General features: G+C 47.1%; 1 protein-coding gene across 2 annotated transcripts; it reads right to left on the reverse strand.

Annotated features, from left to right (window-relative positions):
• Positions 1-24,962: 24,962 nt before the first annotated feature.
• On the reverse strand, positions 24,963-45,349 carry LOC137544969 (uncharacterized). 2 transcript variants are annotated; one of them, XR_011025954.1, is made up of 3 exons: positions 45,222-45,349; positions 41,100-41,304; positions 24,963-28,385 (listed from the first exon to the last, which is right to left on the reverse strand). XR_011025954.1 is itself a non-coding variant. In XM_068266069.1 (3 exons), exons 1-3 carry the CDS (start codon positions 43,289-43,291, stop codon positions 27,946-27,948), a joined length of 675 nt encoding a protein of 224 aa, XP_068122170.1. In that variant the 5' UTR covers positions 43,292-43,412; the 3' UTR covers positions 24,963-27,945. The 2 variants fall into 2 exon arrangements, 1 of the variants encoding a protein (XP_068122170.1); XM_068266069.1 differs by lacking the exon at positions 45,222-45,349 and adding an exon at positions 43,262-43,412.
• Positions 45,350-72,089: the final 26,740 nt, after the last annotated feature.

Consider the following 72,089-nt stretch of genomic DNA (forward strand, 5'->3'; position numbering starts at 1 on the left):
GGGCTCTCCCCTCTGCGCTCTCCCCTCCAGCATTAAACAGAGATTCTATGCAGGCGGAGGCGGCGGGGCAGCGGCGGCAGATACATACCTTCCGTGCGCTCCACGGATGCGTCTCTCTCTAGCCTCTGACGCGACTTCCGGTATAAACAGGAAGTCGCGTCAGACACTAGAGGGAGAACCATCCGCACTGGAGTGCACGGAAGGTATGTATCTGCCGCCGCTGCCCCGCCGCCTCCGCCTGCATAGAATCTCTGTTTAATGCTGGAGGGGAGAGCGCAGAGGGGAGAGCCCGAGGTGAGGGAGGGGGGGCCCTTCCCCCCTCCCCACCGACTGCCACCAAGCTCTCCCCTCATGCTGCGACCCCTCCAGCACCTAGCGGGGCATCCTGCTGCGGGCCCCCCCTGACGTTAGGGGCCCCATAGCAACGCTATGGTTGCTATCCCCATTGCTACGCCCTTGGCACACAGTGCCACCGAAAAGTGCTTTACACGCTATTTTGCGTTTTTATGTCATTGGGCCTATGACCTTTTAAGTCATATATTTCGATATTGCACTAAAACGCTTTATTAATAGGTAATGACATAAATAAATAGCGTTTTAAGCACTTTATCGGCGACACCATGTGCCATTTTTTCCCAGCGCCACTTTCGGCTGTACACCTGCAGACCTCCCAACTTTTTGAGATAAGAAAGAGGGACACTTAAAGAGAACCTGTACTGAGTAAAAATATTTAAAATAAACACATGAGGTAACTTCAAATGAACATTACATAGTTATCTTGCCATCAGTTCCTCTCAGAAGCTCACCATTTTCTTCTGGCAATAATCCCTTCCAGTTCTGACAATATTTTGTCAGATCTGAAATATATCAGTTGCTGTCAATAAAATATCAGTTGCTGTCAGTTATAGCTGAGAGGAAAACTGATGTACCAGGTAATGTCCATGTTTCCCTATGGCTCAAGTGGGCGATGTTACAGTTTAACTGTGTGCTGACCAGAAAGCTGTTATGGGTAATGGCCATTTTCAAAATGGAGGATGGAAAATTCCCTTGATCACAGTGAACAAATAGGACACGGGACAGGAGAAAGACACTGAGGAGTAGACTACATGGAAGGTAAGTATGACTTGTGTATGCTTATTTTGACTTTTAATTTTCAGTTCAGGTTTTCTTTAAGCCACACCCCTAATCACTCCCCTAACCAGGGCCGGATCAAGTAACAATTGGGCCCTAGGGCAAAATTAGCCTGGGGGCCCCCCAACCAGGGCCGGGCCGAGGCAGAGGCAGGACAGGCTGCAGCCTCTGAGCGCTTCCCCTAGAGGACGCATTCCTCTGCACTCTCTCTGCACTGCCCTTTCCCCTCCTGCTCTATGATCTCCCCACTAAACTAATCATCCCAACCGAGTCTCCTGGCATCTGCTTCCTATCTGACGTGAAGCGCTCCTATCTAGCCTGAACTGTAACAGCCTCACTGTCATCAAAGAGATGACAGGCAGGGCTGTGTGTATCGGGTAGCTAGGCAACAGCAGGAAGCCGACTTCTGCTGGACCGGAACTGGTGTCGGCTTCCTGCAGAGTTGCCTGTCACTGTGGACTGCACATGTGAGTTTGCCTGCGATGTAGCTGGACTCCGTGAGGAGGGACAGGGACCTCCTGCTGCTAGCATTCAGGCATGAGTGAACGCTGATCCCTGCTAATTGGTGACTGTAACGGCCAGAGACCACCCAGCTGTTATCATGTGAAGCCTGGGAAGAAGCAGGTATGGTGGGAGGGAAGGGGGCTTCCACAGAGGCAGAGAGGGAATTGCGCACATCACTGCCTATGTGACTTGATGTGATGTTTTCTCAGGACAGTCAGCATTGCCCTCATGTGAAGTGAGGGTAGATTAGGGGTTTACATTGAGAGCACTGCAGTTGTTTGTGTGCATGTGTGTATATGTATAGTTTGTGTATGTACAGTGTGTTTGTGCATGCATGGGTGTGTATGTACAGTGAGTGTGTGTGTATAGTGTATGTCCCGTGTAGGGGGGACGCACTGTGAAATCTCTGCCTCTGGTGCTGGGAAGCCTTGTGGGGCCCCTACAGGCTCTGGGGCCCTGGGGCAATTGCCCATTTTTTCCTATGGTAGCTCCGGCCCTTCCCCTAACACACCCCTAGTCATGCATACCATAAAGATTTCATAAGAAAAATATGTTGTTTTATAACTACACTGGTATTTTCTAACCTGGTTCATTTCCCTTATTTCCAGATCTGTACATCAGTCCTGAAAGAGGGACAAATCCTGAACCCTGCACAGCATAAGTATTTCTGATAGCCAGTCATTTGGTCAATTTTCTTACTATATCATGCTGATTATGTTATTCATTTCATTGGTAACAGCTGTGACAGCCTGTTAGGGGTGTTTTTATATGTTTTAATTTGGAGATCTATTATACAGTAGAAATATCATTATAGTAAACTCTGATATAGTACACCTCTGGCTATAGTAAACTTATTTCCCAGGTCCCAGCAAATGCGTCTATATAAATATACAATGAGCTTGATTCACGAAGACAAATAGCATGCCTTATCAGAGTTAACATGCCTTATCCGCGTTAACACATCTTATCAGAGATGGCACGCCTTGTCAGAGTTTACACGCCTTATCAGAGTAGCATAGAGAGTGCTACAAACTTATGCCTGCTAATTGGCAATGACGAAAGCTCCACTCGTTTTGTCCTGAGCCCCTTTGATTGGCCCAATAGGCTGCCTGTCACTTGACAGGAAACTTGACAGGCAGCCTATCGGCCCAATCAAAGTGTGGGGATAATGTCCTTTAAAGTGATTGGACCTGCAGGGGCTCAGGGCAAGATGAGTGGAGCTTTCGTCATTGCCAATTAGCAGGCATAAGTTCGTAGCACTCCCTATGCTACTCTGATAAGGTATGTTAACTCTGATAAGGCATGTTAACGGTGATAAGCCGTGTTAACTCTGATAAGGCATGCTATTTGTCTTAGTGAATCCAGCCCAATGTATGATAAATTCTGATGTAGTAAACCTCTGATATAGTAAGCTGCTTTCCCTGGTCCCTTGGAGTTTACTATAAAGGGATTCTACTGTACCTGCAATTTTCATATTAAAGTATTATTATGTGTTTTACCATACCAATGAGTGGTGCTACTCTTTTTATTTTGCTGCATAGTGTATGTTATATTGCCTCAGCACCAGAGGTAAGCAAAAATGTCAATATTCTTTTTCAATTAATTTTCATGAAAATCAGGTTCATTTAAATTCTATTTTTGAGCGAAGTCATTAAACATAAGTTTTGTTAGTTATCACAAATTTTTGCAGTAAAGACGGAACGTGGGGACCGTGAGAGGAACGGGAATTCTCATTAGGACCCAGAGCCTTCCCTTTTCTTAGGTAAGTATCTGTTTTTCTTTTCTAAAACCACTTCAGATTCACTTTAAGTCACAGTTGGTTTGCAGGCTCAGAGCAGCAGTACCAGGAGCTTTTTCTCAAAAGCTCAGACTCGGATGATCAGGGAGTTGCTCATTGAGGGTTTTGCCAATGGTTTCCTTATTCCTGGTTTTGACAGACAGGGCTGTGTAATGTTAACTAATTTTAAGTCAGTGATTCAGCATCCACAGGTAGCTTTTGATAAAATTATGCAACAACTACGGGTGGGTAGAGTTTTAGGTCAATTAGAGTCCTTGCCATTTGAAAATGTTGGTGTTTCTCCATTAGGGGTTGTCCCTATAAAAGCAGTTGATGAATTTAGATTAATAAATCTTAGGGTTCTTCACTTAACAATAGCATTAATGCTTCTGTGTCTTATGTTACGTTCCTGTGTCCATCAAGCTTTCATTTGGGCAGGGGACACTGTTGGCAAAAAAACAATGTACAATCTGCTTTTCGTTTTTTGCCCTTTAATCCAATTGCATTTAATTATTTGGGTTTTTCTTTTGATGGTGTTTTTATCTTGACAGCTGCCTTCCAACAGGCTGCTCCTTATTGTGTCTTTATTTTGAATATTTTTCACTTTTTTTGGAATAAGTGAGTGAGAAGTCTCAGTTTCTTTCATGCATTATTTGGACAATTCTTGCTTGCTATTTGTTGCTATAGGTGGGTTTTCCAGTTGTCGGGAACTTTTGAGTGTTTCTGTAAAATAATGGCTGAATTTGGGATGCTTTTGGCTAAAGGCTAGGATAAAACAATACCCCCTTGCACTTCATTAGTGTTCCTCAGGATTACAACTGATGCTATTAATATGGAGTTGCCTGAGGAGATTTTATTGTTGAAAGTTATCCTGAACAATCTATTGGGCAAGTGCAAGGCCAACGTAATGGAAACACAATCCACTTTAGGCCAATTGCCTTTTGCTTCTCGGATTATGCTGATGGGCAAGGTCTTTCCAGTTTAAAATCCCCAAATTGACATATTTACTTGAATAGAGAAAAGAAGACCTGTTGCTTTGGTATCAGTTTTTGTTGCATTACATCGGTAGGTCTTTATGGCATCATTCATGAATGTATCTTACATGACAAGATGGATTTTTTTACAGAAGCAGCTGAGTCAATAGGCTTTGGGGCTTATTGGCAAGGAAATTGGTGTGCAGAGCCTTGGTCTGAGTCTTGGTCAGTTACAGGCGTTACAAAGAATATTGTTCTCTTGGAAATATTCCCAGTATTGGTTTCACAAGTTTTATGGGGGGAGAAGTTTGTAAACAAGCGTATTTTATTGCAAACTGACAACAAAGGAGTTATGTTTGCTATGAATTGCTTGTCAGGGAAATTGGTTGTACAAGTGCTCAGGCATAATTGTCTTGCATTGTCCACAGCCTAATATTTGGTTAAAGCGCAGTAGTTGCCAGGATGTGTTGTAATTTGATTGCAGATTCTTTATCTCACCAGTGTTGGGATGTGTTCTGGGAAGTGGTGCTGGAGGCAGCAACCGTGGAAATCATTTGTCCGGGTCATTTATGAGACATCATCTGGTCCTGAACTCTGAGATGGTGAGAAACTTTGTGACTCCAAAAACGGCTTGCTTATTTATTTGCCTGGCAATTATGGCTGGCTTTTGCTAATAGTTATTAATTGCCTCCTTTAGGGGAAGATTTCTTTTGGCGTTTGTATGTTCATTAGTTAGCCAAGTTTATCCTGCAGCCTTATTAATCGGCTACTGTTGGGGAAATCATTCTCCAGGAGGCTTGCTAACGCACCGCCTTGCGGTTCTTATGCCGTTGTAAATCAGTTTATGAAGGGTTTTTGTAAGGATTTCACGCAAGAGGATTTAAGGAGGCCGGTAACATTTTGTTTGTTATTAGACCTGTTTAGCACTCTGGACAGCGTTTGTTCCTCTGATTATGATAAGAAAAATTTTGAGACAGCCTTTGTGCATTTATCAAGCATTGGTTTAGACAACCTAAATCCAAATTTTAATTTTGCCATTGAGAAGGCTAGGTGGTGGTGGTGAAGGGGGGTGGGGTGGGGTGGGGGGGGGGGGGGTGTAGGTTTGTTGGTGGGTATTGTCGCCTTGTAAGCAGACATTATTCCTGATTATGGTTTTCGCTATATACAAGGGAGGGGAGGGGGGGGGAGGTCTGGCTATATACAAGGGAGGTATGGCCATATATAAGGGGATCTGGCTATATACACTGAAGGGGCATCTGGCTATATACAGTAAAGAGTGATCTGGCTATATATACTAAATGGGGTGGGGGGTCGTCTGGCCATATACTATAAATGGGGATCATGTGGCTACCTATCCTAAGTGCGGGGTCATCTAGCTACCTATACTGTAAATGGGGGGGTCATCTGGCTACCTGTACTATGAGCTGGGGGGGGGGGGGGGGGTCATCTGGTTACCTATACAAAAGAGGGGGGGGGGGTAATTTGGCTACCTATCTATAATAACGGAGGGGTTATCTGGCTACCTGATTGCTGCCACATTGTGTGTATTTTGTGGGCAAACTCTGCGCTACCGCATACACAGCAGTGTGTGGCTTGCTGAAAGAGACCTTTCAAGGAATCTGTCCGCCACCCCCCCCCCGCAAAATCCCGGGTTTGCCCTTGCAGCCAGTCATTGCTATACAGTGTGCAGCCAATTTTTTAGCCCTTCTCGACAATTAGCAGAGTCCGGTTTATTAACCTCTTGCCGACTGCTCCACACCACTTGGCGTGAGCAGTGCGGCAGCCCCAGGACATGGGATTGACGTGAGCGGCTGGGAATGGGCTTTTCAGGAGATGATGTGCACATCTTCAGTCGCCGCTCGGAGACTGTTAGACGGCAAAACCGCCGTCTAATAGTACTGTATAGAGTAGCCATCTAAGGCAGCGCTGTACTGGGGACAGCCGGGGGACACAGGAGCAATCCACTGTGATAGGCTGAAGCCTATCACAGCCGATCGCTGTGATAGGCAGACGGGAGGTGGGAGGGAGGGGAATTAAAATAATAATCAAAAAAAAGGAAATTTAATGAAAAATAATAACATTAATATTTATTAAAAATAAACAAACATTCCTGGGGCAATCTGACCCCACCAACAGAAATCTCTGTTGGTGGGGTGAAAAGGGGGGGGGGGGGGGAATCACTTTTGTGCTGAGTTGTGCGGCCCTGCAGTGAGGGCTAAAAGTAGTGTTAGGCGAACAGTGTTCGCCACTGTTCGGGTTCTGCAGAACATCACCCTGCTCGGGTGATGTTCGAGTTCGGCCGAACACCTGATGGTGTTCGGCCAAACCGTTCGGCCACATGGCCGAACTAAGAGCGCATGGCCGAACGTTCCCCGAACATTCGGCTAGCGCTGTGATTGGCCGAACGGGTCACGTGGTTCGACCCGAACGCGCTCTGATTGGCCAAACTGTCACGTGGTTCGGGTAAATAAATACCCGAACCACGTCATATCTCCGCCATTTGTCTGTGGGTTTAGCTTTGGGTAGGCAGGCAGGGTAGTTCGCGCTCCAGCCTTGCTAGCCAGGGTCCCCCCAGTTATTGTGTCGCTGCTGGGAATAGTAGTACACCGCTCGCTCAGCCACACTATATAGCATTCTGTTTACTGCCACTCTGTGTACCTCGCTCAGCCACACTATATAGCATTCTGTTTACTGTTCTGTGTCTGCTGGGAATAGTAGTACACCGCTCGCTCAGCCACACTATATAGCATTCTGTTTACTGCCACTCTGTGTCTGCTGGGAATAGTAGTACACTGCTCGCTCAGCCACACTATATAGCATTCTGTTTACTGCCACTCTGTGTACCTCGCTCAGCCACGCTATATAGCATTCTGTTTACTGCCACTCTGTGTCTGCTGGGAATAGTAGTACACCGCTCCCTCAGCCACACTATATAGCATTGTGTTTACTGCCACTCTGTGTACCTCGCTCAGCCACACTATATAGCATTCTGTTTACTGCCACTCTGTGTCTGCTGGGAATAGTAGTACACCGCTCGCTCAGCCACACTATATAGCATTGTGTTTACTGCCACTCTGTGTACCTCGCTCAGCCACACTATATAGCATTCTGTTTACTGCCACTCTGTGTCTGCTGGGAATAGTAGTACACCGCTCGCTCAGCCACACTATATAGCATTGTGTTTACTGCCACTCTGTGTACCTCGCTCAGCCACACTATATAGCATTCTGTTTACTGCCACTCTGTGTACCTCGCTCAGCCACACTATATAGCATTCTGTTTACTGCCACTCTGTGTCTGCTGGGAATAGTAGTACACCGCTCGCTCAGCCACACTATATAGCATTCTGTTTACTGCCACTCTGTGTACCTCGCTCAGCCACAGTATATAGCATTGTGTTTACTGCCACTTTGTGTCTGCTGGGAATAGTAGTACACCGCTCGCTCAGCCACACTATATAGCATTGTGTTTACTGCCACTTTGTGTCTGCTGGGAATAGTAGTACACCGCTCGCTCAGCCACACTATATAGCATTGTGTTTACTGCCACTCTGTGTACCTCGCTGAGCTACACTATATAGCATTGTGTTTACTGCCACTCTGTGTCTGCTGGGAATAGTAGTACACCGCTCGCTCAGCCACACTATATAGCATTGTGTTTACTGCCACTCTGTGTACCTTGCTCAGCCACACTATATAGCATTGTGTTTACTGCCACACTGTGTCTGCTGGGAACAGTAGTACACCGCTCACCCGCCACTGTATAGCATTGTGCTCTGTGTCGCTGCTGGGAACAGTAGTACACCGCTCACCCGCCACTGTATAGCATTGTGCTCTGTGTCGCTGCTGGGAATAGTGGTACACCGCTCACCCGCCACTGTATAGCATTGTGCTCTGTGTCGCTGCTGGGAATAGTGGTACACCGCTCACCCACCACTGTATAGCATTTCTGTACTGCCACTGTACTGCTGCCAGTCAGCGTGTACTTTAAGGATAAGTGAAATGAGGAAGAAATCCGGTGAAAGAGGGAGGGGCAAGGGAAGAGGTGTTTCCCCTTATGGTTCACGTACAGGCCACAGGGGAGCACCCAAGAAAACCCACTCAATACCGCCCATGTTGTCCAGGACAACAACCCTCACAAATCCAAAAGAACAGGACCAGATAATTACTTGGATGACCTCTCAAGCGTCCAGCAGTGGGTTAAGCAGTACCAGCACATCACGCACGAGGTCCGAGTCCTCAGCCAGTTACAAGGAGCCAGTGGGCACAAAGCTGACACAACCAGCAGCGACACCACGCACACAACTGCCAGATAACCAGTCCGATGAATTACCTCAGGACACAATGGGGTATTCGCAGGAGCTATTCCCAGCCCAACAAACTTCCACCTTTCAAAGGTCAATGGAGGAACAGCCAGAAATGTTGTGCCCGGATTCACAACCATTAACTGTGGGAAATGCACCGCGCACTGAAATACAAGGCGAGTCCGAGGAGGACTCGGAAACCCAAATCCCAGAGCAAGTTGGGCAGGAGGGGTTGCAATTGCAGGAGGTCGGCCGACAAGATCTGGAAGACGACGTTGGAGTGAGCTGCGCAGAGGAGCTCTACTCCACGGCGGCGGCCCCCCACAATGACATATGACGAGTTTGAGGAGATGGAAGAGGAGGGTATGGACAATGTGGACATAGACCCAGATTTTGTTTGTGAACGAGAACATCGCCGTCGTAGCAGCAGCACAGATGAGTCTGTTGAAGAACCCACTGCTGCACGAGTTCGCCTTGTGCCACAAGGTAGGCGGCGCGCAATTTCAGGCACCACAAGCGTGGAAGTTCAAGTGAGAGGCAAAAGAGGCGCAAACAGAAATCGCCAGCAAGGCAGGTGCTCCAAAGTCTGGGCTTTCTTTGAAGACTGCACTGAGGATGGTACTATGGCGATTTGCAAGGTGTGCAAGACCCGCCTGAGCAGGGGGAAAAGTATTAACAACCTCTTCACCACCAGCATGAGCCGCCACATGCTATCCAAACATCCCACTCTGTGGGCAAACGTGGCAGGACAGGGTACCAGCAACACTGCCTCCCTTGGGGTCACCAGACTCACCACCAGACCCGCCTCAGCAGTAGCAGTAGCCCAGCCATTGCGTGGTTCACAACATTCACAAACATCAGACGCTGACACTGTCACTTTCCAGAGTAGTGCTCTTGAGGTCTCCCAGTGTTCATCAAACACAACAACCAACAGCCCTTCAGTGTGCAGCCCTACGATTCAGTTGTCTGTCTCGGAGATGTTTGATCGCAAGAGGAAATTGCCAGCAAATGACCCCCGGGCCGTGGCAGTAACAGCCAGCATAGCCAAGCTTCTGGCCTGCGAAATGCTGCCATATCGAGTGGTGGAGACAAACAGCTTCAAGGGCATGATGTCAGTGGCCATCCCACGTTACGTGGTTCCCAGCCGCTACCACTTTGCGCGCTCTGCAGTGCCTGAGTTGCATGAGCACGTGGTCAGCAAAATAACCCGAAGCTTGAAGAATGCCGTTGCCTGCAAGGTTCACCTCACCACTGACACCTGGACGAGTGCGTTCGGCCAGGGTCGATACATCTCCATTACCGCGCACTGGGTGAACCTTGTGGAGCCTGGCAGCGATTCCTCACCTGCTACGGCGCGGGTGTTGCCCACGCCGCAAACAGCTGCACCGCTGTCCCTCCCACTGGATAACAACAGCAGCACCTACCTCTCTGACTCCTTCTCCTCCAACGCATCTCAAAGCTGTACCTCATCCGGAAACGCTAACCCAGCAGCAGTAGGATCGTGGAAGCAGTGCAGCACAGCTGTTGGCATGCGTCAGCAAGCGTTGCTGAAGCTGATCTGCCTTGGGGATAAGCAGCACACAGGGGAGGAAATTTAGAGGGGAATAAAGGAACAGACGGATTTGTGGCTGGCACCGCTGGACCTGAAACCGGGCATGGTTGTGTGTGATAATGGGAGTAATCTCATTCGCGCTTTAAGGTTGGCTAAGCTGACACACATCCCTTGCCTGGCGCACGTGATGAACCTAGTAGTTCAGCGGTTCCTGAGGACATACCCAGGCGTGGCCGATCTTCTGTTGAAGGTGCAACGAGTAGCCAAACATTGCAGAAATTCCAGTACTGCTTCGGGGGCACTCGCCAAGATGCAGGAGCGGTTCAATCTCCCCCACCATCGCTTGCTGTGTGATGTCCCTACGTGCTGGAATTCTACGCTGCACATGCTAGCCCGCTTTTGCGAGCAGAAGAGTGCAGTGGTCCAGTACATGACGGCGCAGTACCGAGGCGCATCCGGACAGCTGCCAAGCTTCTGTGGATCCGATTGGGCCAACATGTTGGACCTCTGCCAAGTCCTCCAAAATTTTGAGCAATCCACGTTGCTTGTGAGCAGTGACAACTCTTCAGTCAGCATTACCATACCACTGCTGTGTTTACTGAAGAGGTCAATGTTGAAAATCAAGGAAACAGCTGTCATGATGCAACTGGGGGAATCTGAAGGAGAAAACGATCAGCGTGATGGTACCAACATCAGGCCATCCGCATCAGGAAACGCTGGCCCCAGCAGCTATGACGAAGAAGAGGAGGAGGAACAGCTGGAGTTGGAGCAGGAATTTCCTGCCACCACTGACGAGGGCCAGAGCGGTGCACGTTGGGCTTCCACAATTCAGCACGAATGGTCAACAGAAGCAGAGCAGACCAGGAAGAAGGTGACGACTATGATGCATCACAACAACTATCACAACGCTCACAAGAGGATGATGAGGATTCTGGCAGGACTCTGGCACACATGGCTCAATTCATGCTAGACTGCATTGAACGCGACCCACGCAATGTGCGCATTCTGGACAACTCCAATTACTGGGTTTATACCCTTCTGGATCCACGGTACAAACACAATGTTCCAAAACTGCTTGAAGAAAGAGTCAGACAGGTCAAAATGGAAGAATACCAGCAGGCCCTTGTGGAGACTTTAGAGAGGAGATTGACATCCTCCCCCTCCTCTAGCCAGTTGTACGCCGACAGACTGACTTCCGCAAACCCAGGACGACCAGGAGGGCAGCAAACAACACAAGCCGCAGCTAGTGCCCAAAAGGGAATGGTATCGGCAGTGTCCTCGGAGTGGGAAAATTTTATGACACCCATGCAGCAGCAGCCCACAGAACAGCAAGCGTGCAGATCCACCTCCAACACCGATCGCCTGGAGAAGATGGTCAAGGACTACATGTCAGATGGCGTAGCTGTGTTGAACAATCCATCTGCACCCTTCAACTATTGGGTATCGAAGCTAGACACCTGGCACGAACTGGCAATGTACGCAATAGAGGTGCTGGCTTGCCCGGCAGCCAGCGTTATGTCGGAACGCTGTTTCAGTGCTGCCGGAGGCATCGTCACAGATCGGCGTATCCGCCTCTCCACAGAAAATGCAGACCGTCTGACTCAAATTAAAATGAATCAATCCTGGATTGGAAACGACTACGCAACACTCCTGGACCCCAACCAAGTAACATGAACAATGACCATCTGTGATGGGTTAGCGTTTCCGGTCCCTGTTTATTGAACCTCTTATCTGTATTACATTTATGACTGCATGGCGGCAAAAAGCATTGCTATATCCGCAACGCTATTTGTCCTCATGCAAGGCCTGGGATGCTGTGTCTCAAAAAGCGTGGCCTTCTCCTCCTGCGCCTCCTCCTGTTCCATCACGTGTGCTGCTGCTGCTGCTGGGTTAGCGTTTCCGGTCCCTGTTTATTGAACCTCTCATCTTTATTACATTTATGACTGCATGGTGGCAAAAAGCATTGCTATATCTGCACGCTATTTGTCCTCACGCAAGGCCTGGGATGCTGTGTCTTAAAAAGCGTGGCCTTCTCCTCCTGCGCCTCCTCCTGTTCCATCACGTGTGCTGCTGCTGCTGGGTTAGCGTTTCCGGTCCCTGTTTATTGAACCTCTCATCTTTATTACATTTATGACTGCATGGCGGAAAAAAGCATTGCTATATCCGCACGCTCTTTGTCCTCATGCAAGGCCTGGGATGCTGTGTCTCAAAAAGCGTGGCCTTCTCCTCCTGCGCCTCCTCCTGTTCCATCACGTGTGCTGCTGCTGCTGCTGCTGCTGCTGGGTTAGCGTTTCCGGTCCCTGTTTATTGAACCTCTCATCTTTATTACATTTATGACTGCATGGCGGAAAAAAGCATTGCTATATCCGCACGCTATTTGTCCTCATGCAAGGCCTGGGATGCTGTGTCTCAAAAAGCGTGGCCTTCTCCTCCTGCGCCTCCTCCTGTTCCATCACGTGTGCTGCTGCTGCTGCTGCTGCTGGGTTAGCGTTTCCGGTCCCTGTTTATTGAACCTCTCATCTTTATTACATTTATGACTGCATGGCGGAAAAAAGCATTGCTATATCCGCACGCTATTTGTCCTCATGCAAGGCCTGGGATGTTGTGTCTCAAAAAGCGTGGCCTTCTCCTCCTGCGCCTCCTCCTGTTCCATCACATGTGCTGCTGCTGCTGCTGCTGGGTTAGCGTTTCCGGTCCCTGTTTATTGAACCTCTCATCTTTATTACATTTATGACTGCATGGCGGCAAAAAGCATTGCTATATCCACACGCTATTTGTCCTCATGCAAGGCCTGGGATGCTGTGTCTCAAAAAGCGTGGTCTTCTCCTCCTGCGCCTCCTCCTGTTCCATCACGTGTGCTGCTGCTGCTGCTGCTGGGTTAGCGTTTCCGGTCCCTGTTTATTGAACCTCTCATCTTTATTACATTTATGACTGCATGGCGGCAAAAAGCATTGCTATATCCGCACTCTATTTGTCCTCATGCAAGGCCTGGGATGCTGTGTCTCAAAAAGCGTGGCCTTCTCCTCCTGCGCCTCCTCCTGTTCCATCACGTGTTCTGCTGCTTGTGCTGGGTTAGCGTTACCGGTCCCTTTTCCTGGAACCTCTTATCTGTATTACATTTGTGACTGCATGGCGACAAAAAGCATGTTACCTGTGCAAAGAAACATGACATTTTCCACATTTAAAAGACAGTTTTTCCTTTGAAACGTTACAATCAATTTTCTCAAAAACTATAAGCTCTTTTTCAAATATTTTTTGTCCTCTTGTACCCACTCCCAAGGTGCACATACCCTGCAAATTTGGGGTATGTAGCATGTAAGGAAGCTTTACAAAGCACGAAAGTTCGGGTCCCCATTGACTTCCATTATGTTCGGAGTTCGGCGCGAACACCCGAACATCGCGCCGATGTTCGGCGAACGTTCGCGAAACCGAACATCTAGGTGTTCGCCCAACACTACCTAAAAGCTGCAGTGGCCAATTTAGTGAAAAAAGACCTGGTCACTGGGGGGTTTAACACCGCTGTCCTTAAGTGGTTGATACTCATCCTATATAATAATATCTAAGTGTCTCTGCATCAATGTGTGTCCCTGTGTGTGTGTGTGACCCTGCTCATAATGAACTGCGCATGTGCGCAGAGACACTGAGGGGGAGTTACGTGCGGCTTCAAGGGGCGGACGGGGCCAACGGGCTGGTGCGCACGACGGGTGCGTGCGTGCGCCCCACAGGTGCACTCGCTGCAGGTGCACGCGCAGTGACATCCAGTGACAAACCTAGACCCCGTTTTTAAACGGGCTTAGGTCAGCTAGTAGTTAATAATAGATATTAAATAACTGGGTATTTTCTTCCCCTCATTTGACTTGAAGAAGCCACTTACATGGGTGATGAAGATGTCCAGTGAAAACTACCATATTTTATATTGGGCTGTGTCATAACCTGGGTAAATGAGAGCTTCTACAGATATACATCCAAGCGTCCTGTCCTTGCTTCTTTGCACCAGTCAGAACCTGTTTGTAAAGACTTTGTATAATGGCTCTTTGTGAAGGCTTGTATTAAAGATTCCTGGTAAAGTGTGTGTGACCTGCTGCAGGGTGTCCGTGCCGTGTCTCTGCATCCTACCACACCTTCCCCATATTACATAACTATACATCACACGGCCCTACAGCAAACCATTATAGATTAGTTCTGCTTCCATCAGCTTATAGGCAGTTCAGCTACTGAGATTTCTTATGGCATCGCTAAGAAAATTGGCTGGCTCAAAGTTATTATCCTTATTAATGAGTATTTATATAGAGCTGACATATTCTACAGTGCTTTACAGAATACATAGGGCTTGATTCACTAAGACAAATAACATGCCTTATCAGAGTTGACACACCTTATCAGGGTTAATATGCCTTATAAGATTTAACACACCTTATCAGAGTAGCATTGTGAGCACTACGAACTTATGCCTGCTAATTGGCAATGACGAGAGCTCCACTCGTCCTGCCCTGAGCTCCTGCAGGTCCAATCACTTTAAAGGACATTATCCCCGCACTTTGATTAGCCCACTAGGCTGCCTGTCACTTGAAAGGAAACTTGACAGGCAGCCTATTGGGCCAATCAAAGTTCGAGGATAATGTCCTTTAAAGTGATTGGACCCGCAGGGGCTCAGGGCAGGACGAGTGGAGCTCTCATCATTGCCAATTAGCAGGCATAAGTTCGTAGCACTCACTATGCTACTCTGATAAGGCGTGTTAACTCTGATAAGGCATGTTAACTTTGATAAGGTGTGTTAGCTCTAATAAGGAATGCTATTTGCCTTAGTAAATCAAGCCCTTTGTGAGCTACCTTGTCACTGTAAGTAATGGTAACATTGCGGTGCGCTTCCTTTTACTGTTGTGGAAAAGTGTTAAAGGTTTCCAGTCATGTGACGCTTATAGTCCTGACTCCTCACAAGGTCTCTGATTCTCCCTCACCACTGTGTGACACACACACACTCATGGCTCAGCGGTGAAAAGAGGGGATGCAGAGAGGAACGGGAAGGCTCTAAGAAATTCCCTTCTCCTAGGTGAGTAACTTTTTTTTTTTTTTTTTTAGGTAACAGTTGTCCTTTAAGTCTCTTGTCTAAACACATGGATTATCTCGTACATGACAATTGACAATTATAAAGGATTACGTTTTGAAACTCTTGCCGGCATCCATAAAAATCCCTATAGAGCAAATAAGGACAGGAACTCTTATAAAAGGAATGTAAATGAATCAAGGCGCCTGTATACCAGGTGTTAATAATAGTTGAAGCTTCGCTGCATCATTCCTGGAAGTACTCTGTGGACATCGGGCTGTCATGCATGCTGTTTCCCCTTATTTATTATTTAATTATGTTTGTGTATTGGATTGGTTCACTGTATATTTACCTGCACACGCCCTTGGTGAGCTGCATGTTGAAGGTGTGAACGGATGATGTTCTATGTTAATGTATGCATTTATTATACTGTTTATTGTACATCATTAGAATTTGTTATTTCCTATTGCAGAAAGGGCTGGATTTCTGGAAAGGCCACAAAGGCCCGGGCCTTGGGCGACTGCAGCTGAAGGAGGCACCTGGACAAAGTGTTTGCAACATATGAAAGAGGAGGCTGGAAATGGGGAGCAACGCATGAAAAAGGAAAACTGAAGCTCAAGGAAGCTGTACATGAAAGCGAGGAGCTGCATACATGGATTGATACACATGGGAGAGGGGGCTGCAAATGGCATGGGAGGGGCTGCAGCAAATGGAAGGGGATCCACAACATACCAGCCTTGATTGCAGAGCTGTGCTCTGGTGGTTGCTGGGCTCACAATGTGGCAGTATTCATTCTGGTGCATGGAGTGACATTTGCAGTGTTGCATTACAATGGTGATCAGGTAGCATGCCCAGTTGGTAACTAAAGCCTTGTATACACACGGGACTGTTATCAGCCGAGGCAGCCAGTTGAGTTTTTCATTGGTTACCAATTAAGCAGAGCATCCACTTCACACGCTTAACTCTAACCTACAAAGCTCTCCACAATCTCTGTCCCCTGCACTGTACACCTCCTCATTCGTTTTCAGGTACCAACCCATCCGCAATAGGAAGCAGGAGATTTGGGCGCATGAGACAAAAAGGGCGCCCCATTCAATCCCATTATAAATATCGTTTAACCACTTGATGACCCACCCTTTACCCCCCCTTAAGGACCAGCGCTGTCTTAGCTGATCTGTGCTGGGTGGGCTCTGCAGCCCCCAGCACAGATCAGCGTGCAGGCAGAGCGACCAGATCGCCCCCCTTTTTTCCAAACTAGGGGAATGATGTGCTGGGGGGGTCTGATCGCTCCTGCCTGCCGGGTGTTGCGGGGGGGGGCACCTCAAAGCCCCCCTCCGCGGCGAAATCCTCCCCCTCCCTCTCCTACCTGGCCCCCCCTGGAGATCCGGGCTGCACAGGACGCTATCCGTCCTGTGCAGCCAGTGACAGGCTGTCTCCTGTCACATGGCGGCGATCCCCGGCCGCTGATTGGCCGGGGATCGCCGATCTGCCTTACGGCGCTGCTGCGCAGCAGCGCCGTACAATGTAAACAAAGCGGATTATTTCCGCTTGTGTTTACATTTAGCCTGCGAGCCGCCATCGGCGGCCCGCAGGCTACTCACGGAGCCCCCCGCCGTGAATTGACAGGAAGCAGCCGCTCGCACAAACGGCTGCTTCCTGATTAATCAGCCTGCAGCTGGCGACGCAATACTGCGTCGCTGGTCCTGCAGCTGCCACTTTGCCGACGCACGGTGTAAGCGTGCGGTTGGCAAGTGGTTAATGGGCGCCGAACAGGGAAAAAAAGGCGCCGGAGATTATTAACGTTTTACAAACGGCGCCCAGAGATTTTTAAGGTTTTACAACTGTGCTTGTGATGATTTAACTTTACAAAATGAGCCCGTGACGAATAACGTTTATAAAGATACTAAATCACTATTTCTAAAACATTTCTAAAACATTATTATCCACCCAAAAAAATTATTTACATTTTTTTATTTAAATGTTTTATTTATTAATGTTTGTAAAACATTATTATCCATAGGGGGTCTTAGGTTTAGGCACCAACAGGGGGGTCTTAGGTTTAGGCACCAACAGGGGGGTCTTAGGTTTAGGCACCAACAGGGGGGTCTTAGGTTTAGGCACCAACAGGGGGGTCTTAGGTTTAGGCACCAACAGGGGGGTCTTAGGTTTAGGCACCACCAGGGGGGTCTTAGGTTTAGGCACCAACAGGGGGGTCTTAAGTTTAGGCACCACCAGGGGGGGTCTTAGGGTTAGGCACCACCAGGGGGGTCTTAGGTTTAGGCACCAACAGGGGGGTCTTAGGTTTAGGCACCACCAGGGGGGTCTTAGGTTTAGGCACCACCAGGGGGGTCTTAGGTTTAGGCACCACCAGGGGGGCCTTAGGTTTAGGCACCACCAGGGGGGTCTTAGGTTTAGGCACCACCAGGGGGGTCTTAGGTTTAGGCACCACCGGGGGGGGGGGGTCTTAGGTTTAGGCACCACCAGGGGGTCTAGGGGTTAGGGATAGGTACAGGGAGGGTTTTTAACAAACGTAAATATAAGTTTCAGTTTAGAAACAGGGAAGATTAACGTTTTAAGAATTGTAGATCTCATACACATTATTTAATGATTTATAAATTCTTAAAACACTATTTGTAAACGAAGTTCTACACAATATTTTTATAAACGATAATACTGCTTATCGTTTACACCACGCGCCCTTTTTTCCCGACGCCCTTTTTGGATGTACGCACGGCAATATCTGCTCTGCGCACAATCTTCTTCTTTCACTGACCGCATTCACTCAGGCCTGGTGCACACCAAAACCCGCTAGCAGATCTGCAAAATACTAGCAGATTTTGAAACGCTTTTTCTTATTTTTCTGTAGCGTTTCACCTAGCATTTTGCGGTTTTGGGATGCGCTTTTGGTGTAGTAGATTTCATATATTGTTACAGTAAAGCTGTTATTGAACAGCTTCTGTAACAAAAACGCCTGCAAAACCACTCTGAACTGGTGTTTTTCAGAGCGGTTTGCGTTTTTCCTATACTTTACATTGGAGGCAGAAACGCCTCCGCAATCCAAAAAATGCCTCACCCCGGGAGTATGCGTTTCTGCAAAACGCCTCCCGCTCTGGTGTGACCCACCCCATTAAAATACATTAACCAAGTGTATCCGCAGCCGCAAGCGGCTGCAAAAATGCCTGTAAAGCCCGCTCGGTGTGCCCCAGCCCTCATACAAGATTTCTCATGAGCCTCACCTAGGGGTTCCCTTTCCAAAACACGTTTGTCACTTTCCATCCTTTGAAAACTTTAAGCCCTCCCTCAAAACTCACTTGAGTTTTGCATATGTTCTAACTGAAGCCATGGGATTGCAGGCAGCACAGTAAGGACAAAAAAAACCCTGAACGGTCATTATTATTAATAATGATAACTAATTAATAAAACAATTAGGAAATAAATACACACCCATTTTAATATAGCCAGAAATGGGCGTGGTATTTTATTATAGGTATGAAACTTGAAAATTATACTCTTATACAGATATAAACCAATTTGTTAAATTCAAACCACAAACACAAACCAAACATTAAACTTATTAGACCAAAGCCAACCAAATAAACATGGAACCAATGCCAAGGCAGTACACAGGTGCAGAGACGTGGAAACAGGAAAAAAGGGCGCATGTGGCAAGTGGACTAATTGGGCGCCGCCATAGGCACCAATAGAAAATATCGGTATTTGGGTGCCCGAACCGGAAATTTAAGCAACTCATAAATAGGGTGTGCTGCAACAGCGCCCGCTACATATACCCAAATGTGCCAGATATTTTGCGGCTCCTAATATTTTTTGTGTCGGCAGGGGTTGAGGTTTAGGCATTAGGCAGGTAGTGTATGGGAAGGAGTTTAGGTTTGGGCATTAGTTAACTAGTGTGTGCGGGGGGAGGGCAGGGGGGAGGAGTTTAGGTTTAGGCATTAGGTAGGAAGTGTGTGCGAGGGGAGCGGGAGAGTTTAGGTTTAGGCATTAGGCAGATAGTGTGTATGGGGGAAGTTTTGCTTTAGACATTAGGGAGGTAGTGTGTGCGGGGAAGTTTAGGTTTAGGCATAAGGTAGTTAGTGTGTGCGGGGGGTTATCACAGGCCCCCTAGTGGCCGGACCGCTCAGTGCCTTCCAATGTATTTCATCCCACAGCTGGAATTTGGCAGCAGACAGGCTAACAGGGAGGTTGCGAGTTACAGTAATACAAATTACACACTATTTCAGGTTACAAAGCTGCCACCACCTCTATATGTGGACAGTAGACCTAACTTCACTGATTCTAATACCTGTGATACCTGTGAATAAAACTAGTTAGAACACAAACTAATCTAGCTATACGAATAGTAGTAGCGACTCTCCAGAAATCTAGGATTCCTTCTGTGTGGCTGAATAGTAGGTGTAGCTGAGAAATAAATGACTTTTGGAGTCTTCTATTTATAAGTGCAATATAAATAGTTAACATATACAGAAAATCATTAAAAGTAATAAATTAGACAATGATAACCCAGTGTAAAATAAAAAGGGAAATAAATAAATGAATACTTAAGTTCAGATGAAGTGTGTCCATTTGTGGAACAAGTTAAAATCCTTTCTCTCAGACCAAAGTTCAAGCAAGATGGCCACTGGCTCAGTCCTCAGGCCAGCAGCATGCTCGTGTTGTTAACATGGAGGACTGGGGAGGAGTTCCAGTCAAGTCCTTTTCAATGACACAGGTTTTCAGGCGGGATCTCAGGGTCAGCCCCGGGCTGGACTGGGTACAGTTAACCTTTTGGGTGGAACGTTGGAGTCCACAAAAATATGACATTTTCATATTTCAGCTCACGCTTCCCGCACACATATAACAATCACAGATTCATAGTCCTCAGAATATGTCAATTCAAACTTGGATTGTGTCACATGTTCTGGCACTAAGCAGCTGAATAACTTGGTAGCTGGGTATGTCAGCGGCATAAATTTAATATTAAAATATTCAGTGGATCTGGACCGGCAGAATGATATAATTACCTATCATATAAACGGTATTCCTTAAAGAGAGTCTGAAGCGAGAATAAAACTCGCTTTTTCCCTTATATTCAGCAGGGGCATGTTTGCCCCTGCTAAAACGCCGCTATCCCGCGGCAGAACAGGGGTCCTTTACTCCCCAAATCCCCTCCGTTCTGTGCAGGGAGCGCTTCCTGCTTGAGGCAGGGCTAACGGTCGCAGCCCTGCCTCTCAGCGCGTCTATCAGCGCTGATCGCCACCTCTCCCACGCCCCTCTCAGTCTTCCTTCACTGAGAGGGGCATGGGAGAGGCGGAGATCCACTGCTGATAGACGCGCATGGGGCAGAGCTACAGCCATTAGCTCTGCCTCCAGGAGCAGCAAAATGTACGTAAGTTGGTCGTGGATTTTGCAGGGGGGGATTTGAGGGGTAAAGGACCCCCGTTCTGCCGCGGGATAGCAGCGTTTTAGCAAGGGCAAACATGCCCCTGCTGAATATAAGAGAAAAAGCGAGTTTTATTCTTGCTTCAGAGTCTCTTTAAACAAGCAAAAATCATATACTCCATGTATTCCTGATGCTGGTAGAATGGCTCCAGCATGTCTGGAAGATACCAAATCCTGATTAGGCCCCCTGCTGTGGGCTTCCTGACTTCTAAAGGTCCGTACACACGCCGGACTGCTGGCAACGTCGGGTCCGTCGTCACCTCCCGCTGGGTGGGCGTTCCAGCGACAGTCCGGCGTGTGTACAGTCTGTCTGCAGACTGAAACGGCTGTTTCTGAGCGATCCGCCCGGCGGAGAAGCAGCGGCGGGCACAGAGCAGCGGGGAGGGGGTGGCAGTTTCCCCCCCTCCCTCACCTGGGGCCCCCCCTTCCCCGCTTCCCCCTCCAAGCTAGAATGTGCAGCGGGCAACAACGTACAACCTACTATGTCTTCCTGCATGATCCCGCTCTGCCTGCGGCTGCTCTGGTCTGGTCTTCTCTGCTGTCCAATCACGCCCTCACAGGAAGTACAGTGAGAGCTGTGCGCGCCGCATGTGTCTGTGTCCCTGGACTGTCCCCAGAAGTGCTCACAATCTATTCCCTACCATAATCTAATGTTTTACCGCATGATGTATTTATATAGTGCACAATTTCTGGTATACATGCGTATGTGAGCTCAAAATGTGGGGACGATCCCGTGCCGCCGGGGGGGAATCCTGTGCCGTGGGTGGGTGGGCCCCAGGCTGGCACTTTCCCTTAGTGTCCCAGTCCGACCCTGAGTATAGTCCCCTGTATCAGAAGAAGGGAAGGTTAGTATTTGGGGCACCTCACAGCTCTGCCTCCCCCAGTTACACCCCTGCACAGGTGTATTAGACACTAACAGCCTCCCTCACTCAAAGAGGTGGCAAAAGCTCATAATTTCAGTACCACGACAAGATTAGGGATGGGAAAAGGGGGCTGCATCTCTAGACATCTCATTTTGAGTGAAGTTTTTAACTAAGAAACTGGTTGTGCTGATAAGAAAACCCCCTTATGCTTTGTGTATTTCACCTTTGCCCACTTTCCAGCAGCCTCGGTACCTTCCTGGCTCTTTTTATATTAAACGGCTCATGAAATGTAAACAAGACCAGCTAATCTGGCATATTACAAAACTGCTGCTTCACATTTGCGTAATTAAAACATGCAGGCAGGCTTGTACTGTCCCGGGGGAGCCGGGCGAAACCCCGGTGGGCCTTCTTGTAGTTTAAAAATGGCGCTGGTTCCAGTTGCCATGGCACCGGCGCCGCACTCCTTGGGCCCCTTCATTTTTCTAGTCAATTCTCTGATCAATTTTGCACAGAAGCAATCAGAAAATTGATATGAAAAACGATAGTGGATCAGATCGGACCTGTTTGAAATGATCGATTCGACCAAAAACCTGACAGAAAATTGTATGGTGTGTACCAGGCATTATATTCTGCTGCTCAATACACTGAGCATGAAAAACGGATTATTACAGCCCTAGTTCAGGCTTGTGTTTCATGTAACATATAACTTGTGGAATATATCATATATTCATATATATTTTTTATATATCAATATATTTTGCAACGCACAAACTTTTATGCATTTCATATGCAGCATCTCACGAAAGTTACTTTAATGGGACAGCAAATTTACACTGTTAAGAGGTCATTAACGATACAATCCCAGGAACGATCTATCATTTTGAGTCATCATCGTTATGGTCAATCAAAAATGAACGGTCATGCCCTAAAGTGGGCGAAAACCTGCTGAACAACTCGATCAGATTAATGGAATCAATTACTTTTTGCATCAGTCCCATCCATCTGATTGGTTAGTAGGTTTTTGGCCATCAGTGAGCACGACCGATCATTTCCGATAGATAATAACGATGATAGGAAACAATCCATCCATTGTTGGCCATATAAGCTGTACAATAACTACTTTACATTGTAACAAAGCGTCATATGACTTATATATACATTTTTTTAATGCAATATAATGCAATATCCTTGTTTGGCCTGTGTTGATTTTGATATTTTTGTCTTTGTTTACCCCTCCTGCATAAATGGCAGAATGAGTGGTTATTGTTTCTGGTGATAGTCACTTGTTGGGTGTAGGGTGATGGATTCATGTTTCCTGTAGTCCTGTCTGGTTTTGAATGTAGATTGAATGAGTATTCTTCTGCTCAGGGATTTATAATCCTTTGTTTTGCTTGATTAAAGAAGTTAAGTTTCCTTCTTTGATGATACAAGTTTGTGATATGGATCACCTTGTGTAAATAGTATTGTTGCTAATACATTATGTATAAGATATACAATGTATATATTGATTATGTATGTTTCTGCTTTTGTGATCCTTTTGATCACAAATATCATTATTATTTATTGTTTTGTATATTTTGTATATATTTTTTTCAATTAGAATCAATGTAATGCAATATCTCTGCCAATATAATGCATTGTAGTTAGTGGATGGATTTTTCGGAAAGCACTAAGGAACAGCAGAAATAATCTGTCCAAGAGGACAGTGCCACCTTGTGGTCACACTTATGTTATTGGATTCTTCTGCAGTTGGTGTAGAGCAGAGTTCCATAACCCTGTCCTCAAGGTCCAACAACAGTATATGTCTTGCAGGAAACCAGGGCTGGGTCGAGGCAGAGGCTGGAGAGGCGTGAACCTCTGGACAGTTCAGTCTACGGGCAAGATGTTTGTTCAATGCCGTTCAACAAGAAAAATTATAAATATTTGATACTTATTTCAGTAGAGGAAACTCCTTAGATAGCCCAAGGGTTCCCCAGCTCCTCTGACAGCCCACTGATCCTGTGCTGGGTCCAGCCATACTTATTCAAAACAGCAGGTGGAATCGGTGACTTCTGTACGGTAGCGTGAATGTGATTAAGTGCACCCACACTGGGCATGTGCAAGTAAGGTCCTAGCATTCCCAGTAGAGGGTTGCACTCATGTATGGTGGTAGAAATCCATGCACCTGTGCTTTGCTCTACTGTGCATGTGCTCGTCTACAGCTGCATTTTTGGGCAGAAGATGAAGGGGGACTCAGCGCTGGAGCAATTGCCTGGAAAAGGATATGGACAGTCTCTGGATTATCCAGAGGTTTCCCTCTACTGAAGGTATTTCACTTTTGTGGGGTTTTATGCTTCAGGACTACTTTAAAACAGAACTGAACTTTTGCAAAGCTCACAATGAAAAGTCTTTATTCCACAGTTGCTGATGAAATCCACTGCTCTGTGTGTCTGTGTTCTTTTACCCAGATCAAAGTCTCTAATTGGTTCTTATCAGGGTCTGTGAATAGACTGCAGGAGCACTGCCTCTCTCCCCATACAGTAAACCCTGAGGCTTAACCCCTTCAGTGCTCACTGAAAAGTGGAACAAAGTTCTAAACTTCTGTTTTTGTTAGGATTTACATAAATTGTAATAAAGAAATATTTTTGTCCATAAAGGTTATCATTCTGTGGCTAAAAGCAGAGAGGACATTCTGAGTTTAGCTTCATTTTAAGTCTAAGGTGTGGATGGGTAACAGTGTGGGAGGGATAAAATAATTATTTTGCCCCTTACAAGGCAATTTAAAGTGTCAGATGCAGTAAACTGCATAAAGTTGCCATTACTATAGTAAGTATGTTCCCACAGAAACGCTGGTGGTGATAATGGGTTAATATGCAGTGCTCCACAGGTGGTAGTAGGGATAAAATTCCCATGCGCTCCCCATGCAAGGCAACTTTACGCAGTTTACTGCATCTGGCACAAAGTCACTCAACCCCTTCCCTACCACTGCTGATACACATATCTACGCCCCTTAAAATTTTACTTGCGCACCAGGGGCGTAGATATGCGTAGATATTTACTGTTCACGGTATAAAGGAATTAAGGGTGGTGACATCTTGTGGCCAAAAACTAAAAATACACCCATATGCACTATGATATATAAAAATAAATAATTTTGCATTAATTTTTAACCCCCGACCCCATAGTCACCAAAATACGCTAGGAACTTTTTAATATTTATGTCATGAAGGTATATTACTGTTAGTTTTGCAAATAAAGGCTTGCAATTATTGATATAGTATACTATAAACAAACACAAAATGGAAAAAATACTACTTTATTTTGAAATAAAATATTATCACCATACATTGTACTAGGGACATCATGTTGCAACAAATGGACAAATAAGATGTGTGGGTTTTATCTACAATAGCACATTTTATTTCAAAACTATAATGACTGAAAACTAAGAAATAATGATTTGTTTCATTTATTTTTCTTCATCTTTTCAGAATGCATACAAAATAATTCTTAGTACCATCCAAAGAAGAAAAAAAAACAATATATAGATCATTTTGGTGTGATAAGTAACAATAAAGTTATTGGTGAATGAATAGGAGGAGCGTGATGTGAAAACTGCTCTAGTTTTTAAGTGGAAAAAACCTGTGGTTGGGAAGTAGTTATTAATTATAACTATAGCTTATTAACATTTTATATTTTTAGTTTTGTTCCCATCTGGCCTTTGCTTACACAACAGCAAACATTGTTGTAAAGAAAACTCAATGCACAGACATGAAATATAGCAATAAAATCAAATAATTGTAGAATCTGATAAAACGATAACAGTATTTATTGATGGCTTTTTAGAAGGGATCCATCTGAAAATGGCGCCTGCGAATAATGGCGCACGGTGTTGCCGCTTATCCGTTTGCCGCTTATCGCTATTTAACGTTAAAGCCTTATTGTTATTTAACGTTAAAGCCTTATTGTTATTTAGCGTTAACACACAGAACCCTCTCTGTACCTATCCCGAACCCCTAAACCCCCCCTGGTGGTGCCTAACCCTAACCACCACCCTGGTGGTGCCTAACCCTAAGACCCCCCTGATGGTGCCTAACCATAAGACCCCCCTGGTGGTGCCTAACCCTAACCACCTCCCTGGTGGTGCCTAACCCTAAGACCCCCCTGGTGGTGCCTAACCCTAACCACCCCCTGGTGGTGCTTAACCCTAAGACCCCCCTGGTGGTGCCTAACCCTAAGACCCCCGCAGTGGTGCCTAACCCTAAGACTCCACCCCAGTGGTGCCTAACCCTAACCTTGACAGTGTTACATTAAATCCATTCACCGTTTTGCAGTTAAATAACTTCTGCAGTTTGGCTTATGTAGGGCGCTATTGATAAATAACGTTACTGTGGGCAATAACGTCTGCTGTTTGGCAAATGAACGGCACTATTGATAAATAACGTTAGTGTGTGACGTTTTTCTTCTTTTTTCCCTGTGCGCCATTATTATGCAGTACTAACGATAAATAGCGATAAGCGTATCTTTTTAATGCGGCGCCATTTGTATGCATAGGCACTGTGCGCCATTATTCACTGATCCATTTTAGAAGATATCAATGTTCAGAATGAAGCTTTTCTATCACGTCTCTAACAGAACGATGTCTCGCTATAAATGTTACATAACTGAACAGCAGACACAGGACAAGCTCTGTTCAGTGTACCGTAAAAATAGACGGGGCTCTGCGTGGCCAGGATGCGACTCTGTGCAACTTCCGAGTTTTATTGCTTAGCAATACGTACAAAGCGAGTTTCAGTGACAGAAGAATCCCTCCACTACAATCTCCAGCACTCAGTACACAGTGCAGAGCCAGCCCTGTCACCGGGGACACTGTTTTGCTCCATTTATAACTACAGTACAGCCGAGACAAAACAGTTTGAAAGGCAACCCTTGGTCTTGTTCTCCAGGGGGAGTGCACTTGCTTTACACTTCCAGAGCTTTGCTGCAGGATAATTTAAATGACCAATATTTGACTGTGTAGTACCCGGCACCCATTCTCACCCTCTGCTATAAATGCCTAGGCCTAACCTCCCCACCTAATTTCCAACCCTAACCAGCTCTGTAGGTGTCTAACCTTAAAGTGAACTGAGCAGCATTTTTAACCCCCAGGGCATCGCAATTAAAAATGCATGCTAACAATGTGGCTCGTTACAAAAAAAATCCATTCTAGCTCTTCTGTTTACATTTAAATGTTTGTTAGAGGCTTTTATTGCCTTACTTCCGCAGCCTGCCGTCCACAGAAAGAGCAGCCAGATACGGACTGTTGTAATTAGCAGTAGCAATGAGCAAATAAAAGCTTTCATCAGCAGGAGGGATGGGGAGATAGGACACTGTGCTTCAAAAAATGTAGAGGAGTCACACTTGAATACATCCCCACCTTCCCCTGGATAAAGAAGGGCAGAGGGAAGGGAAGGGGGAAATGGCAGGCAGCTTCTACAGCTATTAGAAACCAGGACAAAGTGCAGAAAAAAGCTGCTTGGAATCCTTCTAAACCCCACTACCTAATGCCTAACCCCACTTTAAGTTCCTAACCTTAACCTCTGCACCTAATGCCTAACTCTAACCCCTCATTCAGTGCCTAAAAAGAACCCCACTACCTAATGCCTAACCTCACTATAAGTTTCTAACCTTAACCTCTGCACCTAATGCCTAACTCTAACCCCTCATTAAGTGCCTAAAAAGACCCCCCCCCCCACCTAATGCCTAACCCCTCTATAAGTTTCTAACCTAAATCCCTGCACCTAATGCCTATCCCTAACACCCCAGTACCGTATATACTCGAGTATAAGCCGATCCAAGTATAAGCCCAACTTTTACCTAAAAACTGGGGGAAAGTATTGACTCTAGTATATGCCAAGGGTAGGAAATGTAGTGGTCTTACGGTGTAGAAGATAGCATTGTTTGGAGAAAGTAGTTGACTTGGAGGGGGTAGAAGGTATATATGCAGTGCAAACTGCCAGATTGGAATGGTATGTGTAGTTGACATCTGTGCCCCTGACATTCTAAACTGCGTACAGGTGTCTCATAACGATTACATTTTTATAGTCACAATCTTAAAGTGCATCAAATGATTGCAAATGAAACTAATGTGGGCAGCAAAACCTTCAGAATTACTGACTCAGTATAAACATGCAGATGAAGTACTTTGCCGTGGTAATCTCCAATGGCTATTTTTAGCGTTGCGATACGATCGTTGCACTGCATCGGTTTGCCACCGCCGGTGAAATGAGCCTAAGAAAGTGTGAAACTGGCCTAAGAATGCAATGCTACATTGTAACATATATGTTATTGCTTCCCCCAAATTCACATAAAAAATATGCATTAGCATAAGCATTGAGGAATGTTAGTGGGCTGATCCAGAAGTTCCGGTGGTAGAATCAGCAGATACCACACTCGGGTTTGCGATAGTCAAAGGTACAGAGCTGTCCTTGGGATCCACCAGGCTGCGTTTGTCCTCCTTCCACATTCCCATTATGTACTGATGATAGGGATCCATGGAGTGCTCACGCTTTTTTGAGGAAATTCTGCGATACAACAGCAACGAGGTGAAAAATGCGAAGCCGCCCATCAGTAGGAGGACATATAGCAGTCTATGGGGGTCTTGGTTTACCCCTGTGTCTGTCCCGTTAGTATTGTTTCTGGCTTTACAGTTGATGCATTGCTCTTCTAAGAAGGAGGTAAAGAGTTGCTGTAGGAAAGTAATGTTGAGGTTAGAGGAATCCATGAGCACCCTGGAACCCTCTCTGGACAGTTGTTGAAGAACAAGAAAACGTGGATTCGTATCTGGGAGGCAATGAGATGAACATGTATTTTATTATACACAGGAAAGGCAAATAAAGTCATTAAAGTAAGCCTGATGTCTCTGAAAAAAAGTTAGATACTTACCTCAGAAGGGGAAAGCCTCTCTCTCGATGGTCCAGAGCTACCAAATCCCCTCCTTTCCTGCACTGATACCTCTTTTGCAATATTCAACATTAAGGACCTGTTTCCACTAGATGCAGATTGGATACAGAATGGAAGTAGAAGAACTGACTCCAATGAATGCCTATGGGAAAATCTGCATCATAAAAATTGCGTTTAGTGGAAACAAGCCAATAGGCATTCATTGGAGCCAGTTTTTCTTCATCCATTCTGCATCCAATCTGCGTCTAGTGGAAACAGGCCCTTAAAGAGACTCTGAAGCCAAATTAAAAATGGCTTTTCACCTTATATTCATCTGAGGCATGTTTGCCCCTGCTAAAATGCCGCTATCCCGCGGCAGAACGAGGGGTCTTTACCCCCTAAATCCCCCCTGCAAAATCCACGACTTTCTTGGTCGTGGATTTTGCTGCTCATGGAGGCAGAACTTTCGGCTGTAGCTCTGCTTCCATGCGCTTCTATCAGCCGGCGGATCTCCGCCTCTCCCCCGGCCCTCTCAGTGAAGGAAGACTGAGAGGGGCGGGGGAGAGGCGGAGATATGCGCTGATAGACGCGTGTAGAGGCAGAGCTGCTGCTGCAAGCTCTGCCTCTACAGGAAGTGCTCCCTGGGCACCACGGAGGGAATTTGGGGGGGTTCTGCCGCGGGATAGCGGCGTTTTAGCAGGGGCAAACATGCCTCAGATGAATATAAGGTGAAAAGCCATTTTTAATCTGGCTTCAGAGTCTCTTTAAGTGTACCTGAGCTGAAGCTCGGGTACAAAATGAGATACTTACCTAAAGAGAGGGACACCTCAGGATCCTATTGAGGCTTCTCTCAGTTCTCTGATGCCCCCTATCGCTTAGAGCTCCCCCCCCAGAAGATTAGTAAGGCATTGTTGCTAATCATATTGGGGCCACCCACCTCCTCTTCCTGCAGCGTGGCCGTGCAGTAGCTGCGCAAACCCGCCCACGCATGCACAGTAAGCCAGAGCCGCTCGTGTATGAGCAGCTCTGTGCTACTGCACGTGCGAGGCAGTTTCTGTCTTCACTCCTTTTGAAAAAAACTCAGAGGAATGCATTTTCAGCTTCACCTACTGGCAAACACATTTTTCAAACAACACCTTTTTCATCTAAAATCCCCATAACCCAGTACAATTTAAAAAACAGATTGACAGTGTTGATATGAGATGGAGCCAGCACTGACTGACACAGACACCTATCTAAAGCCTCTACTGGCTGTAGCTATGACAGTGTTATATTTCATGCCCTGAGAAACATTATGACAGAAAGATTTTTTTCAGGATGAGCAACTGAGATAATTACCTGAGAACAATTTTACTTGTTAATGAGAATGAAACTCTCAGGCTGTGAGTGGCTGTCATTCTGAGACCAGAAATGTCCGAACAAAAGATGAGAGATGATGTAATATACACACACAGCCTGGGTCCCACAAGATATTACATTCCCTAATCATATTTAGATTTTAATGGTATAGAGGTCTAGAAAAGTATAAACGTTTAGTTCAGCTGTAGCTATTTGTCCCTTCTCTCCCCCTGTACTCAGGCTCTGTGCTGCAGAAAAGCATTCAGCTACTCCACGTGGGCTCAGCTATCCTGCTGTGGCTCAGGGTTGGTGGTGGCATTGGGACAGCCCAATCCCAGCACTGATTCATGGAAACCAGAGACAGCCTGCTTCAAGGTGGTGGTAAATCCTGAAGTTAAAGGGGCACTATAGTGAATTAGTTCATTTTTATTTAATAGAAAAAGTGAAACAGGTATGTGGTAAATGTGTAAAAAAAATGGGAATCCAGTCGCTTGTGATAGTTAGCGACGGAGATGCCAATCAGCTCATTCACTTGTGGGGGACTGCCATTTTTTAAATGACTTTTCCTCCCTTCATCCCCTACTCGAGTGCAGAGGCGTCACAAGGGTTGGTGTCACCCGGTGCAGAAACTCATGGTGTCACCTCCTCTTACCCCATGAACCTCTAAACTCACTAGGTAGTAATGTTGCCTGTCATAGGGGGATGTTAAGACAATCACCATGTGGTCCTGGTGGCCTCTGAACTCTGTTATCAGCTCAACATGGAGCAGCCAGAAGGGAGAAGAGCACGAGGGAGAAGTATATCAGGCCTAAGCCTGGTTTCTATTTACATAGCCTACTCCACTCCCCCTTAGCCTGGAGCTTGGAGTCACCCTCTCTGCTGGTGACACCTGGTGCGGTCCGCACCTACCGCACCCCCCTAGTGACGCTATTGCTTGAGTGTACCATGCATGAAAGAATACCAGACATGCGCAGAACACCTGTGTGGAGGACAGGCACACAGAGACGTCCACAGAAGAGCCTGCTTGAGTATTGGGGGCTTCAGAAGCTATACTGCAAGTAAGAGCAGTGTAGCAATGTAGAGTAACTTTGGCAGTAGAACTTGGCCTCTAGAAGGTAGGCCCGTACCACCATCCTTACCACATCTTTGAAGGAAGCAAAAAGGAAGTTATAATTGTCCCCCACAAGTGAATGAGCTGATTGCTATCTCCGTTGCTAACTACCAGTCTACCACGAGCGACGGGTTGCCCACTAATTAGGTGATTATTGTGACAAGCGGCTCTGCTTATGTGTGTTTTATACATTTTTTTCTGCTTCTACTGCATACCTGTTTATTGTTTCTATTAATTTAAAATGAGCTAATTCACTGTAATGCCCCTTTAATGAGGAACTGTAACCAAGGATTGAACTTCATCCCAATCAGTAACTAATACCCTCTTTCCCTGAGAAATCTTTATCTTTTCTTGAATAGATCATCAGAAGGGTCTGTATGGCTGATATTGTGGTGAAACCCCTCCCACAGTGGGATGTCAGCACCTAGGTCCTGCCAGTTTCCTGTCTGTGAGCCTTGTTGCTTTGTGGGAAATAACAGCTGTTTCCAACTGCCAAGCAACCAGTATCTCCCTCTGCACATATGTATATCTATAAAAAAAAAAACAATTTTTTAGCCTATCGTGTTGTTAGGGGGTGTGGTTATAGATGATGGCAGTTGGTGCTGTCTGTTTTTTTCATGTCTGCCAGTAGTAAAAATGATCATGTGCAGGCTGATTGTGGATCAAAGAAATGAACAAATTACGGTACATGGCAAACATCAACAATTTCTCGATCTCTCTCCTATTTTTTAACTTCTCACTTTGCAATGTATTGATTTATTTTCTACCTTTTAACTACAGTTCCTCATTAAGCACCCTCATTGGTGATTATTACAAAGACTTTGAGGTGTGGGGTACATCTGAAGGCTAGATAGGGGAAAAAAAAAAAAAAAACTTATGCTCCAATAGCAAAAATGTAAGGAATTGCACTGTAACTTTTTCATTATCAACGTAGACATGTTGCCATTACTGACGTCCGAGTATGATAAAAATATGGTGGGTTAATCTGGTTAAATCGCAGAGGACCATACCATCTGAACAAACGTTTACATCTGGGCGGCAGGACAAACGCTTATTGTATATCTCACATCTATCTGACGTTAAACACTCCCTGCAGTATTTATGAAATATGCGCGCCGTGTGCCTCGCAGGCGGCCATATATGGCGGTTACTTGAAGCATTTAATCATTCGGGGAAATTTAAGAGCTTCTGTTTTGGAAGTGGCTATTATTAAAAGAACATTGTAAAGCCCTTTAGCTCTGAGTCCTTCTAACTGGTTTATGATGTACTTCTGATTATACATGCAGGATGCCATTACTCTCCTCTCAGGAATGCCGAAATCTGTGCAAACAGTCAAAGGTGAAGTAAAGTTAAGTTATGTAAGGGACCAAAATAGTTTGTTAAGTAGACCTGAAGTGGTTTAAAATGAACTGAAAATATCTCTAAGTACAGGCTTGCTGGTAGTATGTGCAACACCTGTTTCTTCCTCATTGTTAGGATGGTGGAGTACTCCATGTATACAAGCTCTGTGCTCCGCCCATACAGTGGTGGAGATTTTTGCTCAACAGTAAGTCAGTAGAGTTGGGCCGAACCTCCGATTTTCGGTTCGCGAACCGGGTTCGCGAACTTTCGCGAAAGGTTCGGTTCGCGTTAAAGTTCGCGAACCGCAATAGACTTCAATGAGGATGCGAACTTTGAAAAAAAAAATAATTATGCTGGCCACAAAAGTGATGGAAAAGATGTTTCAAGGGGTCTAACACCTGGAGGGGGGGATGGCGGAGTGGGATACATGCCAAAAGTCCCCGGGAAAAATCTGGATTTGACGCAAAGCAGCGTTTTAAGGGCAGAAATCACATTGAATACTAAATGACAGGCCTAAAGTGCTTTCAAACATCTTGCATGTGTATACATCAATCAGGTAGTGTAATTAAGGTACTGCTTCACACTGACACACCAAACTCATCGTGTAACGCACCGCAAACAGCTGTTTGTGTAGTGACGGCCGTGCTTTACTGGTGCGCACCATGGCGAGAGTGCAGGTTTTGGTGGCTTTACAGCCCATATGGTCACCTGGCTGATGTAGCTGAATGACAGAACAGTGACTGTCCAGCTGATCAAATTTGGTCTGACCACAATGAGGCAACGACCTTATTATCGTGGGTGTGCCCCCCGAGACACTCATCTAGGCGCCGGTCATTGCTCCATTGTGATACGCAAGCCCCTTCACCACGGCAAGGTAATGATCACGAAGGGGAATGGGCGCATGTACATGCCTTTTCTTTTGTTGTTGCAGCTGCCCGCAGTGCAGCCAGAAAAATTAGGCAGTCATGTACACGCACCCGAAAAATTATTACAGCGGCCGCTGCTAGCAGCGGCCTAAAAAATTCAGCAATCCGCCTGGAGTCCCGGACCCTGTTGGTGGTGGCGGAGAAGGTAGTCAAGCGGCCTGCAGGCAGACATGCTGTGTGGAGGGACTGGGAGCGACTTAGTCTTCTTGGGGCAGGCCAGGCAGCCAGTCACACGGCGTGCAGGCAGAGATGCTGTATGTGCGGGGACTGACTTAGTCTTGGGGCGGGCAGCAGCCCTCCGGGATCCATGCCTCATTCATTTTGATAAAGGTGAGGTACTTAACACTTTTGTGACTTAGGCGACTTCTCTTCTCTGTGACAATGCCTCCAGCTGCGCTGAAGGTCCTTTCTGAGAGGACGCTTGCGGCAGGGCAGGAGAGAAGTTGGATGGCAAATTGGGACAGCTCTGGCCACAGGTCAAGCCTGCGCACCCAGTAGTTCAAGGGTTCCTCATCGCTGTTCACAGCAGTGTCTACATCCACACTTAAGGCCAGGTAGTCGGCTACCTGCCGTTCCAGGCGTTGGTGGAGGGTGGATCCGGAAGGGCTACGGCGAGGCGTTGGACTAAAGAACGTCCGCATGTCCGACATCACCATGAGATCGCTGGAGCGTCCTGTCTTTGACTGCGTGGACACGGGAGGAGGATTAGTGGCAGTGGTACCTTGCTGGCGTTGTGCCGTCACATCACCCTTAAAGGCATTGTAAAGCATAGTTGACAGCTGGTTCTGCATGTGCTGCATCCTTTCCACCTTCTGGTGAGTTGGTAACAGGTCCGCCACTTTGTGCCTGTACCGAGGGTCTAGTAGTGTGGCCACCCAGTACAGCTCATTCCCCTTGAGGTTTTTTATACGGGGGTCCCTCAACAGGCAGGACAGCATAAAAGACGACATCTGCACAAAGTCGGATCCAGTACCCTCCATCTCCTCTTGCTCTTCCTCAGTGACGTCAGGTAAGTCAACCTCCTCCCCCCAGCCGCGAACAATACCACGGGAAGGTTGAGCAGCACAAGCCCCTTGCGATGCCTGCTGAGGTTGTTCTCCTGCCGCTGTCCCCTCCTCCTCCTCCTCCTCCTCCCCCAAAGAAACACCTTGCTCATCATCCTCTGAGTCTGATTCGTCTTCTGCACACGACTTCTCTTCTTCCTCCTCCTCCCCCCTCTGTGCTGCCGCAGGTGTTGAGGAAACAGCTGGGTCTGATGAAAATTGGTCCCATGCCTGTTCCTGCCGTAACGGTTCCTGGTCACGCTCATTCACAGCTTCATCCGCCACTCTACGCACAGCACGCTCCAAGAAGTAAGCGTAGGGAATTAAGTCGCTGATGGTGCCCTCACTGCGGCTCACCAGGTTGGTCACCTCCTCAAACGGCCGCATGAGCCTGCATGCATTCTCCATCAGTGTCCAGTTGTCGGGCCAGAACATCCCCATCTTCCCAGACTGTTTCATTCTACTGTAGTTGTAGAGGTAGTGGGTCACGGCTTTCTTCTGTTCTAGCAGGCGGGAGAACATGAGCAGGGTCGAGTTCCAGCGAGTCGGGCTATCGCAAATGAGGCGTCTCACCGGCATGTTGTTTTTCCGCTGAATTTCCGCAAAGCGTGCCATGGCTGTGTAAGACCGCCTCAAATGCCCACAGAACTTCCTGGCCTGCTTCAGGACATTCGCTAAGCCAGGGTACTTTGCCACAAATCTTTGAACCACTAGATTCATGACATGTGCCATGCAGGGTATGTGTGTCAGCTTCCCCATATGCAAAGCGGCAAGCAGATTGCTGCCGTTGTCGCACACCACGTTGCCTATCTCCAGGTGGTGCGGGGTCAGCCACTCATCCACCTGTTTCTTAAGAGCAGCCAGGAGAGCTGCTCCAGTGTGACTCTCCGCTTTGAGACAAGCCATGTCTAAGATGGCGTGACACCGTCGTACCTGGCATGCAGCATAGGCCCTGCGGAGCTGGGGCTGTGTAGCTGGAGAGGAGAACTGCCACTCAGCCAAGGAGGAGGAGGACAGCGAAGAGCATGTAGCAGGAGGAGAGGAGGTGGCAGGAGGCCTGCCTGCAAGCCGTGGAGGTGTCACAATTTGGTCCGCTGCGCCCTGCTTGCCATCGTTCACCACCAGGTTCACCCAATGGGCTGTGTAGGTAATGTAGCGGCCCTGCCCGTGCTTGGCAGACCAGGCATCCGTGGTCAGGTGTACCCTTGACCCAACGCTCTTCGCAAGAGATGACACCACTTGCCTCTCAACTTCACGGTGCAGTTGGGGTATGGCCTTTCTCGAAAAATAAGTGCGGCCTGGCATCTTCCACTGCGGTGTTCCGATGGCCACAAATTTACGGAAGGCCTCAGAGTCCACCAGCCGGTATGGTAACAGCTGCCGAGCTAACAGTTCTGCCACGCCAGCTGTCAGACGCCGGGCAAGGGGGTGACTGGCCGAAATTGGCTTCTTCCGCTCAAACATTTCCTTCACGGACACCTGACTGCTGCTGTGGGCAGAGGAGCAGGAACCGCTCAAGGGCAGAGGCGGAGTGGAGGAGGGTGCCTGTGAAGGTGGAAGGGAGAAAGCGGCAGAAGCAGATAATGCACCTGATGGAGGAGGAAGAGGAGAAGGAGGGTGGCTTTGCTTTTGTGTGCTGCTGCTGCTTTTGCTCAGGTGGCCATCCCATTGCTGTTTGTGCCTTTTCTCCAGGTGCCTTCGTAAGGCACTTGTCCCTACGTGAGTGTTGGCCTTTCCACGGCTCAATTTTTGTTGGCAGAGCGAACAGATGGCTTTGGTCCGATCTGAGGCACACACATTAAAAAATTTCCACACCGCTGAGCCACCCTGGGATGTGGGCACTATGGGGACCTCAGCAGCTGATGCTGAAGGGCAAGTTGGCTGGCTGTACATAGGTGGCAATACATGGTGCCGGACACTGCCACCAGCTGTTTCTGACGAAGAGCTGCCCCAGCTTCTTTCAGCAACTTCTCTCCTCCTCCTACTCTCTGACTCCCCCTCTGAACTGTCCCCCTCTTCATCTCCTCTATTGGGTACATACAGAGGATCCCTATCATCGTCATCATCGTAATCATCCTGCCCAGCTTCGCTTGCCTCAGACAAATCCAAACATGCACCAACATCAGTAGGTCCTTCATCCTCCTTACACGTTACATCCATAATGTTGCCGCGTAACTCAGACATATGAGCTGGTGAAAATTCATCTGGCTGTAACAACAATGGCTGTGCATCAGTGATTTCACCACTAAATAATTCTTGCGAAGTGTCAAATGCAGCGGAAGTGGTGCTAGTAGTAGCACTGGTGGCTGAGCAAGATGAGGTGTTCTGTGTCGCTAAATACTCAACCACGTCCTGACAATCTTGGGAGGTGATGGGACGTGCCTTCTTCCGAGCACTGTACTGTGGGCCAGGTCCACACGAAATTACATTTACACGACTCTGCGCAGACCTGCCGGGTGGCCTTCCTCTGGCTCTGCCACTACCTCTTCCTCTACCTGTTTTGTCCATATCGGGTATGCACGGAGTGGTATATCACACTGCGTGCACTCACGTAGGTAGGTGGGTTCACTTAACTGCACAGGTATGCGCACTGATGCGGTGGGTTCACTGAACAGAACAGGTATACAGTGGCGGGTTCACAGAACAGGTATGCAGTGGCGGGTCCACTGAACAGAACAGGTATGCAGTGGCGGGTTCACTAAACAGAACAGGTATACAGTGGCAGTTCACTAAACAGAACAGGTATGCAGTGGCGGGTCCACTGAACAGAACAGGTATGCAGTGGCGGGTTCACTTAACTGCACAGGTATGCGCACTGATGCGGTGGGTTCACTGAACAGAACAGGTATGCAGTGGCGGGTCCACTGAACAGAACAGGTATGCAGTGGCGGGTTCACTAAACAGAACAGGTATACAGTGGCGGTTCACTGAACAGAACAGGTATGCAGTGGCGGGTTCACTTAACTGCACAGGTATGCGCACTGATGCGGTGGGTTCACTGAACAGAACAGGTATGCAGTGGCGGGTTCACTAAACAGAACAGGTATGCAGTGGCGGGTCCACTGAACAGAACAGGTATGCAGTGGCGGGTTCACTTAACTGCACAGGTATGCGCACTGATGCGGTGGGTCCACTGAACAGAACAGGTATGCAGTGGCGGGTTCACTAAACAGAACAGGTATACAGTGGCGGTTCACTAAACAGAACAGGTATGCAGTGGCGGGTCCACTGAACAGAACAGGTATGCAGTGGTGGGTTCACAGCACAGGTATGCAGTGGTGGGTTCACAGCACAGGTATGCAGTGGTGGGTTCACAGCACAGGTATGCAGTGGTGGGTTCAATGAACAGGTATAAAGTGGCGGGTCCACTGAACAGAACAGGTATGCAGTGGTGGGTTCACTAAACAGAACAGGTATGCAGTGGCGGGTCCACTGAACAGAACAGGTATGCAGTGGCGGGTTCACTAAACAGAACAGGTATGCAGTGGCGGGTCCACTGAACAGAACAGGTATGCAGTGGCAGGTTCACTAAACAGAACAGGTATACAGTGGCGGTTCACTAAACAGAACAGGTATGCAGTGGCGGGTCCACTGAACAGAACAGGTATGCAGTGGTGGGTTCACTTAACTGCACAGGTATGCGCACTGATTCGGTGGGTTCACTGAACAGAACAGGTATGCAGTGGCGGGTTCACTAAACAGAACAGGTATACAGTGGCGGTTCACTAAACAGAACAGGTATGCAGTGGCGGGTCCACTGAACAGAACAGGTATGCAGTGGCGGGTTCACTTAACTGCACAGGTATGCGCACTGATGCGGTGGGTTCACTGAACAGAACAGGTATGCAGTGGCGGGTCCACTGAACAGAACAGGTATGCAGTGGCGGCTTCACTAAACAGAACAGGTATACAGTGGCGGTTCACTGAACAGAACAGGTATGCAGTGGCGGGTTCACTTAACTGCACAGGTACGCGCACTGATGCGGTGGGTTCACTGAACAGAACAGGTATGCAGTGGCGGGTTCACTAAACAGAACAGGTATGCAGTGGCGGGTCCACTGAACAGAACAGGTATGCAGTGGCGGGTTCACTTAACTGCACAGGTATGCGCACTGATGCGGTGGGTCCACTGAACAGAACAGGTATGCAGTGGCGGGTTCACTAAACAGAACAGGTATACAGTGGCGGTTCACTAAACAGAACAGGTATGCAGTGGCGGGTCCACTGAACAGAACAGGTATGCAGTGGTGGGTTCACAGCACAGGTATGCAGTGGTGGGTTCACAGCACAGGTATGCAGTGGTGGGTTCAATGAACAGGTATACAGTGGCGGGTCCACTGAACAGAACAGGTATGCAGTGGTGGGTTCACAGCACAGGTATGCAGTGGTGGGTTCACAGCACAGGTATGCAGTGGTGGGTTCACAGAACAGGTATGCAGCCAGACAGGAACAAGCTAAGCCTAACTAATCTTTCCCTGAGAGACAGTCTGCAGCAGCTCGCCCTACTCTGACTAATGCAGGCACACGAGTGGCCGTAATGGCCGCCGCTGCCTGCCTTATATAAGGGGGGGGTGGGGCTCCAGGGGCTAGTGTAGCCTAATTGGCTACACTGGGCCTGCTGACTGTGATGTAGAGGGTCAAAGTTGACCCTCCATGTGCATTATGGGGCGAACCGAACTTCCGCAAAGGTTCGCCTGCGGGACGCGAACGCGAACCACTGAAGTTCGCATGGAACCGTTCGCAGGCGAACCGTTCGGCCCAACTCTATAAGTCAGTACACTCACGTGACAAAAAGGGAGTGAGGTGGGTGGGGCTCTAAAACTCGGTGGGGAAAAAGGAGGAGGTGACTGACAGCGGATCATCTCATTTCTGTGAAGCGCTGCGCTGATCATTTGAGGCGCCATGCGTTGCTCAGTGACTCATTTGGGCAGAGCCTTTGTGACACCTATGCGTGGAACAGGAGGTGAGTGAAATTCTCTTTAGTGTAGCACAGACACCAATAAAACTTAGCATTAATATAACCCTTTATCCAAAACCCAGATTAAAACAATTGGGTGGCTTTGGACTTGGAATTAAAAATGTCCTTCGCTGTTAGTAGCAACTAGCAAGAAATAAATTTACAAAATTAACAAAAAGGATTTCCCTGTAACCATGACAGCTACACTCTCTTTAGTGTACAGCACTGCTAAGAACAACTCTAGTTACTTTCTTTGAACATGTAGGATTGATTGCGTGCATGAAAAATGGGCACCATGAAAAAAGGGCCCGATGTAACAAACGTGGAAGAGACAGCTGCGGTGAACAGCGATACCACCGCAGCTGCCTCCATCTCCCTGCCTAGCGATCTATCCGTGCCTTGGGCGTCTAGCACGCCGAGGAAGGGTTTGTCAGCAGCACATAGGGGCGCATTGTCGCGTGTGCGCGCACAGAAAGGACCTTTATGCGGGGAGGAGGCGCGTCAGCTGACCAGCCGGTCGGCTGACGTCAGAGGAGACGTTCGCCGCTCCTCATTGGTTGATGGGAGTGGGCGTGCCGGAGGGGTCTCCTCTGCTTCTTAAGCCTTGCTGAATCACTCCCAACTTGTCTGCTGTTGCGAATACTTTGTGTTAGCGCTCAGACCTTAGATAGATCCGGTGTGCTTTGATCCGGGAGGAAATCGGGGATTTCACACAGAGATAGGATTTGCTGATAGCTATAATTATAATTGAAATACTGTATATTATCTGTGTATGACTCTAGCTCGTTCTGACTACTCTTCCGCTCAGTGATTCTGTACTTCTGCCCATCTGATCTGGCTGCCGACTCTGCCTGTTAAAACCTTCTTGCGTTTGCCTTCTAATCTTGTACTGTATCTGTCTGTCTGTTGCCAACTCGATTAGTCCGACCACTCTAATCTTACCAGAGGGCCCTTGTCTCTGGTGAGGGGCTCTGTACTGTTAGTGTCCACCAGCTCCTCTGGTGCGGTATAGCTAAACCTATCAGTACTACTGTTGCACCAAGCACTATACTTGCTATCACATTAGCTGTCTGGTATACTTGTATTATTGGTGATTCTGCAGATCACCATATAATCAGGTATATATCTGTATTATAGCTGATACTGCAGATCACCTAATAATCAGAACTCTGTTACTTGCTGACACATATCGTTACACCCGACTTGATAACGAAATGGCGCCGGTTATTACCAAAATCTGATAAGATAAACATAGTTATCAAGCTTTATTCACGATAAATACCGTTGTAAAAACAGACGAGAAATAATAACGAAAATATATTAACATTACATATTGTTACGTAATTCAACAATACAGCTTAAACCAACCCTACCCTCACATAGAATCCTCCCCTGATGGTGCCTAAAACTAACCACTCCCATGGTGGTGCCTAACCCTAACCCCCCCCCAGTGGTGCCTAACCATAACCATCCCCCCTGGTAGTGCCTAAAACTAACCGCCACCCGGGTGGTGCCTAACCACTCCCCCTGGTGGTGCCTAACCCTAACCACTCCCCCTGGTGGTGCCTAACCCTAACCACTCCCTCTGCAGAAACACCCTTTTCCTAATAGAAACAATAATATCTTTATTAACGTAAAATCTGTACATATAAACAAAATAATATGACAAAAACTATAACGTTGCAAGTTTCTAAAACGATAACATACTTCAAAAACTATAATGTTCTAATGTTGTTAACGATATTTATCGCAGCGTCCATTTTTCTCCTTTTTTTTGCCGTATTAACGATAATTACATTAAAATCTCTGCCCTTTCGTCCACCCTCAGCTGGCGCTCTTTTTTTCCTGCTACCAATTGATTTAAGTTGCACTTAAAAGTGCCACTGTTGAGTTCCATACCTACTGTATTATATGAGTTCAATGAAGGGTAGGCAAAACTAAAGTTGTCTATGAAGGAGGCGTGGCCAGAGGATTGGGTGGCACCATCTGGACTGCAAGCCTTGAAGCTTCTGTGAGGCGGAGTCAGGCAGATCACTGGAGTGGGGGAGTGGATGTTCCTGTGGGTACCGGATGTGAGGGGGTTTTGGGTTAAAGCTTCATCAATCTGTTAGCAAGGGAGAGGGAGAAAAAGTTGTGAATGTGGACATTAAAAATGTCTCTCTGCAATTAATAACTGACTTATAATTGATTGGAAACACATTACAGCAAAGTTTCCCTCTAAAAATTATGATGTGCTTTTTCTGAAGGAAATGCTAATAATAGTATTACCATGATTATAGCGAAAGATATTACAATTTAGAATACATGTGCATGCATACAGTACATATAAAATGTACATTCGTCCAAGAGTAAAATGCACTATAAGGTACTTTTTTTTCTATGTCGCTGCCACTTACAGAAGTCAGTCAAATCTGACATGAAATTACAGGATTTGAACTAGCCCATCTCCTCACAGGGGATTCTCAGGTTTTTTTTTATTTTCTAAAGCACTTACTGGATGGCAGTTGCTCAGTTCCCCTGCTAAAATAGTGTGCAGACGTGTAGGCAGGCCAGCTGGCGTTTCTGTATAAATTCTTTTCAGGGAGTGCTTTTGTAAAATATAAAGGAAATACTGAGAATCCCACATGAGGAGATGGACTTTCCAAAAGCTGTACCACAGACTGTAAGTGACAGCAACATAGGAAAAAGTTATTTAAAGTGCACTTTACTTTGGGTGAACTGTACTTATTTCTATGTGTTTATAGGTATTTTAAATTTATAAAAAAAAAAATGTTTGGAATTGTGGTTACGATGACCGCAAGAAAAACATTTGTCTAAAAATTCTAAAAATATTTTCCTGAAAAGCAGTGTATTAAACTCTGCAGGATGTCTCTCAGCACCACCTGACCACCCCCCCCCCCTTTCCCCCCCAATTCACAATGACCCACTAATATCTAAGTCAGGCCAAAGTAAGAATGTTTCTGATCGCAGAAGAGGCAGCAGTAGAATGGGAACCGCGTTGTGTCACAGTCCTTTCTCAGAGGTACCCTATGGATATCCATACTTCTTGGTCATGTGACTGCTATTAACATAAGGTGAGATGCCTAAATGTTTGGCTGATTGCATCACCATGATAGCGGCCATGCAACCAGAAAACAACATTACCTGAAGACATACTGCGCACAATTAAACGTACTCATATCGTGTTTTACATATCAGTAATCATTTTTAAGAGCTGACAAATCACTTTTTGGTTGCTGCAACTTCTTTAAAGTAACCCAGAGCTGAAGAAATTAGAAAAATCAATACTTATCTGCTGCTTCCTCCAGCAGCATAAACACGTGTGAGTCCCTTGCCATCCTCCTGTTCAGCTGCGATCAGCCCCGATAACTGTCTCAGTCACGTCCAGTCTGGGTCTTCTGCGCATGGGCGGACCTCCCGCACACGTGCAGAAGACCCAGCTAGGCTGGATGTGACTGAGACAGTTATCGGGGCTGATCGCAGCTGAACGGCAGACCGCGGGAGGAGGTCGCGAGACTCACATGTTTATGCTGCTGGAGGAAGCAGCAGGTAAGTATCGATTTTTGTAATTTCTTCAGCTCAGGTACACTTTAAGGACATCTGACGTAAAAAAATTAAATCAGTTTCAATACATACCTATATAGAGGTAAGGCTGGGGAATACCATAGAGCCTCCCCAGTCCTCGCTCCGTCCCGTAGCTGTCGAGAGAGAAAGCTGTTTGACCTGCTAGGTCGAATAGCTCTTTGGCCCTGCTCATGCCGGGATCAGATTTACTACTCGCATGTCAGAATAATTCTGAAGACGAGCAGTACAGGTGAGCTCATCTCAGAGTACCCGGGGATGCGATGCGAATACTTCTGAAAACTGCAGAAGCAGTGGCGACTGGCCAGGAACTAGAGGAACGAGTAGCTTCCACCAGGAATGGCACAGGAACAACGGGATGAAGTGAGGACCAGGAAGGCTCTATGGTACCTACCTAGAGCCTAGCCTCTATATATGTATGTATAAAAACTGATTTTGTTTTAGGATTCAAATTTGCTTTAAAATGGCAAAAGACTAACCTTTAGCAATACAGCGCAAACAGTACACATAACCGAAATAGTCCATGCAAATGGGCAGCTATATGGTGGTCATCAGCTATGACAGTTGATTCAACCGTTGCAGCATGTGACTGACAGATATTTGTCAAGTCTTGACAAGTGCCTGCAAGCCACTCAAAAATGCCCTCCCAGTGATGTTTAGCTGAGGCGGCGGTACATTGGGGCATGCTGGGGCACTGCACCCTCCCCCCTCCCGATAATCACTGTGCCCCCCCCCCCTGGGTGCCCTTCCTGCTCAGTAACTTACAGTTAACTGTTTCCAGGCTTCAGCAGTGTACAGTGACACAGGATAGGGTATCTAGGCATTAAAGAGAGTCTGAAGCCATATTAAAAATGGCTTTTTAGCTTATATTCAGCAGGGGCATGTTTGCCCCTGCTAAAACGCCGCTATCCCGCAGCATAACGAGGGGTCTTTACCCCCCCAAATCCCCCCTGCAAAATCCACTACCAACTTGGTGGTGGATTTTGCTGCCCCTGTGTGCTTCCGTGTGAGGCAGGGCTATGAGCTGCAGCCCTGCCTCACACGCGTCTGTCAGCGGCGGATCTCCGCCTCTCCCTCGCCCCTCACAGTCTTCCTTCGCTGAGAGGGGCGGGGGATCTTCGTCTCTCCCCCGCCCCTCTCAGTGAAGGAAGACTGAGAGGGGCGGGGGAGAGGCAGAGATCCGCCGCTGATAGACACGTGTGAGGCAGGGCTGCAGCTCATAGCCCTGCCTCACACGGAAGCGCTCCCCGGAGGTAGCAGGGGGGATTTGAGGGGTAAAAAACCCTCGTTATGCTGCGGGATAGCGGCGTTTTAGCCATTGTCAGTCAAAAGGAATGAAGAAGGCTTACAAGTTGGAAACTTACTGTTTTTCTTTTAAACTAGCCAAGAAACAGAAGCTTGTATTTTACAAACATGAAGTTTTGAATCAGGATAATAAGCCTGGTACAAAACTTCCTGTCTGTATAATACAAGCTCTATTTACACAGTGTTTTTCTCCCTCCTGCCTCTTTCCCCTCTCCTTGCTTGTCGTGTCATCAAACACAGGCTGGGGGCTGGAATGAATTGTCTGTGATCTGTCTGCACAGGAGCAGCTTGCTAGCATGTAAGCATTAAAGCATGTCAGATAACTAGCCAAGAACATCTTGTAGGTAAATTTTCTTCCATAATAGCACCATCATTTGGATGATCTGCTATGCTCAAATGCCTCTGAGTTCTGTTTGTGATGTTTACATTTGGTTCCTATCATTGCTGATTCTAGTAGCCTTAATTTTATGACCTGAGTTAGGTAAAAAATACCTAAAGCTCACCATCCAAACCTCGATTTTGATCACCCAAATGCCCCCCCCCCCACCCCCAGCCAGCCATCGTGCCCCCCTTCCACCCAAAAAAAATGTGAAGCTGGAGCTACCACTGCTGTTTACCCATGCAGAATTCTGCCCCATCCCCCCCCCCCGACCTTTTCTACTGGTTTCATAGCTCGCTGTAAACAAACATTCCACAGAGATGCACCTGACACATCTAAAGATGTCATCACCAGTTATATATTTCAGAATCTAAATCAGGATGAGGAAAGATTTTACAATGGGCGAACACTGACTAAATAGTTTATAAATTAATATTGTACCAAAAAAACCCAATTTCTTAATGTAGTATACCATTTGCACTACTGTTCCTCTTTAAATGTTTGCATGGTTGACAACCCTGCTGCAAGACAGCTGCTATTCCAGGCTAAGGAGCAGTGCCACAGCAGTTGGTTGTTTTCACATATAAAATTACAAGACAGGAAGTTTAGTGTGCATCGGAATATACTGTATCTTCATCACTCTCATACTCTGTATTTAGATCTGAGAAAGACTTAATACTGTTTTACCCAATTCCTGACATGAAACTTGTTACTTAGGAACAATGGCTGATACCAATGAAGGATGCACAACCTACCTTGCTGCTTGCTCAGAGCTCCATCGAGTGTTCTGCAGGAGAGATACAGCCCTCATGAACAGAGTTTAATAAAGGTGTCCCATAATTTGGCTGTCATCGGGGTTCAGCTGCATGTGGCAGGCTGTGAAGGTGCTGGACTCATTGGATGCCAATGTGTCACACCACCCAGATATTATCTGGAGAATGAGCGGGAGGTCTGCCAAGTGTGGTGCCCAGCCCTCCAAAGCTGTCTTATTTATTGTGCCATAATATATAATATACCAAACCCTCCCTGCTGCGAGTACCTGTGCCCAGCAAAGAATGTCACTGTGAAAATAATTTCTTTATTAGAACAATGCTGTACCTCATAAAAATATCTGGATCTCCAGACAAGGATAAGACCAGGATTTGGTAGATTTCTGCCTTGCTAGTCTGGTCACTTACCAGTCCACCAGATGAACCATCCTGCTCTCCATCATGAACTTATAAAGGGGTGTATAAGACCTCTTCACATTTAAAGGGAATCTGTGGCAAAAAAAAAACTTCCCCTGGAGATACTTACCTCGTGAGGGGGAAGCCTCTGGATCTTGACCATTTGGGGACCGGCTGCCTAGCCCCCCTTAAGGACCAGGCGATTTTGCATGTGGGGGCGCATTTGGGGGGTCAGGCAGCCGGATCTCCACTTTTGGTAGCTGGGCATGGTGTCCCCCCTGTAGCCAGCAGCATTTATTCACCTCCCAGGCTCCAGGGATGATCCGCTGTGGACTCCTCCGCTCTTGCTGGTATCCCCGCTCGTACTGACGCTAATTTCCGGGTCGCGACTTGATGACGTCATCAAGCTGGGACCCGCTACTTACGTAAGAACAAGCGGAGATGCCGGCCAGAGCGGAGGGGAGCGCCGATCGCCGGGGGAACGGCAGGAAGGTGAGTGGATCATCTTCTTTCCCCCCTACTGCAGCATCAGTAACAGGGATCACCACGATCCGCCAGCGATTGTAGTGATCACGTAACTAGAAGTCATTCACGAAGGCTCCTGGTTAGTGAGGGGAGATGTCAGCTGTCATATGACAGCATAATCTCCCCTCTTTGGTGCGCATGATCGCATCAGGAGCGGAAACGGTGGGTGGCATAAATCCTACGCCGCATCATGCTAGAGCAGCCACAAGTGCGGCGTAGGATTTACTTGCGTTTGTCCACAAAAGGTTAACGGGGCTTCCCTCGTCCTCTTCAGTCTCAGGGATCCAGCGCTGGCAACCCCCAAAGTCTCAGTCAACAACTATGTGGGCGGTGTCACAGGTGCAGTAGTGCAGAGCAATATTTACCATCTGCGCTCCTATGCAGGCACAGCAGCGGCTTTCCGATGGGCTCTGGCGGAAATAGCCGAGCCTGATCAGGTCTGCTCTACTGCGCAGGTGCGAGTTGCCTGCAGCTGCACACCAGGGCAGACCCGATCGGGCTCGACTATTTCTGCCAGATCTCAGCCCATCGGAAAGCCGCTACTGTGCCTGCATAGGAGAGCAGATGGTAAATATTGACTTGTGTGTCCTGTTCGGGGGCTGACAGCACTGGATCCCTGAGGCTTAGGAGGATGAGGGGAGCCTCTTTAGGATCCAGAGGCTTCCCCTTCCCACGGTAAGTACCCCTCATGGGAAGTTTTTTTTTTGCTACAGATTCTCTTTAATGCGTTTGTCGGGAAGCATGATTTCCCAACTCCTCAGTGGCTTCTGGACATCTTTACCCTAATAAAGAAAAAGCCTTTTGTAACTAAAGCGAGCTGAGAAAAAAAATCAGTTGGATAGTCACCTATGGAGAGAAAGGAGCATAGAGCATTCTCGGTTCTCTCTCCATTCCCTTATTCTACCGCTGTCCCTCATTGAATTTCTGCACCTTTCGGTACTCCTTGGCAAGCATCAGAAGCACTCCCATCTCTGAGTGCTTCTGAAGACGGCTCATCACTGCCCATGTGACAGCCTAGATTTGTGCATCCACAGTACGGATCCACTCATTCTCAGATACCTCTGAAGGCTGCCCAAGGAAGGCAGAAGACTTATTCAATCACGCTGGTCAGAGAACTTCACCGTGGCCCACCGGTGGAATGTTGGGACAGAGCAAGGACCAGGAAGGCTCTATGCATAGATCTCAACCGGCCCCTATTTTTGGAGGGACAGCCCCTCTTTGGGAACCCAGTCCCTCTGTCTTTCTTCCTTCCTCATTTGTCCCTCTTTCAAAACTGATCTGTATAAATATGTGTATTTTTCTACTGAATTTTATTGCCTTTATTCCCATCCTTTAAAGTAAATGTTCAGCTGAATAAAACACATACTCCCCCATGGAGAGGGAAGGCTCTGGTCCTATAGAGCCTTCCGGCTCCTCTCCTGGTCCCCGTGGTCCAGCGTTGTCACCCTCGGTGGCAGTATTGGTCAAACACTGCTTTCTGCCACTGTGGGATGCTTCAGAAGTTCTCGGGAGCCCAAGTACTCCTGAAGACAGGTGGCTCCATACTGAGCATGTGCAAGCGCCCTCTCTCACGCGCTGGCACATGCGCAGTACAGACCCGCACGTCTTCAGGAGGAGCACATGGCCTCCTGAAGGCTTCCAAACCCTCCCGAGGTGAAGGATTCAAACCGGGGTGACATCGCTGGATCGTGGGGACTGTGAGAGGAGAGGGAAGGCTCTATGGGGGGGGGGGGGGGGGGGGGGGTTGGGGTTTAGAGGCTGGAGGAAGCCCCAGGTAAGTTCATATTTGCTTTTTAAGTCTCTACTTAGGGTCCCTTTAAGTGTTTAAATTCTTTGAAAAGGTTTTTTTTTTTTTTTGCTGGCAGGACGTGACATCGAAGAGCAATAGAGAATGAAATCTTATATATAATATATGTGTGCTCAATAATTATAAATCTTTATTACAGCTTTTCTCGTCTTACAGGCTGGATTCCAGGAAAGTACGTTTAATAAGGTATATATCTGCAGAATCCTCACCAGATGACTCCTGATGTATCTGGTTCTGGCGACATAATAGAACAGCTGCAGTGACATGAAAAATAGGAGGAGACTCTGAAGAGGAAATAGCATGAGAATATAAAGCTTCTGCAGCAGAATTTCTAATAAATAAATAAAGTCTAAAAAGAGGATTGACTGTAATGTAATCGAGTTGGTCACAGGATATTAATAACATTTGTCATTTATACCATTTTAAAATGTTTTGTTCTTCAAAGGTTGCAAATCAGTTTCAGAGGTTTCAAAGAGGGAATAAACCCCCAAAAGTAAAAGTACAGTGGGTTGCAAAAGTATTCGGCCCCCTTGAAGTTTTTCACATTTTGTCACATTACTGCCACAAACATGAATCAATTTTATTGGAATGCCACATGAAAGACCAATACAAAGTGGTGTACATGTGAGAAGTGGAACGAAACTCATACATCATTCCAAACATTTTTTTTACAAATAAATAACTGCAAAGTGGGGTGTGCATAATTATTCGCCCCCCTGAGTCAATACTTTGTAGAACCACCTTTTGCTGCAATTACAGCTGCCAGTATTTTAGGGTATGTCTCTACCAGCTTTGCACATCCAGAGACTGAAATCCTTGCCCATTCTTCTTTGCAAAACAGCTCCAGCTCAGTCAGTTAGATGGACAGCGTTTGTGAACAGCAGTTTTCAGATCTTGCCACAGATTCTCGATTGGATTTAGATCTGGACTTTGACTGGGCCGTTCTAACACATAGATATGTTTTGTTTTAAACCATTCCATTGTTGCCCTGGCTTTATGTTTAGGGTCATTGACCTGCTGGAAGGTGAACCTCCGCCCCAGTCTCAAGTCTTTTGCAGTCTCCATCCATCTTCCCATCACCTCTGACCAGCTTCCCTGTCCCTGCTGAAGAGATGCACCCCCTAGCATGATGCTGCCACCACCATATTTGACAGTGGGGATGGTGTGTTCAGAGTGATGTGCAGTGTTAGTTTTCTGCCACATATAGCGTTTTGCATTTTGGTCAAATAGTTCCATTTTGGTCTCATCTGACCAGAGCACCTTCTTCCACATGGTTGCTGTGTCCCCCACATGGCTTGTGGCAAACTGCAAACAGGACTTCTTATGCTTTCTGTTAACAATGCCTTTCTTCTTGCCACTCTTCCATAAAGGCCAACTTTGTACAGTGCATGACTAATAGTTGTCCTATGGACAGAATCTCCCACCTGAGCTGTAGATCTCTGCAGCTCGTCCAGAGTCACCATGGGCCTCATGACTGCATTTCTGATCAGCGCTCTCCTTGTTCGGCCTGTGAGTTTAGGTGGATGGCCTTGTCTTGGTAGGTTTACAGTTGTGCCATACTCCTTCCATTTCTGAATGATCGCTTGAACAGTGCTCCGTGGGATGTTCAAGGCTTTGGAAATCTTTTTGTAGCCTAAGCCTGCTTTCAATTTCTCAATAACTTGATCCCTGACCTGTCTGGTGTGTTATTTGGACTTCATGGCGTTGTTGCACCCAATATTCTCTTGCACAACCTCTGAGGCCCTCACAGAGCAGCTGTATTGGTACTGACATTAGATTACACACAGGTGCACTCTATTTAGTCATTAGCACCCATGAGGCACTTTCTATGGGCAACTGACTGCACTCAGATCAAAGTGGGCCGAATAACTTTGCAGTTATTGATTTGTAAAAAAATGTTTGGAATCATGTATGATTTTCGTTCCACTTCTCACGTGTACAGCACTTTGTATTGGTCTTTCATGTGGAATTTCAATAAAAATTGATTCATGTTTGTGGCAGTAATATGACAAAATGTGGAAAACTTCAAGGGGGCCGAATACTTTTGCAACCCACTGTATAAGTAAACCTGTGTGGCTTGCGAGCTTAAAGGGCAACTGAAGTGAGAGAGATGTGGAGGTTGCCATATTTATTTACTTTTAAGCAATACCAGTTGCCTGGCAGTCCTGCTGATCCTCTGCCTCTAATACTTTTAGCCATAGCCCCTGAACAAGCATGCAGCAGATCAGGTGTTTCTGACATTATTGTCAGGTCTGACAAGATTAACTGCATGCTTGTTTCTGGTGTGATTCAGACACTATTGTAGCCAAATAGATCAGCAGGACAGCCAGGCAACTGGTATTGTTTAAAAGAAGATAAATATGGCAGCCTCCATATCACTCTCACTTCAGTTCCCCTTTAAGGTTTGGATACTTAACTGGGGAGGTGCGAAGATAGAAATCATGGGGCCCCATAGCAAAATTTTGATTGGGCCCCCCAGGCAGCCAGATTAGCCCCCAAGTCAAGGTTGTCTCCCAAGTAAAGACACAGAACATATACAGTATATCCTGCTTTTCTCCAGGTGTACTCAAAGCACCAGAGCTGCAGCCACTAGGGCGCGCTCTATAGTCAGTGGCAGTGTTAGGGAGTCTTGCCCAAGGTCTCCTCACTAAATAGGTGCTGGCTTACTGAGCAGGAAGAGCCAAGATGTTGTCCTTTAACCAGTACACAGTCCAGCCAGATAAAGGGTACCTAGATTAGCCCTACAACTGTGTTATAGGTAGCACCTCCCCTCCCCAAGTATAGGTAGCCAGATTAGCCCCTCAGGTATAGGTACCCCCCCCCCCTCCCAAACTACAATTAGCCGGATTAACCCCTCAAATGCAGCCCACGTGATGAGAGAGGGTACAGTAGTCAGGGATTTGAGTACACTAAGAGAAAAGTAGATTGTCAGTGGAGCCCTAAGAGGTGTATTGCTTCTCTCTACTTCTCTGCTCTAATACGCAAATCAGGGGGCCTGCTGTGGGTCTCAATGAGGCCCACTGTGCACCTCTTTATTGCCTGCAGAGGCAGCTGGCATAGCAGCTGCTATGGTGATCACTATGCCCTTACCAGGAGCGGAACTACAAATCATGGGGTCGCCCAAGAAAAACATGTATGTGACCCCACCAGTGTTCACACCCTTTCCCTTGTCTACCCCTGGTGACCCTCACTGCCGGGGGCCCATGTTGCAAGGGACATAAAGCAAGTGTGGACATCGTAATCTTGAAGCGGTAGTTGGGACCCCTTACAGCTCTGGGCCCCCCCGCAGTCGCATGGGCTGCTCGCTTGTAGTTATGCCTCTGGGCAGTACCTTAGCCAAATGCAATTTTTGAGCTTAAAGGGAAGGTTCAAGCGAAATAAAAAAATGAGTTTCCCTTACCTGGGGCTTCTATCAGCCCCATGCAGCCATCCGGTGCCCTCGTAGTCACTCACTGCTGCTCCAGTCCCCGCTGGCAGCTTGCCGACCTCGGAGGTCGGCTGGATGCATTGCGTACATTTTTACACATTCCCGCTAGTGCAGGAACATTAACACATACATTTTTACGCATTGCTGGTTCAATACGTCGGCAAGCATTGAACTAGTAATGCGTAAAAATGTATGTGTTAATGTACCTGCACTAGCTGGAATGCGTAAAAATGTACGCAATGCGTCCAGCCGACCTCCGAGGTCAGCAAGCTGCCATCGGGGGACTGGAGCAGCAGTGAGTGACTACGAGGGCACAGGATGGCTGCATGGGGCTGGTAGAAGCCCCAGGTAAGTGAAACTAATTTTTTAATTTTACTTGGACATTCCCTTTAAAGGAAACCAGAGATGGACGCTTTGTCACGAAATAAACATATCCCCCGATCAATTTTACAAAATAAATGCTATACCTGGTATTTTCCCCGCTCTGGTGTGTTTTTTTTTCTCCATAAAAAACTCAGTTCATCAGAAAAGCATAATATTTAGTGGGCTGCGTGCAAAATGAAATCGCCATTTCTAAAAACCTCTTATAACTAACAAATATAGATTAAAAAAAACATTTTTCAATAGCTCCTTCCTCAGCACCAGCAGCTCCTCCTATCTCATAACAGCTCTCTGTGATGCTGCAAATATACAGAACAGGAAATCAGAGCCAGAAGGGGGCAGGATTGGGCTTGAAAAGACATCAGAGAAGACACTCAGCTATAACGATTCCTGAGCAAAGCCAGACTGAATGCTCAGTCTGGGATTTTATCAGGGCTGAGAACAAGCGGGCTGAGCAGTGAAGGATGAAACTGAGAGCAGGGTAGGTGTTTTCTCTAATGTTCCCACTGATATATATGGTAAAATACATGAGGGTGCTTCGTCTCTGGTACACTTTAAGTTTCCTCTTTTAAAATGTTGTAAACATTTCTAGTCATAAGTTCTGCTGTAGCGCTGTAGACAGACTTACCCAAGGACAGCAGAAAGCTGCAGAGTTACACGCGTTCTTTTCTCCAGTCATTATCAATATACACCAGATCCAGCTGGAGATAATGTGCGTATTAAGTCATTAGTTCCACATACATAGCACCATTGTGTGATTAATTAGACTTAATGAAATGGAAAACTCATATGAGGCCCCATCACACAGCTCTGACCCGTCATTCCTGATGGTATCTCTGACCGCCACGTGGACTGGAGCTGTCATTGCTTTCATATATGGAAGAATGCCTGTGTATAAACCTATAACAAAAATAGATGTCTTAATCCAAGGTTTAGTGGCTCACACCAGCCATGCAAGTCACTCAGAGCCACCGACTGCTGGAAGTACACTGTGCCAAACTGGAAAAGGTCAGACCCGGGAATCTCAACTATGCACAAATATTTCTCGGTTAAAGTTTATAAAAGATATATATAAAGATATGTACAGTATAGAATATTAGGCTTAAAGGGAACCTTAACTGAATGGGGGGGGGGGGGTAAAGAGTTTCAATTACCTGGGGCTATTACCAGCCCCCTGCAGCAGTCCTGTGCCCTCGGAGCCGCTCTGGAATCCTCCGGTCCCCCGCTGTCACTTAGTTTCGTTTTTGACGACTCACCAGTCGGCCGGCCGCCATGTGTATTATTGGACGCATTCCCTACTGCAATTAGCACTGTTGCGGACTGCAACGCGTACAAAAATACGCGTTGCCGGATATCTACGCGTGCGGAATGCGGCAACGTGTATTTTTGTACGCATTGCGGTCCACAACAGCGCTAATTGCAGTAGGGAATGCGTCCAATAATACGTATGGCGGCCGGCCGACTGGTGAGTCGTCAAAAATGAAACTGAGTGACAGCAGGGGACCGGAGGATTCCAGAGCGGCTCCGAGGGCACAGGACTGCTGCAGGGGGCTGGTAATAGCCCCAGGTAAGTGAAACTCTTTACCCCCCATTCAGTTAAGGTTCCCTTTAAGGAAGTGTTAGTTGCATCTACAAATTCTACATAATCCCATAGGCCCAGTGCACACCAAAACCGCTAGCAGATCGTCAAAACGCTAGCGGTTTTGGGAGCAGAGAGCAGATATTTGGCCGGGTGCACACCAAGCGGATTTTGTATGCGATCCACCAGCCGCATCAGCCAGTGAAAACGCTTGGCTATTGTATTTCAATGTGTGGTGCACACCGGCGGTTTGAGGTTTTTTAGCAAACCGCAAACGCGCAGCAGGAGGCGCGTTTGCGGCTTGGCAAAAACCTCAAACCGCCGGTGTGCACCATCCCATTGCAATACATTAGCCAAGCATTTTTCCAGGCGGATGCGGCCGGCGGATCGCTCCAAAAACCGCTCGGTGTGCACTGGGCCTTACTCCTGTTGGACTGTCTCAGTACACACTGAAAATTAGTGAATGACAGCAGAAACTTCTTAGAATGCGCCGGATTGAACCAGTATATGCAGCTAAATGAGCCACTAGCTCAAAGCAAGGCTGGATTTATACTTTTTGTGCCCCTAGGCCAACTTTCTTGCAGCTTCCCTTCCATGTGCAGCACCCCCCTCCATGGGCGACCGCAGAAAATTTTCCGGGGAGGGGGGGCAAAAAGGCGGGGAAGAAGTGGCGGGCCAATGATTTTAGGAGAAGTTGTGCGCCGAAAAATGTGAGGGTTAAGTTGTGGGGCGCGCTTAGCCAGACCAGAATGTGGGTGTGGCCACGGGTGGAGACACATTTACATGAACTTAGCAATGGTTGGACATTAGATTAGGACAGTGGTGGCGAACCTTTTGGAGGCCGAGTGCCCAAACTGCAACCCAAAAGTCACTTATCTATCGCAAAGTGGCAACAGCAATTTAAACTAAATACAAACGTTTTAACTCATACATGAACATTATGGAAAATCCAAGTTGAAAATAAACTGTGAAGATAAACAATTTCATCCATCCTACTCCTGAAAAATGTATTCTTTTTTTAGAACCTTCCAGTTTTATTTTCTGTTTTAAAAAGCTAAAAAAGTAGGTTTAATGCTATTTTCTCATATGATGATGATTCAGCTTTTCCCATAGTCTCGCAGTTAGCAATCATGTGACCCCCAACAAGACAAACTCAGCAATCATGAGGCCCCCAACAAGACAAATTCAGCAATCTTGAGGCCCCCAACAAATCATGAGGCCCCCAAAAAGACAAATTCAGTAACCATGAGGCTGCCAACAAGACAAATTCAGCAATTATGAGGCCCCCAACACAACAAATTCAGCAGTCATGAGGCAGATAAATAGACAGCATTTCACATAAATAGGCAGAATGCCCCCTTAATATGGTAGACACCTCTCATCTGGCTTCTGAATTCTCCTGTACTGGCTGCTGTGCCTGGCAATACTGTTTTTGGCTGGATTGGGGATGATGTGTGGGCTGAAAGGCCTTGCGGTGATGCTGTGGCCGGGCTGGCGGTGAAGCTGTGGCCGGGCTGGATGGCGGTGATGCTGTGACCGGGCTGGCTGGCGGTGATGCTGTGACCGGGCTGGCTGGTGGTGATGCTGTGACCGGGCTGGCTGGTGGTGATGCTGTGACCGGGCTGGCTGGTGGTGATGCTGTGACCGGGCTGGCTGGTGGTGATGCTGTGACCGGGCTGGCTGGTGGTGATGCTGTGACCGGGCTGGCTGGTGGTGATGCTGTGACCGGGCTTGGCTGGTTGAAGTAAATGCTGGCTTGACTGGTGGTGATGCTGTGGCCTTTTTGACAGTGATTCTGTGCTGGTTGGCTGGTGGTGATGCTGGGCTGGCTGGCCTGGATATTTTACGTAGCGCCAGAAGCCCCCCAGTTTACGTAGCGCCAGGAGCCACCCAGCTCAGGCAGTGACAGGTGCCCCCCAGTTCAGGTAGTGACAAGTGCCCCCCAGTTCAGGTAGTGACAGGAGCCCCCCAGTTTAGGTAGTGACAGGCACCCCCAGGTTAGGTAGTGACAGGCGCCCCCCAGGTTAGGTAGTGACAGGGACCCCCAGGTTAGGTAGTGACAGGGACCCCCAGGTTAGGTAGTGACAAGAGCCCCCCAGGTTAGCTAGTGACAGGTGCCCCCCCAGGTTAGGAAGTAACAGGGACCCCCAGGTTAGGTAGTGACAGGGACCCCCAGGTTAGGAAGTGACAGGGACCCCAGGTTAGGTAGTGAGTGACAGGGACCCCAAGGGTAGGAAGTGACAGGGACCCCCAGGTTAGGAAGTGACAGGTGTCCCCAGATTAGAAAGTGACAAGGACCCCCAGTTAGGTAGTGACAGGTACCCCCCAGGTTAGGTAGTGACAGCAGGAGCCCCCCAGGTTAGGTAGTGACAGGGACCCCCAGATTAGGTAGCGACAGGTGCTCCCCCTGGTTAGGTAGTGACAGGGACCACCAGATTAGGTAGCGACAGGTGCCCCCCCAGGTTAGGTAGTGACTGGCACCCCCAGGTTAGGTAGTGACAGGCGCCACCCAGGTTAGGTAGTGACAGGGACCCCCAGGTGAGGTAGTGACAGGGACCCCCAGGTTAGGTAGTGACAAGAGCCCCCCCAAGTTAGGTAGTGACAGGGACCCCCAGGTTAGGTAGTGACAGGGACCCCAAGGTTAGGAAGTGACAGGGACCCCAGGTTAGGTAGTGAGTGACAGGGACCCCAAGGTTAGGAAGTGACAGGTGTCCCCAGGTTAGAAAGTGACAAGGACCCCCAGTTAGGTAGTGACAGGTGCCCCCCAGGTTAGGTAGTGACAGGAGCCCCCAGATTAGGTAGCGACAGGTGCCCCCCCAGGTTAGGTAGTGCCAGTGACCCCCAGATTAGGTAGCGACAAGTGCCCCCCCAGGTTAGGAAGTGACAGGGACCCCCAGATTAGGTAGTGACAGGTGCCCCCCAGGTTAGGAAGTGACAGGGACCCCCAGATTAGGTAGTGACAGGTACCCCCCCAGGTTAGGTAGTGACAGGGACCCCCAGATTAGGTAGCGACAGGTGCTCCCCCTGGTTAGGTAGTGACAGGGACCCCCAGATTAGGTAGTGACAGGTGTCCCCCCAGGTTAGGTAGTGACAGGGACCCCAGATTAGGTAGCGACAGGTGCCCCCCCAGGTTAGGAAGTGAGAGAGACCCCCAGATTAGGTAGAGACAGGTGCCCCCCAGGTTAGGTAGTGACAGGGACCCCCAGGTTAGGTAGTGACAGGCACCCACCCAGGTTAGGTAGTGACAGGGACCCCCAGGTTAGGTAGTGACAGCCGCCCCCCTCACCGATCAGTCGTCAGACCTCAGATTCAGCCGGCGACCCGACCAATTAGATCGGGCGCACGGACGTGGTGCTCTATATGCGGAAGTGATGTCACAGTGTGCTAGGTCCTAGCACCCGCACTATTGGTCGCCGGGTGGCTGATCGATGTCTGACGGCGGCCGGGAGGGGGGGGGGGCAGCGGCGGCCAGGAGAGGGCAGATGCCCTAATTTGCCCGACATGCGGCCCGTGCCCCCCTCCTATTCCCTGTGCAGAGCCCTCATTCCAGAACAGCAGCCCCCTTTAACTATACACAAATCCCTTGGGCTGCAGCTCCTTATTTCTGTTGCTCCTTATCTGCAACCTCTGTATTACATGTGCAGCAATCCTTCTTCCATGTCCATCTGCCCCTCAGCCAGCTGCTGCCCAAGTCCCGGGCCTTTGTGGCCTTTCCAGAAATCTGACACTGGCTAAAAGCCAAGTTAGAATGGCTCACCGTGTATTAGCTACAAGCAGAAGGATTTGTAGAGATGTACAGAGGCGCCAGAAGGATAAAATTCACTAAAACGTTTAAAACGTTCGGGGAGGCGGTGGTGGACCAGCCAACCCAAAACAGACATAAAACTGTCGATTTCAATAGAAAAACATTTATTCACATACTCCTAAAACAATTGGCAACACGTTTCGCAGGCACAATCCCGCTTCTTCAGGCAATAAACAATCAGGAGTAACACACAGCTTGGCACCTCTGTTAAGCACTCTCTGTTGGCACAGATTATTATTTATAAGGGAATGAAGATGGCAGGCTCCAATTTCCTCTCTCTTCAGGTTCCCTGTAAAGACCACTTCAGCAATGCAGCAGCAACAGCCACACTGACCCCCATCCTCCCGATCTCCCCCGGGTGCCAGTAGTATGGGAATGTATAGCATAACACAAGGGCCCACATGAGCAGCACTTTATTCATCACGCCTGCGTCGAGGATTGCCTGACACAGCAGTATGTGCAGACTTGTCACCTCTCCAGCAGATTGCCTCGTATTACAGCAGACAGTATAAATCACAGCTCAGCACAGTATAATTACTGAAACATTAGCTGAGGCATTTCTCCATTCTGTAGGTGTATTTGATACACAGCTATGACCTGCTGTAACCTGACATCAGTGACGCAGAATCATACGATTCCACTCATACCACATAAATGTTATGTTAGAGCCCATCTCAACGATTCATAAGAACCGCACACCTGAATGGCGTGGTTGCTACCTGGTACTGGATACCAAAGGTGGTAAAATCAGGACCATCAAAGGAGGGGTCCACAAACAGTCTTACTTCAGGAACAGTATAGTGCGTTTATTGTTCCAACACAAAAACAGGTACATGTTTTTGTCTACCTAGGCACTGACAAAGGGGATATTTGTGGCCCCGAAATGATCGTCGGCTGTGACGGTTGGATGTCTGTACATGAGTGTGTTGAAACAATAAAAGCACTGTACTGTTCCTGAAGTAAGACTGTGTGCGGACCCCTCCTTTGTTTGTCTTCTGGCCATGAATTGCCATGCTAGTGGAGGTCCCGGGGGGCTTATGGAAGCACATGGAACCAGTGCTGGGCCGAAATTACGCATTAGCGTAATTACGCATCGTAATTCACTACAAATGCACCGTAAGCGTTACGTGTAAGGTTACGGTATTATGCGTAATTAATTACGCGTAGACCGTGGGTTACGTTTTTACGCATAACAAATTACGCGTAAGACAGTAAACTCCCATTGAAATTACACAGTCTGCCGTAATCGCGTAATATTACGCTCCCGTATAATATAAAAAAGCCACCGACTTTAAGGGTTAATAGCAAAGCCCCCTTAAGTGCTAAGAGCCTCAAATTTGGAGAATATATTAAGGAGATCAGAAGGAATAAGAGGAAACATTTTTTTTTTCAAAAAGACCTTATAGTTTTTGAGAAAATCGATGTTAAAGTTTCAAAGGAAAAATATATACATTTAAAAACCCGCCGACTTTAACGGTTAATAGCAAAGCCTGCTTAAAATTTAGAAACACCAAATTCACAGGGTATATTAAGGGGATCAGTGGGAATAAGAGGAAATTTTTTTTTTCAAAAAGACCTTATAGGTTTTGAGAAAATCGATTTTTAAGTTTCAAGGGCAAAAATGTCTTTTAAATGCTGAAAATGTCAGTTTTTTTTGCACAGGTAACAATAGTGTTTTATTTTCATAGATTCCCCCAAGTGGGAAGAGTTTTACTTACTTCGTTCTGAGTGTGGGAAATATTGAAAAAAAAAACGACGTGGGGTCCCCCCTCCCAGACCTCTTTAACCCCTTGTCCCCCATGCAGACTGGGATAGCCAGAATGCGGAGCACCGGCCGCGTGGGGCTCCGCACCCTGACTATACCAGCCCGCATGGTCCATGGATTGGGGGGTCTCGGAAGGGGAGGGGCAGCCAAGCTTTCCCCTCCCCCTCCGAGCCCTTGTCCAATCCAAGGACAAGGGGCTCTTCTCCACCTCCGATGGGCGGTGGAGGTGGAGGCCGCGATTTCCTGGGGGCGGGGTTCATGGTGGCATCTGGGAGTCCCCTTTAAAAAGGGGTCCCCCAGATGCCCACCCCCCCTCCCAGGAGAAATGAGTATAGAGGTACTTGTACCCCTTACCCATTTCCTTTAAGAGTTAAAAGTAAATAAACACACAAACACATAGAAAAAGTATTTTAATTGAACAAAAAACATAACCACGAAAAAAGTCCTTTAATATTCTTAATTAACCATTAATACTTACCTGTCCCTTTAAAAGCCAGTTCCCACGCAATATCCTCGGAAATATACTAATCAGTTACAATGTAACAAAGTTATTACAATGTAACAACTTTGTTACTTTGTAACACCACCGCACCCAACGTCACTCGCCGCTCACCCGCCGGCCGCCGCATACACGCTAAGTCCCCGCCGACTCCCGCCGTCCACTCCGCCCACACCTGTCACCCATATACATGCTGGCACCCATGGGTGCCAGCATGTATATAGGTGACATGTGGGAGAGGCGGGGAGGGCAGCGGAGCCGGCAGGGACTTAGCGTCCCTTCACCCGACAGAGCTCTGAGCTATAGCTCAGAGCTCTCGAAAGCATCTTTGTATTTGGGCTCCAAGGAGCCCCATTGGTCCTTAGCAGACCAATGGGGTTCCTTCTGATTTGAAGGAACCCCATTGGTCTGCTAAGGACCAATGGGGCTCCTTGGAGCCCAAATACAAAGATGCTTTCGAGAGCTCTGAGCTATAGCTCAGAGCTCTGTCGGGTGAAGGGACGCTAAGTCCCCGCCGGCTCCGCTGCCCTCCCCGCCTCTCCCACATGTCACTTATATACATGCTGGCACCCATGGGTGCCAGCATGTATATGGGTGACAGGTGTGGGCGGAGTGGACGGCGGGAGCCGGCGGGGACTTAGCGTGTATGCGGCGGCCGGCGGGTGAGCGGCGAGTGACGTCGGGTGCGGTGGTGTTACAAAGTAACAAAGTTGTTACATTGTAATAATTTTGTTACATTGTAACTGATTAGTATATTTCCGAGGATATTGCGTGGGAACTGGCTTTTAAAGGGACAGGTAAGTATTAATGGTTAATTAAGAATATTAAAGGACTTTTTTCGTGGTTATGTTTTTTGTTCAATTAAAATACTTTTTCTATGTGTTTGTGTGTTTATTTACTTTTAACTCTTAAAGGAAATGGGTAAGGGGTACAAGTACCTCTATACTCATTTCTCCTGGGAGGGGGGGTGGGCATCTGGGGGACCCCTTTTTAAAGGGGACTCCCAGATGCCACCATGAACCCCGCCCCCAGGAAATCGCGGCCTCCACCTCCACCGCCCATCGGAGGTGGAGAAGAGCCCCTTGTCCTTGGATTGGACAAGGGCTCGGAGGGGGAGGGGAAAGCTTGGCTGCCCCTCCCCTTCCGAGACCCCCCAATCCATGGACCATGCGGGCTGGTATAGTCAGGGTGCGGAGCCCCACGCGGCCGGTGCTCCGCATTCTGGCTATCCCAGTCTGCATGGGGGACAAGGGGTTAAAGAGGTCTGGGAGGGGGGACCCCACGTCGTTTTTTTTTTCAATATTTCCCACACTCAGAACGAAGTAAGTAAAACTCTTCCCACTTATGGGAATCTATGAAAATAAAACACTATTGTTACCTGTGCAAAAAAAACTGACATTTTCCGCATTTAAAGACATTTTTGCCCTTGAAACTTAAAAATCGATTTTCTCAAAAACTATAAGGTCTTTTTGAAAAAGGTCTTTTTCCTCTTATTCCCACTGATCCCCTTAATATACCCTGTGAATTTGGTGTTTCTAAATTTTAAGCAGGCTTTGCTATTAACCGTTAAAGTCGGCGGGTTTTTAAATGTATATATTTTTCCTTTGAAACTTTAACATCGATTTTCTCAAAAACTATAAGGTCTTTTTGAAAAAAATTTTTTTCCTCTTATTCCTTCTGATCTCCTTAATATATTCTCCAAATTTGAGGCTCTTAGCACTTAAGGGGGCTTTGCTATTAACCCTTAAAGTCGGCGGCTACCTAACATTGATCCATGCGTTAACTTTTCCGCTTGGCAGCATGACCTTACGCATTAATTGCTAGTAGGAATTTACGCGTAAGCCTATAACGTAACAACCTGAATTACGGTATTCTTACGCGTAATTGCGTAAGGGCAATGTGTAATTACAGACATGTACCGAAATTGATTGTCTATGCCGTAAGCGTAATTTCGTAATGCGTAATAGCGTAAAATTACGCGTAATGATCCGTAAGCGTAGCTTTTTCCATTACGACCAGCACTGCATGGAACACCTCTTCCTTTAAAGTGGATCCGAGATGAACTTTTACTCATTGCATAATTGTGTTCCTTTCCTATTGTTTATAGGGCATTCCTAAAGCCAAATACTTTTTTGTTTTTGTTTTAATACTCTAATTCCCTGTAAACTAAACAAGCCACGCCCATGGGTTTTCAGAGGGCCAAGACACTTTCAGACAGTAGCAAGGGCTCATGGGAGCTCAGTCTGGGCAGGAGGAGGGGGAGGTATTACTAGCCCGAGATTTCAGAGGCAGAGGGGAGGAGCGGGGATTAGTTTTTTTTGCCCAAGATACAGATAAGCCTGCCTCTATGTAATGTTTACAAACAACATGGCTGCCCTCATTGTATCACAGGAAGAAATAATCATATTTTATTAAAGCTGTTTGCAGCTAGATTTGCTGTGTAAACTATCTAAACTTTAGATAAGATATACAGTATAGACAAGTTACTTGTTATAGTTAGTTTTTCATCTCGGATCCGCTTTAAAGTGAACCACACACCAAAGGGCGTAGCAATCACCCCTGAAGCTCCTACCATTGCAGGGGGGCCCAGAGGCTTTGGGGCCCCTCCTCCTCGCTCTCCCCAACTGCAAGTGCAGCCAGTTAGCAAAAAAACCATTCCTGTTTGCTCGCAAAACCATGTGCAGGAGAGTGTGTATTTTTTTCCTTCTTCCAGACACTTCTTCACAGCAGAAAACTCTCTTCTGCCATTCGCCGGCTCCTGATCACGTGACCCGCGTGGGGCTCGGGGACCCCATTCTCATTTTTGCAGGCGGGCCCAATTAAGTCTAGTTGCCCCTGCAAGCACCATTTTTAACATCTAGGGCATCTCAATCCGCATTTAATTTGCATTATGCATAATATGGCTCATTAAATAAAAATCTTATTTTTACCTCTTCTTTCTACATTTTCTGCCCTTCTCTTCCATAGCCCCATATCATTGGCCATAGAGCCTGGTATAGCTCAGGGTGAGGAACACCCAGGCTCCGAATTCTGACTACATCAGCCTGCATGGGTGACAAGAGGTATTACAGCAATATATATATATATTTGCCAGGGATCCTGGTACAGCAGCATTCCGGCTGTACAGAGGTCGCCACCAAAAGCATTACAACTTGCCCGGGCATTTTCTGTTGGTCATTACACTGTCAGTGTGCGACAGTCAACGGGAAACCTCAGCTAAAAATTCACTGCTTTTGCCAGGGATATATGTAAATCTGTAATACCAATGGGTAGATAAATTATCTGTCATTTAACCACATTGAATTTTTTTTTTCTATCGTAACTTTTAAATCAATTTTCTCAAAAACTATAAGGTCTTTTTGTAGACATGTATTCCTCTTGTTCCCACTATTCTCACATACCTAGCAAATGTTGTGGTTATAGCCTGTATGGGGACTTTGCTATTAATGGCTTAAGTTGGTACCACTGTCTGCAATGCAGTTTACAAATTGGTTTGCCAAAAATACAAAGTTCAAGGAATTTTTTTTGCAAAACTGCCAGAGGCGTTCTCCTCATTCATCCCTAGTTTACAATAGACTCGCCTCCTCCATGCTCCAACCTGGAGTCTGTCTTCTGCAGCACTGCATGCTCTCTCTACATCCTCATCTGGAAATCTAATGCTAGATACACACGGTGCGTTCCCGCACTCGATTCGAGTCGACTCGATTATTTCCGACATGTCCGATTCGCATTTTGATGGATCGTTAGGACGATTTGGCATACTTTACATGTGAATCGACCTAACAATTATCGAAATGCACTTGGAAATGCTCGGAAATAATCAAGTCGACGCAAATCGAGTGGCGCATCGAGTGCGGGAACGCACCGTGTGTATCCAGCATAAGAGCTGCAGAAAACAAACAGGATTTTAGCAGCTGGAGCCTGAAGAAGGTGCGTCTATTATAAACCCCGGCCTCTGCATGTAACGCTTCATTTAGAGGGGAGAAGAGGAGGGGGGCCTGAGGAGAGGGAGGGAGGAAAGAAGGTCTCCTCCCTGCACACTCACAGCTCTGTGCCCAGAGGATGGCGCCTCTTGAGCCTGTGCTTCGGCCCCGTCTGCATGTTGTATGATATCACACACAAAGCAGGAAAACACTGGTCCACAAGGAGGAAGATGAATTACACCCAGCCCTGAGCAGGGCCGGCACTTCCATAAGGGGCAAACCTGCAAATGGTAAGGGCCTTCCGAGTCGGCTCCTCCCCTCTCCTCCATTTTCCCCCGTGGATATAGTGGTCCGCGGTGCACCTGCAGATAATTCTCTGCAGGTGGAGGAAGGTTCTGGCTGGACAGGTGAGTCACCCTAATTCTCTGTAGAGTTCCCTGATAACAATATGCACCTGGGGGGTACACTAGCCAGCTGTGGGGCCCCAAGGGGGGCAGAAGAAAAGGAGCTTGATACCACTTAAGAAAGTGGGAGTTGGGGGGCCCTATGTCATTGTTGCTCAGGGCCTGATTGAGTCTAGAGCTAGCCTTGGCCCTGGGGGTGGGGTATGGGAGGGGGGGGGGGGCTATCGGGAAGCTCAGGGGGGGGGGGGGGGGGGGTGGAGAGGTAGAAGTCAAGTCCCTGGATTTTTAGCTCTTCTTAAGCCCATTGCATGTCTCACTGTATATGTTAATGAAATGTAGGAGACTTGCAATTACTTTATGGAATCTCTTCCATCCTAGCCCACATATTGATCATGCATGATGTGACAGCTGACCAATCATAAGCCAGCAGCAGTACACACCCACAGCCCAGCATGGCAACACATTAGGCAAAGTCATCAGAATCTCATAATTATGCCTGTGCTGGCTGTTGTGTCTGTAATGCGTTCAGCTATAAATGGAACACAATTTGGGCTGGGTGGAGGGAAGATGCCTTGTTGAACTTAATGAACCTTACTGAAAATGTAAAAACCCCATGAACATTCATTCAGCTGAGCAGTGAATTAAGGAACAACTCTGCACTGTAAACAATTGAAGACCTAGAGGGCCTAAAGATTACCTAACCCATAAAAAACGAATTCTTACCTAATAAAAGACATTTTCCTCTCTGGCTCCTGTAGCCCTATAGGGAGGGAGTTGGAGTTATGTCATATGCCCCCCTCCCCCCATGCAATCCATCGATGCAGCCCCCTGAACTGCGGTGAGGTAAATATTTACCTACCGCAATCCTTCGCTGGTGCACTAGTGGCTCACCGTTCCGGCTAAGGCGGAAAAAACGAAACCTGATCAGATCCGCTCTACTGCGCAGGCGTCTGTGCAGCAGAGCGGATACGATCGGGTTCGACTATTTCCATCTTACCCAAACAAAGAGCTGCTAGTGCGCCTGTGAAGGATCGCGGAGAGGGAAATATAGCACGTGCCTCCGCATCCTTGTCAAGCTTGTGGGGGGTAAGAATCCCATAGGTCTTTTTCCAAGTACAGGTTCTCTTTAACTGCTTCTGGGCTCCAGAAGCATGCACTAAACATGCATGCACTAAATAGGGTCTGTAAAAAACCTCTCCAGACTTATTCTATGTAGGGGTTAACTAAGCAAAGGGTCTTATCTAACTGTCCTAAATAACTCACAATCCTTGCAAGCTCCCTTGTAATTAATGTATCTGGATGACCCTTATCTTTGTGTATTAAATGTATGTAAACTGTGTGTTGCAACACTGTCTGTCTACAGTCTACATTGTCAATCTACATCAGCTAGACCTAAACAGTCTGTATGTGTGATGGATTAGTTTGGCTCTGAACAAGTAACACATTGACACATCATTAAATTCCAGCAGTTCTGGAGCTATGTTTAGCTTTCTGGGACAACAAAGGGATAATTTGCATTTTCAGCAGTGATGCATTGTCAGACCCCTCATATGTTCACTCCAACCCGAATAATTGCAAATACTTTCTGTTTTAAGAAGGCACATTTTTTGTTTTACATAGCATTTTAGTAAAAGGGTTTTTGGTCCATTGTAGCCCCTTATACACTCCTATGAGTTCTGTTTCACTATGAGCTTGTTGGGCAATTTTAAATTATTTGGGGCTCCATTGTGCATGAGAACTGTTCAGAAAATAAGATCTGTTTTCTTTACTAATAAAGTAACAGTCAGCTGTGGTTGTAATTCTATAAGAAATACAATGTCGCCCTCATGTGTACAAATTGTAAATCGCAGGAAACAGTAACTTTCTTTACAGAGTATTTGATGATGATCTAAAGCAAGACTAAATGCCCAGGATTACAGTAATGGCACAGGTATAATAAAGAAAAATATTATCAAGGGAATTCATGTATTCTCTTTCTGTTGACTGTGGTTGTTTTTTGAGACTATTTGACTGCAACCTATACTTATCGTATTAGTGAAGTGATGTGTGTCATGGCCGCATATTCACTTACCAATGATAAAATTGCTGTGTTCAGTCAGTGTACAGCTATGTTACTGATACTTACGTTACTGACATAGCAATTAGCACAACCCACATTACCTAGGCAACTCCTGCATTACTAGTGAAATGCACACTATGCAATGTGTAATGTGCGTCTCATTAGCAATGAGGCTGTTACTTAAGCAGGCCCGGATTTACATCACAGGAGCCTAAAGGCACTTCACCCTCCATGAACCTACAAACCTCCACCGAACAGCACTGCAATTGTGCTCGCAGGCCCTTAGGTAGCCAGAGGTAACCTCTCACCAGAGGCGTATCTGGGTAATAAAGCGCCTATGGCAAACACTTAAATTGTGCCCCCCCCCCCCCCCCCGGCAGTCAGATCCCCTTTCCTCTGTAAAAACAGCATCCTTTCTCAAGTTCATTGTCTATGGTTAAGTAACAGCTTATACTGTACACACTGGGGGTAGCAAGGATCAGCACACACTGCAGCTTGTTTACTATCAGTACAGGCACAGAGTAACAGCTTATAGTGTACATACTGGAGGCAGCAGAAATCATCACACACAGCAGCTAGTTTACTATCAATACAGGCACAGAGTAACAGCTTGTACTGTACATACTGCAGATAGTAGAGATTAGGTCACACTGCAGCTAGTTTACTATCAGCACAGGCACAGAGTAACAGATTATACTGTACATACTGGAGGTAGCAGTTATCAGCACACACTGCAGCTTGTTTACTATCAGTACAGGCACAGAGTAACAGCTCATAATGTACATACTGGAGGTAGCATAGATCAGTACACACTGCAACTAGTTTTCTGTCAATACAGGCACAGAGTAACAGCTTATTCTGTACATACTGGGGATAGCAGAGATCCCCACACACTGCAGCTAGTTTACCATCAGTAAAGGCCCAGAGTAACAGCTTATACTGTACATACTGGAGGCACACACACACACTGTACACACGCACACACACATTTACACACAGATCCATACACGCTGCACACACAGACCCATACACACTGCACACACAGACAGATGCATCCATTTATACACATACACATGCAGCACCAGAGCAGGGACAAGGTCCTCCAGCACCCAAGGCTGAGTCACCAAAGTGCGCCCCTCCATCCCTCCCACCCCAGTCGTCACACACTGATTTCCATTAGACTAAGAGGGCCACAGGGCCCACAACCTCCCAACACCTTAATATCTAGTTATATGGCTTGCAGTCACTGCTATGTATCCCATTTTCTTATTTCTTTCTGCTTAATACACAATTAGGAATGACAGCTAAATGAATTGTGCGCCCCCTTCTACACTGCGCCCTGAGGCTGGAGCCTCTTCAGCCTATGCCTCGGCCCGGCCCTGTGCAGCACACATTGCATATATACAGCAGCACCTCCAGCTCACAGCCTTCCATCACGCTGCTGTCTCCCGTGCACGTGCGTCTGTTTCTCTCACTCTCTCTCTCTCTCCTCTTCTCCCGGCGTCCTCATTTTCCCGAGGAAGGGGGGAGCTGGACGGTCTCACATTCCTCCAGTTGCTCTTCTCAGCTCAGCAGGGCACAGAGCTGGAGGCTAGAGCTGCAAATTCTGAGCAGGAGGAAAATGTAGATCAAGCTCCAGCCTGATCTGAGAGTATATTTATTTTTATAAGTAGCATTTTGTAGCAACTTCCTCCCTCCCCGCTGGTAAAAGTGGTGCGTCCCCTGCACCCAACGTACGGTCTGACAGGAAGGCAATGGGGAGAGCGGTAGCGCTCGCTGATCTGAGGCAATAAGGAGAAAACAGGCAGCACAGAACGGGGAAGGCATGGCGCCCATGGGTGCTATGGCGCCCATGGCACTAGCCATGCCTGCACCCCTCAAAATACGCCACTGCCTCTCACCATCATCAGGACTCTAAATAGGGCAGGAGGGAGGGAGGCACTAGGGAGGGGAGTGAGCCGCCTTTCCATCATCAGGCGCCTGTAGGCACGTGCCTGCAGTGCCTTATGGTAAATCCGGCCCTGTATCAAAGTAACACAGATCACAGTAACTGCGCAACACACCAGTGACAAACTGCTGTGTGCTGTTTGCACGCTGCAGTTTTACTGCTGGTTACTGAGTATGCCCCATGGTGCGATAAAAATATGTACAAGTAGTCCCAATACTACTTAGAATTTGTACCTTTTTTTCCTATTGCTAAGATTAAAGTAATAGTGAAGGGCTGTCACCTCTGTTCCAGGTATTCAACCAACTGGTTCGGATCCGAGCATCATTTTTAACTCCCAGGGCAGCTCTATAGCAAATTAAAAATGCATTCTAAAAATATGGTTTATTATTAAAAGAAAACTTTCATTTTACCTCAACTTTTTTAATTTAAGGGTTAAAATAGGCTGTATCCTTCTACCTCTTCAGTCTGTGCAAGGACTTGCTGACCCAGGAGCAACAGATGATGGAAGGTAGTTAAGAAATCACCTAATTAGACTTAATTGACCACAAACAAATGCTGAGTCTTCCCTGCTGTACTTCCAAAAGAAAACATTAGTCACACTTGAAGAATTTCATACCTAGCCTGGATAATGGCAGTGGAGAGGTAGCAGGAGGTGACTGTCTCAAACATGGCAGCCCTTTCAGCTATTTGAAGCCAGCAGCTGCTTAGATCCCTTTAATGCTGGGAATACACCATACGTTTTTACAGTTTTTAGATGGGTTCTATAGATAATTTCCGACATGTCCGATATTCCTTCCGATAGTTTTTTGGCTCGATTTGTCATAGAAATGAATGGAAGAAGATAAGAAAAACGAGCGGAAGATAAGAGAATCGAGCGCAGAATTGAGCGGAAAAAACGATCGGGTGGAAAATCGAGCAGAAAAATGTATCGTGTACCCAGCATAAGAGTCCTTTTCTTCAAGGAGAGAGTGGCACACGAGTGGTGGTAGGTCCATGCACCTTTGGCTCCGCCCACTGCATCTCATGACCATGACAATAGTTATAACTATTATAACTATTATGTCCGCTCAAATGCCAAAGTTAAAACCGCGCTCCAATTGAGCATAGGATCCCAGAGGTAATACTCCAACCGTAACACCACTTAGCAAGCTCCAGTAGTTGTGGGATAAATGTAAACTGTAAAACAAGAGAAAACAGGAGCGCTCTATGGTGCATTAACGTTTTTTATTTCTCTTTAAAAGATTAAAATTGCACTTACTAGACATAAATGCTATAAAAGCATATCGCCCAACATCAGGGCTAATGAGGATTCCCTTTCTCCCTCTCGTTCCTCCAATTCCCAGTTGCTGTGGCCAGTAGCAGGGATGTCCAGCTGGATCTCAGACTTGAGGGACTTTGGTAGGGTTCACCAGGTCCTCTACAGTGCCTGTAGCATCATATAAACGTTAATGCACCATAGAGCGCTCCCGTTTTATCTTGTTTTATATTATGTCCGCTCCCCCGCCTGCCACACAACTGCGGGAACCTGCCTATCTAGCCTAAACTGCGGGAACCTACCTAACTAACTTAAACTGTGGGAACCTACCTAACCAAAACTGCGGGAACCTACCTAACAAACTGCAGGTACCTACCTAACTAACCTAAACTGAACCTATCTATCTAGCCTAAAGCAGGAACCTGCCTATCTAGCCTAAACTGTGGGAACCTACCTAACTAACCTAAACTGCGGGAACCTACCTAACTTAAACTGTGGGAACCTACCTATCTAGCCTAAACTGCAGGACCCTACCTATCTAGCCTAAACTGTGGAAACATACCTATCTAGCCTAAACTGCGGGAACCTACCTAACTAACCTAAACTGCGGTAACCTACCTAACTAACTTAAACTGCGGGAACCTACCTAACTTAAACTGTGGGAACCTACCTAACTAACCTAAACTGCGGGAACCTGCCTATCTAGCCTAAACTGCTGGAACCTACCTAAGTAACCTAAACTGTGGGAACCTACTTAACCTAAACTGCGGTAACCTACCAATCTAGCTTTAACTGCGGGAACCTACATATCTAGCCTAAACTGCAGGAACCTACCTATCTAGCCTAAGCTGTGGGAACCTAACTAACCTAAACTGCGGAAACCTACCTATCTAGCCTAAACTGCTGGAACCTACCTAACTAACCTAAACTGCAGGATCCTGCCTATCTAACCTAAACTGCGGGAACCTACCTATCTAACCTATACTGTGGGAACCTACCTATCTAACCTATACTGTGGAAACCTACCTATCTAAACTAAACTGTGAGAACCTACCTATCTAACCTATACTGGGGGGAACCTACCTATCTAACCTATACTGCAGGCACCTACCTATCTAACCTATACTGCAGGCACCTACCTATGTAACCTAAACTGTGGTAACCTACCTATCTAACCTATACTGCACTCCCCTACATATCTAACCTATACTGCAGGCACCTACCTATCTAAATTATACTGGGGGCACCTACCTATCTAACCCATACTAGTGGTAACTGCACGGGCTACCCTATACCGGAGGCACCTATGTAGCTAACCTATACTGCAGGCACCTACCTATCTAACCTATACTGGTGGCAACTATACAGGCTACCCTATACTGGAGGCACCTACGTAGCTAACCTATACTGTGGGCACCTATGTCTGGCTCCAGGGGGGGGGGGGGGGGAGAGGACAGTTGGGAGCTATAGAAAAACACACATGCGATTTTGCCTAGTGTGTTCCTACCCTTAAAGTGGATCTGAGATAAACTTTTACTCATTGCATAATTGTGTTCCTTACATATAGTTTATAGAGCATTCCTCAAGCCAAATACTTTTTTTTTGTTTTAATACTCTAATTCCCTATAAACTAAACAAGCCTCGGCCACAGCTCAAAGTGCCTTGGCACTCCATGGAGCAACGGCTTATGGGAGCTCAGTCTGGGCAGGAGGAGGTTACTAGCCAGAGATTTCAGAGGCAAGGGGGGGGGGGAGCAGGAGAGGGGAGTGAGTTGAAGGCTGGAGATGCAGTTGCAGCTTGCCTGTGTGATGTGACAAACAAAACATGGCCGCTGTTATTGTATCACAGGAATAAATAAACATGAAACTGTTGAAGCTGATTTGCTGTGTAAGCTATCTAAACTTTAGATAAGATATATAGACAAGTTACTTGTCTTAGTTAGTTTTTCAACTCGGATCCACTTTAACCTCCTTAGTGGTAACACCGAGCTCGGGGTAAACCACCGTGGAGGATTGCTCAGGCCCCGCTGGGCTGATTTGCATAATTTTTTTTTTATACACGCAGCTAGCACTTTGCTAGCTGCGTGTAACCTCCGATCGCCGCCGCTCCGCGCCGATTCGCCGCTACCCGCCGCGTTAGAGGGTGCCCCCCCCAGACCCCGTGCACTGCCTGGCCAATCAGTGCCAGGCAGCGCTGAGGGGTGGATCGGGACTCCCTCTGACGTCACAACGTGGATGACGTCAGTGACTTCATCGCGCCCGTCGCCATGGCGGCGGGGGAAGCCCTAAAGGAAATCCCGTTCAGAACGAGATTTCCTGATGGGCCTGATCGCCAGAGGCGATCAGAGGGGGCGGGGTGCTATCATGTAGCTAGCGCTAGGCTAGCTACATGATTTAAAAAAAATAAAAATTAAAAACTAGTGCTGCGCTGCCCCCTGGCGGTTTTAATTGACAGCCAGGGAGGTTAAAGGGAACCTAAAGCAAGGCTTCCATATTTATTTTCTTTTCAGCAATACCAGTTGCCTGACTATACTACTATTTGGCTGCAATAGTGTCTGAATCACGTACCAGAAACATGCATGTGGCTACTCCAGTCAGACTTCAGTCAGAGCACCTGATTTGCAGTGCTTATTTAGGCTAAAAGTATTAAAAACAGAGGATCAGCAGGACAGCCAGGTAATATGCATTGTTCAAAGGAAATAAATATGGCAGCCTCTATATCCCTCTCGCTGTAGGTTCCCCTTAACTTGCTGTTTGTGGCTCTTTTAATGTGACCCCGAAATGACTCTCACCAGATTTCCCTCTTGTGTCAGCAATCACTGTCTTTTCCTGCATTAGGTCAGCTGTCATTGCATTTCCTCAATGTTGTCACTGCTTGATCTGAGTATTTGTGCCAACAGTAATGACACTTTCCTGCATCGTGTATCATCACTCATGGCATGTCTGTATTGTGTCACTAATCACAGCAGTTTCCTGCTTTGAAAGAACAATTGTCGTGCTTTCCGTGTAACCGGTAACAGCATTTTCATGTAATAGGTCAGCAGTGGGGTCGCATACAGAGCTCGCCTAATATGCAAATCT

Source organism: Hyperolius riggenbachi, chromosome 2 (assembly GCF_040937935.1).
Source record: "Hyperolius riggenbachi isolate aHypRig1 chromosome 2, aHypRig1.pri, whole genome shotgun sequence".
Lineage (NCBI taxonomy): Eukaryota > Metazoa > Chordata > Amphibia > Anura > Hyperoliidae > Hyperolius > Hyperolius riggenbachi.

Coding starts and splice junctions, on each gene's coding strand:
- LOC137544969 (XM_068266069.1), bottom strand. CDS start 43,291: ATGTGTACTGTTTGCGCTGTATTGCTAAAG. Junction 41,305..43,261: donor TTTGCGCTGTATTGCTAAAG/GTTAGTCTTTTG, acceptor CCTTGCTAACAG/ATTGATGAAGCTTTAACCCA. Junction 28,386..41,099: donor GAACTCATATAATACAGTAG/GTATGGAACTCA, acceptor ATTGCCTCCCAG/ATACGAATCCACGTTTTCTT.